This window comes from Castanea sativa, chromosome 7, assembly GCF_040712315.1.
Source record: "Castanea sativa cultivar Marrone di Chiusa Pesio chromosome 7, ASM4071231v1".
NCBI lineage: Eukaryota > Viridiplantae > Streptophyta > Magnoliopsida > Fagales > Fagaceae > Castanea > Castanea sativa.
This window is the reverse complement of record NC_134019.1, coordinates 2,532,479-2,604,190: the sequence shown is the minus strand read 5'-3', so window position 1 is coordinate 2,604,190 and position 71,712 is coordinate 2,532,479. Positions and strand designations below refer to the sequence as shown.

General features: G+C 34.3%; 6 protein-coding genes and 3 pseudogenes across 9 annotated transcripts; 2 read left to right on the top strand and 7 right to left on the bottom strand.

Moving 5' to 3' along the window:
* Window positions 1–3,876: 3,876 nt before the first annotated feature.
* On the bottom strand, window positions 3,877–4,724 carry LOC142643165 (uncharacterized). The gene is made up of 2 exons (XM_075817712.1): window positions 4,355–4,724; window positions 3,877–3,917 (listed from the first exon to the last, which is right to left on the bottom strand). The coding sequence occupies exons 1-2, from the start codon at window positions 4,722–4,724 to the stop codon at window positions 3,877–3,879; spliced, it is 411 nt and encodes a 136-aa protein (XP_075673827.1).
* Window positions 4,725–7,054: 2,330 nt separating this feature from the next.
* Window positions 7,055–7,905, top strand: LOC142642406 (pectinesterase inhibitor 3-like). The gene has a single exon (XM_075816754.1). It carries the CDS (start codon window positions 7,152–7,154, stop codon window positions 7,764–7,766), a length of 615 nt encoding a protein of 204 aa, XP_075672869.1. The 5' UTR covers window positions 7,055–7,151; the 3' UTR covers window positions 7,767–7,905.
* Window positions 7,906–19,332: 11,427 nt separating this feature from the next.
* LOC142643164 (suppressor of mec-8 and unc-52 protein homolog 2-like) lies at window positions 19,333–24,771 on the top strand (annotated as a pseudogene).
* A 2,559-nt stretch (window positions 24,772–27,330) lies between these two features.
* On the bottom strand, window positions 27,331–29,754 carry LOC142643025 (uncharacterized). 2 transcript variants are annotated; one of them, XR_012845798.1, is made up of 2 exons: window positions 29,482–29,754; window positions 27,331–27,603 (listed from the first exon to the last, which is right to left on the bottom strand). XR_012845798.1 is itself a non-coding variant. In XM_075817551.1 (2 exons), the coding sequence occupies exon 1, from the start codon at window positions 29,645–29,647 to the stop codon at window positions 27,680–27,682; it is 1,968 nt and encodes a 655-aa protein (XP_075673666.1). In that variant the 5' UTR covers window positions 29,648–29,754; the 3' UTR covers window positions 27,331–27,603; window positions 27,677–27,679. The 2 variants fall into 2 exon arrangements, 1 of the variants encoding a protein (XP_075673666.1); XM_075817551.1 differs by having other exon boundaries at window positions 27,677–29,754.
* Window positions 29,755–31,237: 1,483 nt separating this feature from the next.
* LOC142643023 (double-stranded RNA-binding protein 4-like) lies at window positions 31,238–36,117 on the bottom strand. Of its 3 annotated transcripts, XM_075817548.1 has the most exons (6): window positions 35,719–36,117; window positions 35,510–35,571; window positions 34,860–35,125; window positions 33,773–33,983; window positions 33,311–33,674; window positions 31,238–31,563 (listed from the first exon to the last, which is right to left on the bottom strand). In XM_075817548.1, exons 2-6 carry the CDS (start codon window positions 35,547–35,549, stop codon window positions 31,470–31,472), a joined length of 975 nt encoding a protein of 324 aa, XP_075673663.1. In that variant the 5' UTR covers window positions 35,550–35,571; window positions 35,719–36,117; the 3' UTR covers window positions 31,238–31,469. The 3 variants fall into 3 exon arrangements, with proteins under 3 accessions (XP_075673663.1, XP_075673662.1, XP_075673664.1); XM_075817547.1 differs by lacking the exon at window positions 35,510–35,571 and having other exon boundaries at window positions 35,719–36,022; XM_075817549.1 differs by lacking the exon at window positions 35,719–36,117 and having other exon boundaries at window positions 35,506–35,533.
* Window positions 36,118–45,905: 9,788 nt separating this feature from the next.
* On the bottom strand, window positions 45,906–47,763 carry LOC142642059 (uncharacterized; annotated as a pseudogene).
* A 1,883-nt stretch (window positions 47,764–49,646) lies between these two features.
* On the bottom strand, window positions 49,647–54,351 carry LOC142643024 (double-stranded RNA-binding protein 4-like). Its single transcript, XM_075817550.1, has 5 exons — window positions 54,079–54,351; window positions 53,219–53,484; window positions 52,128–52,338; window positions 51,666–52,029; window positions 49,647–49,903 (listed from the first exon to the last, which is right to left on the bottom strand). Exons 1-5 carry the CDS (start codon window positions 54,212–54,214, stop codon window positions 49,858–49,860), a joined length of 1,023 nt encoding a protein of 340 aa, XP_075673665.1. The 5' UTR covers window positions 54,215–54,351; the 3' UTR covers window positions 49,647–49,857.
* Window positions 54,352–63,204: 8,853 nt separating this feature from the next.
* Window positions 63,205–65,159, bottom strand: LOC142642208 (uncharacterized; annotated as a pseudogene).
* Window positions 65,160–66,614: 1,455 nt separating this feature from the next.
* Window positions 66,615–71,484, bottom strand: LOC142644748 (double-stranded RNA-binding protein 4-like). The gene is made up of 5 exons (XM_075819323.1): window positions 71,116–71,484; window positions 70,259–70,524; window positions 69,168–69,378; window positions 68,706–69,069; window positions 66,615–66,941 (listed from the first exon to the last, which is right to left on the bottom strand). Exons 1-5 carry the CDS (start codon window positions 71,243–71,245, stop codon window positions 66,926–66,928), a joined length of 987 nt encoding a protein of 328 aa, XP_075675438.1. The 5' UTR covers window positions 71,246–71,484; the 3' UTR covers window positions 66,615–66,925.
* Window positions 71,485–71,712: the final 228 nt, after the last annotated feature.

Sequence of the window (71,712 nt, the reverse complement as noted above, 5' to 3'; positions counted from 1 at the left end):
TTGTTCTCATAATGATTTTTTTTCTTTGTTTATACTTCCGTTTACTTAACTTCAAGTCTTAACTCCATGCACAACATTGTCAAGAAATACAGGAAAAAGGAGGGCAACCTCCATTTGAATAATACAAAGAAACAGTGCTACGGCAATGAATGTCAAGTGCCAACCCAAATGTAACCAATGATAACAACCACAATAAACAATGTTAAGAAACACAATTACTATCATTTAGCTCTAGGAAATGAATTGTAAAATCTACTCCTTTTTACAAATGAGTCAAATCTTCCTATTGTATACTATACTTCTTGAAGAAAAAAAAATGTGTCAAATTAGCCTCATGGTTTCACCCGAATGACAGTAATGGACATAAGCAAAAATATAGAAATTAACAAATCTTTTTCAACGAATTTTTTTTAAAAAAAATCATATTATTTTTAACTCATACTTTTATATAGCTCTATAACTCATATTATTTTTATTATATACTGATCACAACTTATTGATTGTATGCAAAACTGACTGTATTTTTTAAAAAAATTTAAGACTTATTGAAGATCAAAACAAAGCAATCTTATCGTTAAAGAGTGTCAGAACTTAGAATAGCATCCTAGTCACTACAATTTGGCTTCAAGTGCAATTTAAGACTTATTGAAGATCAAAACAAAGCAATCTTATCGTTATATAGTGTCAGAACTCAGAATAGCAATATTGCATCCTAGTCACTACAATTTGGCTTCAAGTGCCAAATTTGCCAATGTTCACGGACCTAAAGTTATCATTAGATTGATACTTCCTGTTTTTTTCCCCCTTCTTGATTGGAGTCACTGAACGACTTCATAAGCTGCCCATCATAAGTTGAAAAGTAAAGTCATAATAGATTGCCATTACCCTTCTGGCCTTCTAGACCAAAAAAAAAAAAAAAAAAACTTATATAATATAATTATACATCCAAATTTCTAAAGTCCAATCATGCATTCACACTCCAGCCCACCCAAATCTAATAATTAAAATACCGTACAGAGCGTGGTTTGATAGTAGGAGTTCTTATTTCAGTTTTAAAAATGAGTGGTTTGAACAATAATCCTAGCAAGGTCTATGTAATACACGTAGTATTACCCATTGTAGTCATGTAGCATGCAGTTGATGAACTCATAGACTGTTTTTTTTTAGCGTAATAGTTAAAATGGCAATTTAGTAATTTCCTCCCAACTTTAAGACCATAGTCACAAGTTTCTAGTTCCCTACCAAATGCACAATTACAAAGCCCCTATTAAACCAACACAACAAAGTATCACTCACACACACACTCAGATCTTGAAAGTTGAAACAACTCAAAAACTCAAAGTGTGTCTCTGTCTCTGTCTCATAAATCACAATGGCTCACCACCCATTCTGTCTTCTAATAACACTAACACTAGCATTCCAACCAGAGATGTGCGCTGAGTGACTGTGTGGAGCAGATATCAGAGTCTTTCTTCATATTGCCCTAGGCACATAGGAGTTGCCACTCTTCTGCACATTTTTCTTTTTTCTTTTTTTCTTTAAAAAAAGAAAGTACAAGATTCAAGTCTCCTTATTCTTCACTAGTGAACGCATTAGTACCCATCTCCTTTTGTGTTACCTTGAACGCATGGAAGTTGCCACATTTTCCTTTTAAGCATTTTTCTTAAAAAAAGAGTTCAGTCTAAAGAATCATGTTTTCAACATTTCCCAATAAATAAATAAGTACAGAGAATAATGTAGTCACCTGCGGCAAAAATTGATCTAACTAAGATGATATTTTTCTCCGATAGTGATAGGGTAGGAGGAAATGAAGTCATTGTTTGGTCTCCATCATCATTTATTGAGTCTTGACACTATGGAGATTTTATTGGTTCCCAAGAGGAGTGGGAGGGTGGAGCTGGGTTTTGGTAGGAGGATATGGCTAATAAATATGGGTGTAATAAGTGGTTGTGATGCTGCTGGAAACTGCGGTTTCACCTTTTTTACCCTCACCTTTACAAAACTAGCCTCAAGGAGATGGAGTCATGATTTCACCTCCAATGACATTAATGGACATAGAAGAAAGGCGAGAATCCAAAAAAATAAATATTTATATAAGAACATCAAACAAACAATCTTACGGACACACTCAGTCACGCTTTGATTAATTTTCACTTTTTTAATTATTATCTGGGTAAAATTGACAGAATTTTGAAAAAATTACATTTTATCACCCTAAACTATACACCAGATTACACTTTGCACCCTAAATTATTCAAATACACACTTTGCACCCTAAACTATCACATTTATCACACTTTGCACCCCAACATTACTTTTACCGTTAAATTAGATAGAAATTAATATCACATGACTTGCACATGATTTTTGCTTAGCTGGCACACTGTATAAAGACCAAAACACCCTTTTCACAAACAATTAAAAACAAATGCTTTTTTTTTTTTATTATCAGGTTTCTCTCTCACCCAGCAGCTCTTCTCCTCTTTCTCATTGTTCAGTTGCTCCTCTTCCCCAAATCAAACATACAATTAGCTATCTCTAGGTCCAAAACAAAATCATCAACGGTACCAAAACACAATATGATGTACAAGAAACGCTCCATAACACAGATCAACATGGTTCCGTTTTGGGTAAAAGGTTTAGTTGTTGGGCCATGCTTGAAAGGTCAAATAGTCGCAAGATCAAGATCAAAATTTTGAATCATAAATTAAGATAGAAGAAGGGAAAAAATTATGGATAAAAATATAAACTTAATGCTATTTAATCATAAAATAAAATAGTAATGAATACACACGCCTAAAAGGAAGGCCGATTAGTAACACAGAAAGAACATAGAAAGCAGGGAGAACTTGGTTCATGTATTAACAGTCCTAGTGGTTAACTTGATTCCCAAACTCATTAATGCTTTGGTATCTACCTGGTTGACTAGTAATCTGCTTAACAATATGTTTTGGATGGTTTTTCTATAATGTTTCAGCTACTATCTGGCCATTACGGAAATTCAAATGTAAGGCAGCCATGGAAGGTGATATAGTTTCATCAACTACTGTGCTTAGAAAGGGTCCAATTTTGTTCGGCTTAAAGTTAACTTGTATTTTTTATTTGAGGAAACGAGCAACTGAATGAGAAAGAGGAGAAGAGCTACTAGACGAGAGAGAGGGGAAGACGCAAGAAAGAGAAAGACCTGAAAAAAAAAATGCAAAGAAAAAAAGAAATAAGCATTTGTTTTTGATTGTTTGTGAAATGGGTGTTTTGGTCTTTAAACATTATGTCACCTAAACAAAAATCATGTGCAAGTCATGTGCTATTAATTTCTGTCTAACTTAATGGTAAAAGTAACACTGTGGTGCAAAGTGTGATAAGAGTGATAGTTTAGGGTGCAAAGTGTGCAATCAAATAGTTTAGGGCGCAAAGTGTAATCTGGTGTATAGTTTAGGGTGATAAAGTGTAATTTCTCCCAGAATTTTATATTTTAGCAAGTTACATTTGGCCGCCATTAATAATATTATTGATCCTTATAAAGTCCATATAAAAATTCATAGATCTAAAATTTTTATAAAAAAAAAAAAACAAATCATTAAAAATTAGTTGAAAATAAAAATTACATACAGTAAAGTTAAAAAAAAAATTATAATCAGCCAATATTACCCAAAACAAACAACTCGACCTTTTAAAAAAATTTAACAAAATAATTTTGCTCTTATACAACAATAGATGCACACATAAAATTCGCATGGTTGAGTTCCCTTTTCATAAGTAATTACATTGTAACATATAGATAATAATTTTGTGTCTTTATTTTTTTTTTTTTTTTGATGGTTTGTTAATACTAATTAAATGGACGCTTATTTTCATTAACGATTTTTTTTCCTTTGTTTATACTTCCGCCCCCTTAACTTCAAGTCTAAGCTTCATCCCTGTACATGCACAACATGGACAAGAAATACCAAGAAAAAGGAACCTCCATTTGAATAATACAAGTAAACAGTGTTATGACAAAGAGTGTCAACCCAAATGTAGCTTAATGATAACAACCACAATTAACAACGTTAAGAAACATAATTACTATCATTTAGCTCTAGGAAATGAATTGCAAAATCTACTCCTTTCTTTTTGGTAAGGAGGAAATTTTATTAACGAACTAAGAGGGGAGTGGAGGGGAAAATCAGCATTAGTTCTGCTATAGTCATTGTTTTAAAAACCAGACCGGACCAACCGGTACGACCGATTCAACCGAGAAAACCGGTACAGTCCGGTCCGATTAAAAGCCTCAAAACCGGTCAAAAACCGAAAAATTTTAAAAAAACGGTTTGATGTCCGGTTCGGTTTTTAAAACCATGGCTATAGTACAAACCAACATTATCCGAGCTTAAAAGCTCCAAAAGATCCATAGGCGAATCATGATACAAAATGAAATTATTTTCCTGAGCAGTCCCTATCCTAGCCAAGCAGTCAACACACGAGTTTGCTTCACGATAACAATGCCCAATCCGAACTTGGCCTATGTGGGAAATCAGCCACCTGCAATCCTCAAGCACAGGCATAACAGCAAGATTTGCATCTGATGGCTTGGACAGTAGCTGAACAATTGCAATAACATCAAGATGGATGTCTACGATAGTCAATTCTAGGCTGTTATAGAGCATCAGGCCTTCTCTAAGGCCCCAAAGCTCCGCGGTAAAGCTGTTTATGCTGCCAAGACTCCTGGAAAAGTCCCTACCCATTCCCCTCAGTCATCCCTAATGAGACTGCCACAACCAGCTCTACTAGAGCTTCCTCGAGCTGAACCATCAATGTTTAGGCAGAACCACCAGGATTAAGATTTTTCCCATCTAATACGCACCACTTTCCTGCTACTCGAGAGATTAGGAGTCAGCCCATAGTGCTGGAATTCTAAAGCACGAAAGAGGGCATTCTCATAAACCTTGGGCTAAACATCTTGGTTCTTAAAAACCACATCATTCCTTTGCTTCCACAACAGCCAGATTGCAAAAGAAAAAAAAAGTTTCCAAGGGGGTTGGTTGCTCACTCTACACCTATTATCCATACAATTCTTCTTAAGCCAAAAATCCAGGTTGCCTTCATAAAAGTTACTAGATTCATTAACTCCCAAGCGGCACCAAGTAAATTTCGCCGCCTCGCAGTCCCTTAACCTGTGAAGAATGGATTTAGGTTCCCTTTGGCATAAAGGGCAGACATCAGTAACATTAATGCCCCTCCTTACAAGGCATTTTCTCACTCCAACACTATTGTGCAAACACTGCCATAAGAATGTCTTGATCCGCGGCAAATTTTCAAGTTTCCAAACCCATTGCCAAGGAAAAGCTCTTCCATCAACCCCACAGCCCGTGGCTATACAGTAAGCATGCTTCAAGTCAAAATCCCCTCTATTAGCTCCTACCCAAGTCAGCCTATCTTCCGCTTGATCAACTCTTGTAGAGTAAGTAATGGAATTACTATCCATGAGGACCTCGTTTGGAATCAAAAATGATACCTTAGACCAATCCCAACCTTGCGGACCAAAAACATCTTTAACCTTTAGAGCTTCCAAGGATGAATGCGAAACAAAAGACCCAAGCATGCCTCATTTTTATGATTCCATAGAAGCCAGCTGAAAGTACAAACAAGTATGGTTTGCCCAAGCAGTCAAACACATATGCACTACAATCAAAGGGAAGGCTGGGAATTTTAAGCAGGCTTAATACAAGCAGCTTCTATACCAAATTTCACCAACCTTTTAATGAGACTATGTACAAAATTCCCAAATATATAAAAAAATAGAAAAAATATACGCCAAAAAAAAATAATCACACACAAGCAATATTATTTCAGGTCGGGTCATAATTCAGATTATACACAACTAGGTTCTACAAAACCCAACACCTTTAGGCAAAACCATCGAGCATTAGTCACATCTTCCTATTGTGCCGTATACTAGACTTTTTGAAGAAGAAAAAAAAAGTGTCAAACTAGCCTCATGGTTTCACCCGAATGACAGTAATGGACATAAGCAAAAATATAGAAATTAACAAATCTTTGTCAAATAAAAAAATAAAAAATCATAACATTTCTAAATTGCTTACCACAAACCCAATTTAACACCCTGATTAATTGTAAAATACTTTTATATAGCTCTATCAGTATCACTCATATTATTTTTATTATGTATTGATCACGACTTATCAGTTGTATGTAAGTCTGAGTGTATTTTTAATTTTTTTAACACTTTGTGTTCGAATACAATTTATTGTTGAAAACTGAAAATTGAAAATATTATAGCAAAATAATTTTTAAATATATAAATAATATTGTGAGAATCTTAAAATTATTTTTTTATATAAGAAAAAAAAAAATTGGTGAATTCTGTAAACAGTATACAAAACCCACTAAAAAGGAAAAACACTCCACTGAGAAACGTAAAGGCACTAAAGCAATCTTATCATTAAAGAGTGTAAGAACTCAGGATAGCTCCTAGTCACTACAATTTGGCTTCAAGTGCCAAATTTGCCACTGTTCACCGACCTAAAGTTATTATTATATTGATACTTCAATTTTTTTTTTCCTTCTTGATGGGAGTCGCTGAACAACGTTCATAGATGATGTTGATAAGCTGCCCATCATAATTTCAAAAGTAAAGTGATAATAAATTGCCATACCGTTCTACACACACACACACACAAAAAAAAAAAAATTACCTTATATATGCATCCAAATTTCCAAAATCCAATCATGCATTCAGACTCCATCCCACCCAAACCTAATAATTAAAATACCATAAAGAGTGTAGCTTGATAGTGGGAGTTCTTTTTTATTCCAATACTTAGAGAGAAGTGGTCTGAACAATAGTCTTATCAAGGTCTGTGTTATACGTGGTATTATTTATTGTCGTCACTTAGCGTAAAGTCGATAAACACCCACCAAAGACCTCCTTTTTTATTTTTTATTTTTAAAAAACCTAATAATTAAAATGGCAATTTAGTAATTTCCTCCTTTGAGACCTTGGTCACAAGTTTCTAGTTCCCTGCCAACTGCACAATTACAAAACCCCTATTAAACCAACACAACAGATTATCACTCAAACGCTCAGATCTTGTAAGTTGAAACCACTCAAAAACTCATAGTGAGTCTCTGACTCAGTCTCACAAATCACAATGGCTCACCGCCCACTCTGTCTTCTAATAACACTAACACTAGCATTCCAACTCATTGTTTTCTTCTCCCACTTCGCATCTGCACGAACACCCACCAATGCTGCACCCCAACCCCAAGATCTGGTCCGTTCATCTTGTGAACACGCTAGCTACCCCAACATCTGTATCCGTACACTCTCATCCTACACTGGACCAGCCAAGACACCCAAAGACTTAGCCCAAGCTGCGGTGAAAGTGAGCTTGTCAAAAGCCAAGCGAGTCTCCAACTACTTGGCCCAAGTGAGTGAAGCCAAAGACTTGAAAATCAGCAAGAGACAGAGAGGTGCGCTGAGTGACTGTGTGGAGCAGATATCAGAGTCGGTGGAGGAGCTGAGGCAGACGCTGAGCGAGCTGAAGCACCTGCGTGTAGAAACTTTCAGGTTGCAGATGAACAATGCTGAGACTTGGGTGAGCGCGGCTTTGACGTATGAGGACACGTGTCTTGATGGGTTTCCAGGGGTTGATGGGAATAAGCTCAAGTCTGATGTGAAGAGGAAGATTAGGAATGTGGGTAAGGTTACTAGTAACGCTCTCTACATGATCAACCGCCTTGATGAGAGTCGTGGTAGAGCCTAGCTAGCTAGATTATTGTGAGAGTAGTTGCTTCCTTGATCTTGATAAAAAATGATGATGATGATGGACGGTCCTGATCACTCTGTATAACTGTGTAGTGTATATCATATGATATATTTTTATATTATGCAACTTTTGAATATCAGGCTTTGTTCTCCTAACTAAGGTTACAGCTGTATGTATGTATATTGCTATGATTTTACTACTTCTCAATTGCAATGCTATAGTATTTCACAATTTTTCTTCCACAATATGAGAGATTAATTACCTTTGTTTTACTAAACGGAAGAGCTTAACAAGCAGTGAAAGAAAATGCGTATAATTTAGAAAATAAATTATGGGTTCACCTAAAAGTGATATACAACCGCTCATATGTTAACTACATATAAAATGTGGCAAAATTGTACTAGCAAAAAAGTTTGTTACCGTAGAACAACTCACTACCTCAAGTTGAATGATAGGTGGTGTAAATTGTAATGCAAATTGTTGTTGCCCTTTTTTTAACTTCTTTAATGGGTAAGCTAATATAGGCCAATGGTCAGTCCATGACAACCTGTGCTTCAGTCTGGGAAGGTCCATTTTTGCTGGGGCCATAGAATAGGATATATGTTTTATGCGTATTTGCTAAACAGAGCTAAAGTCTAAAATAAAATTCGCCTCAGCTGAGAGCACTTTTCTGTCGGTGCCTATCCTACTTTAGAGTCCACAGTCTGGTTGTTATCACCAAAGTAACGTCAAAGAGCATCTCCAAGAGAGTCACCACTCACCGGATTGTCTAGCTGAAATTTTCACGCTGTGAGGGTCTTCGTTTTTCAACACCTTAAAAACGTGTCATGAGTGGGACATTTTTAGAGAGTGTTTAGTTTGATGAGTTTTGAGTTATACAACTCTGTTTTCATTGCCTCAAAACGCAAAAAATTTGGACCCTAATTGAAAATTGGTCTGGACTTTTGTCAAGAGGTAAAGGAAAATCGGACTTGGCACTCCCATAGAACGGGCCTTAAGTCCTATTCCAGTCTGAACACAAACGCTAAAGCCCCCAAAAAAAAAAAAAAAAAAGCAAAGAAATTGAGCAATGAGCATGTAAGATATTAGATATATAATAATGACCACCACTCAAACAAGACATGGGATTGGGAACCATATGTTGTTGATGTGAAGTCCTTTCATTTTCATCCTTTTGAGTGCATAGGATATGTCATATGACTCTTACGACTAGAAGATTCCCAATATCACTAGAATCCCTGGTCCTATTCTAATCTGATTGGACAAGCTGGAACTTATGGCAATGGGTTTCAGCTAAGTTATGTTGAAACTTAACTAGTCAGCTCACGTGAGCTTCAACTGCTGAGATTTGTATGTGAGCTGGGTTGAGTCAGCTGGCCTTGTAATTGAGCTTCTTTAAGCTTGGTTATCTCTACAAAATGAAGAGTTTTGCCATGAGTGATATACGGGCTTTTATAAATTTTGTAAGAGAAGTATTTTTTGAGGGATGAGTAATTATATTTCCCATGAGTGAGAGACTTTAGCATATGTAAAATAGGTGCCAAAATAATATTGGGTTTTATAAAATAGGTGTCAAAATAATATTTGGGCTTCATGGATAGTTGCCAAAATAATATTGGGTTTTATAAGTAATTGCCAAAATAATATTTGGGCTTTGTAAAATAGGTGCCAAAATAATATTTGAGCTTTATGGATAGTTGCCAAAATAATATTAGGCTGTATGAGTAATTTTCAAAATAATATTTGGACTTTATTAGATTTTGTAAGAATATTGTCGTGTAGCAACAGGCTTTAGAGTTGTCGTGTAGCAACGAGCTTTTAGAAGTGCCGTGTAGCAACGGGCTTTTAAAGGTGTCATGTAGCAACGGGCTTTTCAAGAAAGTTTTGTTGAGTTGTTTGGATTTTGCCCACAAGTTAAATGATTTTGGGCTTTTTTGTGGAGGACGTATAATTTGGTGGCCCAATTTTGGTAGTAATGTGATAAGTATTTTTGTTAAAACCTAAGTTGGATAATATGTGGGATATAATGGGTAATATTTGTGAGATAACCCAAGGTAATTTATGAGGCTTATATAGGGAATATTTGTGAGAGCCCAAGTTGGGCAATAATATGGAGAGCATTTGGGTAATATGTGAAAAATATTTATGTGGTCTCAAAATGATTTATGGGCCTATGTGGGTATTTTTTAGAGAGTGGGCTAATGAAATTAGGGTCCGAAAATTTGTACCTCAACAAAGAGAAATACTAATGAATGTTCTTAGAGTAATGATTAACAATACATTTATAAAAAGTTTTTATGAAAAAAGAAAAAAAAATGTTTTTATAACTTTTTTTTATTTCCCATAAAAGTATTATCAAAATTTTCTTAAAATAAATTGTTAATCATAATTCTAAGAGCACTCATTAGTATAACCTTTAATTAAAAGTGATTATTTAAAGAACCAATCATAATAATAAGTGATCATCTAATTCGAGAGAATACCCGAACCTTTAAAAACTTGATTTGGCTATATTTTTTGATCCGGCACTCCCGTTTAAGCACACTATACGTTGTTTTGACGGATAAAACTTCCAAATTTATTTTAATGACGTATAAAAAAATCTAATGGTCAAAATACAATCAAAGCATCCAATATGATTAAAATACCCAAAACCATGAAAAAAAAATGGGCAAAATGGGCAATTAGCCATAATTCGTCAACAATATAGTTAGTAGATAGTGTTGCGAAAGTTTATATAATACTAACATCTCGACTCTTAGAGAGTCGATTTTGAACATATAAATCGAGTCTCTAAGACTCGATTTTCATGTTCTGATCCCGTCTGATTTGGTGTTTTGTCCATGTGGCGTCCACCTGGAAATCGAGTTTTATAGACTCGATTTGTGCACGTGGAAGCCACCTAGAAATCGAGTCTCTAAGACTCGATTTCTAATAGGGTTTTTTCAAATTTAAACCCAGTCTCTAACGCGGAAGGCCTCTCCTCTCCACTCTCACTCACCCTCTCACTCACCAACCCAAGCGATCTCACGCCTCTCTCACCCACCGACCCATGCTCACGCCTCTCTCATTCACCCTCTTCACCCTCACACTGACACCCATCGCACCTCTCCACCCTCACAGACGCCCTTTGACGGACGGTTGCGCCTCTCTCTCTCTCTCACTCACCCTCTCCACTCTCACTCAGTTCTCTTAGGTAATTTTCTTCCAAAAGTAAATTTTTCATGTGGGTTTGTGGTTTTTTTCCGAAATTACGATTGATTTTTTCTTGTGGGTTTGTGGTTTGTGATTTTTTCGTGTGTTACTCTGTTTGGTGATAATGGATGAGAAAATTTTGTGAAGCTCGTTGTTGTCTATATAGTAGTTGCTTCGAAAATAAAACTTCTATTTGGTTAAATTTTTGTTAACCAAACTTCTATTTGTGTGTGATACATTAATTGAAAAGCAGTTAGGAAGGCCTGTTCATGGAGAATTGTATGATGGACAGCCAGTCTTGGCCGATCGTGTATCTAGGCAGCTCCTGAGGGATAATGTTTTGGATCTAAGTCCCAGATCTTCTTTGCCCAGCCACACAAAATTGTTTCTAACATGATTCATAATCATGGATCTCCACTAGTCAGAGCAGGCTCTCAAGTCTGTTAGACTGTCTTTTTGGTTCATAGGATCAATATATTCGCCATTCTAACTGCTAAGGAAGCTAATTTGTACAATAAGGACCCTAAGTGAAAGAATCCCTGGAATAAGGTTGGATCTATGGGAAAATGAAGTGGCAGGAGGGAAAGTGTTTTGAATGGCATAGCATTCAGGCTTATGGCATTCAGATCCTTGAATGAAAACCAAGCCAAGCTATATGAAGAAACTGGTGCTGGTGGCTAGACCAATTATTACATCTAGAGCTCGCTTCCTAGCAAACAAGTCACTTGTTGTCATTCATAGCTTTTTATGATATGATGCGGCATTGACTTGAGTGCATATATTGTCATCTAACGCTTGACTGGTTTGAGGAACGAAAAGAGTTCAATTTTGTCTGGTGATCCAATGCACGACGGTTCTTTCAACACAAAAAATTCACGGCAGTAAGCACTGTATATGTTGTCAAGATCATATAGAAGAAAATAGAGATTGGGTTGGTACAATTATTAGCTTTGGCACTTTTTTTTTTCTTTTTTTCTTTTTGTTGGGGGTGGGGGGGGGGGTGAGGAGGGGGTGTTCTGAAATTGAAACTGCTGTACAGAGAAGATGGAAACTGAATTGTGGTACAAATAGTTAATCAAACTGTCGGAAGATTCGTGGAGGCTGTGCATTTCTGTTTCCTAGAACAGTTTATACCGGCTCAGTTAACCGTCCTTGTATACCTTGTTACATGATCTCTTGTATGTACTCATCACTTTGTCTTATTGAAGAAGTATACTTCTGTTGTCCTATAATTTTCTGGCAATGTAATTTTGCATTGGCTTGTCATGCTTATTGCAAAATATCGCGCTGCAATAGGGAAAAATAATATCGAACTAATTTATTTTTCAGTTTGTAACTTTCATAGAGAATATTTGAATATGCTGTCAAGATATGCAGTTCTAATTTCTAATCTTACTGCAACATAACATATAACATTGCAATTTGCGTCAATTCTCATATAGATACCTACTACTTATTTTGAAGTAGAGCACAGTAAAACTGATTCTAACACATCATTTTCCAAATAAATCAAATATCCATATTATTTGTAAACCACATGAATACACCTATGATTTGTAATATTTTATTTGAACCATAAAATTGATTCATTTCAAATGAAGAGGATCCATATCCTACTGAACATAGTGGCTTATTCATTGCAGGAAAAAAAGAACCTGGGTGGTGGTTCCCCCTTGTCCTGAAAAGCCAAACATATTGTGATTTAGGAATTTACAATGATAAATAGGTCTTCCAGATTCACAAATATATTACAGCATATATATTTTTCTCTCTTAAGTGAATAGAAAACACAAGTTAGTGTGAATTTTTAATACATAAATTAGAAATCAAACGGTATATAACCTCTATGAAACAGGAGTACATCTATCAATCATATTCAAGCTGAAATTCCTGAGTTTCTTAGCCAGCTCAGAATCATTGGCTTGTGGGCTTGCTTCAACTTTGTTACTGTCTGAAAAATAGTGGCCACTAACCCCTGTAACTTGTGGATGCAATGCCACATAGCATGTTGTTGCTGCCCCCTATACCAAATCATGTCAACCATAATGACAAACTCACACCATAATTCAAGCATTAAGCCACCCATCTGGTTGAATTTGCATGTGTGTGTGATAGATTAATTGAAAAGGACAGAATTTTGTGTGTGATACATTTTAGCCTAGACTTGATGTGGGCAGAACTTCTATTTGGTTAAATTTTTATTGGTTAAATTTAAATTTCAACGTGGTTAAAATAAAACTTCTATTTGGTTAAATTTTTGTTAATGTCTTTTCTTGTGCTTCTAGACAGTTTTTTTTTCATCTTTTTTAATTTTGTGCTTAATGATTTTGTGTTTCCCACTTTTGTTTGACATGAATAATTTATTTTGCATCCTGGACTTGCCTCATTACAAACTTGTGATGCCACTATTTTTGTTTAGTAAAATTCTCTCTTAATTGAGCAAGTTGATCTGTTAAATAAGATTTTTCAAGAGCAAGGGTTGAAAACATTTTATTAAAGGTATGCTTTTAGCTAAATTGGTGCATTTGCTATTGAAGATAGATAGATTCTTTTTGGTAGTGTGATTTTGTCGGTGGCTAAGGAAAAGATAGAAATTTAAAGGAAGACATGCAAGTTACGCAACATATCGTTAATTGTCCAATAAGGAGGAGTTTTGGTAGTTTCAATTTGTTGTATATTACGGGACTGCCACATTGTTTTTGTTTTGTTGAGAATCTTTCTTAGATTGTTTTTGTTTTTGTTTTCAATAATGTCTATTACGTGGTAATTGCTTATCATTCTTGTGCAGTATGGCTGCTGCAAATGCTGGACAAATTGACCATGCGCATCCTGGCCCCATTGACCCGTCAGTGTTGACGTTGCAGCCCAAACATCGGTTAGAAGCTATTTGGAAGGGGCAGGTAAAATAGAACATTAAAGATTTAACGAATGCACATGTATCTAATTCATACAATATACATACACTTGCTGTCATATATTAAGCTATGGTTTTGTTCTGTGCAAGATCCAGGGTCCCTTAAATGCCGTACCCGTAGTGAAGAGTTCTCCGATCGAGAGCCAATGGTGGATGACCGAGTCATTGACATCATTAAGGCCATTGGTTTGGAGGGACTCCTCAGGACCCCGGGTAGAGAGATTGACAACGGCCTGATAACGGCCTTAGTGGAGCGATGGCGGCAGGAGACTCACACCTTCCACATGCCACATGGTGAGGTCACCATCACATTGCAAGATATGGAGGTTCTTCTTGGGCTTCCTGTTGATGACAAGGCCATTACAGGGAGCACGCAGAAAGAATGGGAGAATGTGTGCGACGAATTTCTTGGCTTCTGACCTGTAAATAATTAGAGAAAGGAACTTCATGGCTAGAGGGTTCTCATCCGACGGCTTTTGGAAGCTGTTGCCAATCCATTGCTGCCTAATGCCACAAAGGATCAGTTGCATAAATACGCACGATACTACATCCTAGCGCTACTAGGGGACACAATCTTCATGGACAAATCCAGCGATAGGGTGCATCTAATGTAGGTGCAGCAATTGGAAGACCTTCGCAACCCACGAAGGTACAGTTGGGGAAGTGCTTGTCTTGCATGGTTGTATCGAGAGTTATGCAGGGCAAGTGATATGAAATCTAATCAGATTGGTGGGTGTTTGCTGTTGGTCCAGTATTGGGCATAGGCCAGGTTCCTATATTTGTGCCCGACAGTTGAACATGGCTCGCCAGTGGGTGCTTATGGTCCTCCAGTGCGTGGTCCACTGTCCCTGAAGTAAGTCTCTACCTCATAGAAAGTTTATATGCAAATTGTGAATACAACTTCATTACATTAACTTGACCGTCCATAAATTGATTACATTATAGGTTTAATCATATGATTTTGTCAGTGGGAAAGTTGTACAAAGTTAATGATCCCTTGTTCTTGATTGTAGGTGGTTGTGGGTCCCAAACAAGAAAAACAGGCCCGCCCACATCTTCTTAGACAGGTATCGCAAGCAAATAGCTTCAATGTTGCTAGACCAGGTATGAAAATGCCTTGTTTAACATGTTTAGGAACAAGATATAGGTTTGGTGAACTTTGAAATATAAACATTGTTGTCTAATGTGTTACGTACTTGTTTTTTGGCTGTTGTAGGTGGTGTGGTAGCCGTATGAAGCTGAATTCGAGGACCTTCCGCCATGGTGTGTTGCAGGGAGGGCCGTGTGGATGGCAACGGTGCCGCTTGTATGTTTCCACCTAGTAGAGAAACATACACCAGATCGTGTCGTTCGTCAATTCGGGATGATCCAAGAAATTCTCCGTAATGTTAACACCGATATAGTGCTTCATGGCATTGATTTAAGGGGGAAGGTCGATGTTGATTGGATGCGGCAACATGCTGCACATATTACGGACTGGGGTAATCGCCTTTAACAGCGTTTTGAAGTAGTGCTTGGTAATATGCCTCCAGAACACGAGTACTTCGATTGGTACAAAAGGGTAACTTGGAGGTTCATCAATGTCCTCGGTGCTAGATTGATTATAATGGTAACTTTTCCATGTGTTCTACATCTTACCGTACTTCTTAGCAAAATACCACTGTTTAGAGAACGTGATATATGTGATCCAATGTCTTCTCAGCATCAAACCTTTCTTTTAAAGCTGTTGTCTGCTTAAGATTCCTTGTAGAGAACTTTGTTCATTTAAAAAACTATTTTGATATGCTCTAAGGTCATCTTTCCTAACCACTATTAGAGTTATGGTATACATTCTTATGTCCATTTTTATTATTTTTAAATTTCTGTTCATTTGAAACTTTAATTAGCATTTTTGTCTACTCTATGCACTATCTACATCTTTAATAGAAAATATTTATTAAATTTAGTCAAAGGTAACACTTGGTCTCCCTATAATTTGCAATTATTACTAACATAACCAATTCAGAATCAATGTTTATTTTATTATCAGTTGGCATTGTTGATTTGGTATTGCATTACTAATATACCTGGTTTTTTTCATGTGCAGATTGAAGGATACGCCCGTTTGTTGAGGCGTCACCCAGTGGGCACGGAGGACCACAAGGACATTACTGATGTGCTGAAGGCAGTGCAGGAGATTGGCCGTGTACAACCTCCTATCCCTGAGGCCCCAAATGAGGAGGCAGCTACTCCTGCTACAGAGTCTACTCAAAGCCGAAGCCCAAGCACTTCTGAGAGGCCAAGCACGAGCAGAGCTCCGAACGGACGTGGCTCTCATCTGCCTGTTGCTACCCCGAGAGTTGTCCCTACCCTCAGTTAGAAATCGAGTTTTAGAGACTCGATTTCCACTAGGTTTTTTTTTTTTTTTTTTTTTTTGGGTTACATCCCTTCCCCCTGCAGTAGTATACCAGAATTTTTTTTCCTTCCTTGCAGTTGTAAACCAGATCCAGAACACATCACATGGGCAGTGTATACAAACATTGAATGAAGAGTACATTGAATGCAAGAAACTGGATTAAAATAGTTACTATTCATGGGCAATATAGTTGCCCTTTTAGCTACAGACCATACAAATTTAACCACAGTACATCCGACACATACAATCTAATTACTAGCTATCATTTCTTCAAACAAGGCCTCTCATTTCTTCTAACGAGTACAATGGATAGCTACTAGTTCAATTACAACAACATTCAGTAATAAACAAAATAACAATTGACTCGATACAACATAGTCTACATAGTCGCCTAACACTTGTCCATATTGATACAACATGGTCGCCTAGCATTTGTCCATACCGAAGATAACCATAACTCCCACGTACAATGCCATTCCAAAATCAAGCCTCCGCTCGCCTGAAAAACATTAAAATACGATTGTTAGTTCCTAAATGCGAAGAACAATAACCAATTGAAATTTTGAACATATTATATCAAAACAGCAAAGGCACTTACCTAGTTTGTAGCACTACCGCCTGTTGAAGCCCCACGGGAACCGCTTGTCGAAGCCCTAAGGGAATTGGGACATCTTCTGCGGTTATGCCCCTCTTCATGACACACTCCGCATCGCTGCCTCGGTTGAATCTCCCTCAAGTCCGAATCTGGGTTCTCGCTTCTCTGTTTTTGCCGTACCCCATCCATTTCATTCCTTATTCTTGACTTCACAGGACGACCTTTGGCCCACAACAGACTTGGGTCAAGCACCCACCGTGGTCCGCGAACGTCCCTCCACGATGACTTTGACTTTGGCACCACAAATTGATGTGAATATGTGTGAATGGCGTTCTCCAAACTGTAACATGGGTCAATATAGCTGGTCGCATTGAGATGCAATTGCTGCAAAACTTTAATTGCATGTGAACAAGGGATCTTAATGTTTTGCCACTTTCCACAACCACATGTTCTAGCAAATACGCGCACTTCATGACTGTGGTTTCCCCCTCCACCCCTATGGTCGTTGTACGGAGTAACCACTTGATATACACCAATTTCATGATTAAATTCCCTCACAGTGTGTCCTGAAGTTTTCTGCAAATTTGTGATGTAGATCCCCATTGCATAATCACTCCACACCTTACCTTGAGAGCGATCAGAAGTAATTTCTTTATGTCGATCATGGAAATATGCAACAAGTTTGCATCAAGTGAACTCAACCATTGCAGCAATGGGCAAACCGCAGGCACCTTTAAGTACCCCATTAAAGCACTTAGAGATATTGGTTGTCATTGCCCCGTAACGTCTTCCACCATCATGTGACTGGGTCCATTTCTCCACATCCTCACTCATTAGATATGTGTATGGCATATAGCGTTCAAGATGGGGATCATCAGGGTCTACACTCCTCAGTGCATTAATCTCGACATCCGTAATAGTTTGCATTATGGACTTAAATTTAGCTTCATGAGTTGTATATCCAGCTTTCAAGGCCAATGCCTTTAGAGTCGGGTCATCAAAGTGTGTGTTGAGGTTGCTAGCAACATGTCGAAGGCAATATCGGTGATGTACCTATAACTTTCCGTCATCACCTATAGGCCACTCTGCAATGGCGCATTTGATACCTTTATATCGGTCAGAAATAATACAAATGCCCTCGTCAGGTATGACATGCCCTATCGAATTCCTGAGACACTCTGAAAACCACCCCCAACTAGCCCCTGACTCCTTGTCCACAACAGCAAAGGCGAGAGGCAAAACCTTTTGGTTAGCATCGGTTGCCATTGCAATCATCAACACCCCTCAATATTTACCATACAAATGAGTCCCATCAATACTGATCACTGGCCTGCAATATCTTAATGCAGCAATGCATGGAGCAAATGCCCAAAATACATAGCGCAGTAACGTAGTACCATCTATGGAGCTAGGTATGGTCCAATAGGTGTACTGGGTATCCGAATCCTGATCCAAGTATGCCAACAATAACTTTCGCAACCTTTGGTAAGACTCCTCCCAATCTCCAAATATCTTAGCAATTGCCTTTTGTTTTGCGTCCCATACCTTATAGTAAGAGAGCTGATGATTATACTTAGTATCTATGTGGCCCTGGAGCTCATCAATACGACCAGTGTGATTTTGTCGCAATTTTTTCACAATTTTTGATGCAACAAAATTCGAATCCATCATTTTACTGTCTCTTTGCAGGCCAAAGGGTATACAACTGTGTGGACCCACATAAGACGTGACCATCCACAGACCATTTAATTTAGCCTTCATGAATGCACCAACGTACCACTTGCAGTTGGTGTCAATGAATGCGGCGCACAATTTAGTTTTGGTCAACCTCCGGATTATAAAATTTCTATTATCCTTTGCTGCGTATATTATCAATGCACGCTTCACTGCCTCTTTATTTGCAAAAGTCAACCATTTATTAAAATGCATCCCATCTTTCCAAGTAGAAACAAATGGTATCTGAAGACATGAAGAATCAACCATATTTTCCCAAGTATTTGCAGAGAATGACTCGGCAGGAGGTGTATAGGCAATGGTCGTATTTGTAACATGCTGGACGCCAATATCATCGTCCGCATCACCTTCATCATGGCACTCCATATTTTCCTCTTCAAAATTGGAAGCAAGTTCATGGTCATCCACATCCTTCTCAAAGTCGCCTCGCTCAATCCTCTCTTCATACTCGTCCATATCATCGAGATTTTCATCATTATTCGCAAAATGATCTTCGTCCTCCACCCCTAAATATGTCTCTTGAGGTTGAAGTGTTTCACCAGTATTGGCAGCATAATCTTGAGATGGGAATGTGTAAACGCCCATTGTAGTGCATCCATCGTCTAAGGCTGTAAATTGCAAAGATGTAGTTGTTTGTTGCAACTCCTCGACATCAACTTCTGTGAATGGCTCGGAACTTACGTACAACTCAGCAGCATTTACTTGGGGCATTTTATGGATCCTATTAAACATGACATTTACATGTTTGTCTTCTTTGATTGCCATGTACTTGTAATTTATCCGTTCATGAAGGACTTTTTGTGGGTAACGATAAATAATATTTATGTCATAACAAGTAGGGCTCAAACTCAGTTCTTTCATTATTTTCATCTTCAAATCATTCAATGTCTTCAACTTACGACATATCATCATGTAATAGCATTCGATACTCGGCCCTTGAAATGGGAATCCGTCAATCTGTTCAAGATTGAAAATGGGTCCACCGTAGTATACATTTATATCAATATTCTTCAGAGATTATGAACCTATTAGAGTCAAGGGTAATATGTTAGTGACATATTTTAACACAATTACAAAACATTTTTATGTACTCAAAGTACAAAAATTACAACTTCTTACATCAAACACACCCCACATTTGGATATACTCACTCCACATCACATACAAACACACTCAATCATTATCATTTCATACTCAAACAAATAAAATAACTAAAGACAACACTTACCTCCACTACAAAATTTCAAATCACTCTAACAAAAAAATAATGAAAAATATTAAACCAAACAACAACAAAAATAGTCATGATAAAAGCCTAACAATACAAATATATCTTAAATATTTTTTACTTCTTATAAAAAATAAATAAATAAATAAAAAGCTTAGCATATATACACTAACTTGTTACATCATATGCATGTACAAACCCCACATTAGCATATATACTCAATCATTACCATTTGTTTCTAAACCAAAAAAAAAAAATTCATTAATCATATTCAAATAAATAAATAGAAAACTAATCACACAAATCTTCAAATCATTCTATCAAAAATATAAAGAAAAATAACAAACCAAACAAAAAAACTCATGATACATACCCATAAAAAACCTAACATTACATATATGTAACTAACAACTACCCATAAAAAAACCCTAACATTACATATATGTAACTAACAACTATTCAAAAAAAAAAAAAAAAACTAACAACTAGAGGGAGTGTATAAAAACCTTACTTGACATGAGAATGTGTAAATGGAGGGTGAGTTTGATTTGAAGTTTTGTATGAGAGTGAGAGAGTGAGAGAGTGAGAGAGGAAGACAGAACTGCTAGATTTTTTGGTGTGGCAAACGGTAGACCCCAGAAAATAGGTATTGTGTGTTAAAAAGCAGCTGCCCTAATGACGTGGATTAAAGTGGACCAACCATTACAAATCGAGTCTCTGAGACTCGATTTTCTTTTTTAAAAACCGACTCTAAAAGACTCGATATCTACCTGGAGTCCCCCTTGGTCCAACTGACAACATAAATAGAGTATTTAATTCTTCACACGTAAATCGAGTCTTAGAGGCTCAATTTTCAGGTGGCCGCCACGTGAAAAATGGTCACATCAGATTTGATCAAAACATGGAAATCGAGTCTTTAAGACTCGATTTATAGGTTGAAAATCGACTCTCTAAGAGTCAAGATGTTAGTATTTTATATACTTCCAATGCAGTGCCTACTAACTATATTCTTCAGCAACTATGGTTAATGGCCCATTTTCCCAAAAAAAAATAAAATTACCCTCTTAAATTATTAAAAATTATGTTTCCCCAAATTTTTTTTTTTTTATTGATTTCTAAGGTTGATTTGAGTTGCTTCTGAAATTAAATTTCAGAAGCAAATATTGTGATTGTGCAGAGAGGAGAAACAAGAAGAAGCGGATGGACCTAAATATAGAGACCGTGCAAAGGAGTGTAGGGAAGACCAAAATCCAGACTATGAAGCCACCGAATTGGGTTCTTTTCATGCCGTGGCTCCTCCTGGAACTGTTGATATCCGCGCCACCGATGCCCACAAGTTATCTATTGAGAAGAGCAAGTACCTTGGAGGTTCGTGATCATCTTCTTTATGTATTTTTAGTTTCACTTTATTGTCTGTTTTAAACATGTTGTGATTTTTGGGTGTGTCAATATTGTTGTACTTCAGGTGATGTGGATGTGGAACCCACCCATTTGGTCAAAGGTAAATTGAATTTTCTCTGTCAAATGTAATTTGGTCTTCCATTATTGATTGTAAGCTGCACTAACACAAACTACTTATTTACTGACACGTCATCTAAGGAGGACCAACACATGTCAATTCGCACTCCGACTGCAAAGGTCATTTGACTTCTTGAGAATGCTAAAGGGCTATGGAACATTGTTGCAATTTTAGCTTATTGTTTATGGTTCCCTTAAAGTCATCTATTTTCGAAAACATTTTACGGAGGATTGAAAAAGTTATAAAATCTTTTAAATTTTGTTAAATTTTTAAAAAAATGGTATACTATTGTGTTTGTGTTTCAGTCGGTGTATAAATGGATAGTGAAGCCTCAAACTATTAACAAATCAAATGAGATGTTCCTTCCTCGTCGAATGGCCTTTGTTTTTAACATGGTAAGAATATTTTTTGTTTCCATATTCTTGTCTAATTTATGTCTTTATTACCTTCTGCTTGTCTATTTTATAGCAGTCTTAATTGCCTTTGGGCGTGCTGGGAGCCCAATGTTGGCTCTTCCTGATACAAGCTCGATTGTTTTGTCGTTTTTATGCCACTTACAGCATGTGTGCTAGTTCAACTTTAATCCAAAGACACGCATTATGGGCACTTATTTGAAAGTACTTCAGGTTTTCTGGCCTTCATTCAGTTTAACAAACAGATATTAGTGTGCATAGTTTATAGGAAGTCAGCGATATCTCATTACACCTTTATTGCCTGAGTGAAACTTGTAGATTGTGAGCAGATTTATTTTCTTTGAGTTGCCTATCCCTCTGTGTAAGAGGCCATATGGCCCTTGTGCTTATCTAGAGGCTTGGACATTAGGGTAGGTTATGCTGTATGTTATACATGTTGATCTTGCACCCAATTGGTATGGGATCATGGAACTCTTATTACATATGGTGCATCGTCCAATTTGAGAATGCATGAACAGTGAAGCTTTAGAATGTATGGAGGGTTAGGGACCAAGAATTGGTTGAATTGTAAATTATGACAGGAAACATTTGTTTTATTAACTACAAAAAAAGACATGAAACATCAAGAATTCAATTCCATCGTAATGTGTTTAGGAAGCTTATTTAAATGTTATATATATGGACTTATACGTTAGGACCGGTACATCATTTTAGTTTTGTGTTGTTGATCACTAGTCTGTACTCTGTAAAAACAATCGTCTGACAGAAATGTCTTTTTTCCTGCATGCTAGGAGGGTGGATACTCCAACGAGATTCCGACAACCTTGCATGGGAGTAAAGCTGATTGTCCAGTGCCTGAGGTTTATATTTTCTTGATCCCTTTCTGGCATCTATTCTTTAATGGTGGGAAGCTTGTCTGATTTAGGCGTGTACTTACTTTGCGGGAAATGGTTACTGTCAGTGTCAATGGCTCTGTGCTGGATCGAATAGCTAAGATTATGTCATATCTTTGTCTTGTCTCTTCTGGAAAGGTTCTTAAGAAGAAGAAAAAGGAGAGAGATGTAAAAGGTAATTTCTACATACTGCTAAGAGATAAGCATTACAGTTCATTGAAATCATTGTTATATAGAAGATACATGACTTTTATGTTGTGACTAAACACCTGAGAATTTGTCTTTCTGAGCTGCATAGATGTGCTTAGTGGTTGTTCAGCTGCTCTACAAATGGGCATTTCTGGTTAGCACAGTTATTCTGGAGATAGATTGAAGTGCTTTGATATATGCCTCGCCAAGTTGCATGTTGAGTATGATTTGAGATGATAAATTCCTAGATTTTTTTTTATCAATAAAGAGATATATCTTATGGTCCATTGTGGTACTCCACAAATGCATTTTTCATTGCTTTTTCTTTAGCATAGTTTTTGGTAGATCATTTTTCTTATTCATCTATGTAATTGAGGTTGTTTTTGTCCCTCCATTTTCTATTTCAGTAAAAATTTTAGCGGCTGGTAATGAATATGATGAAGAGGATAAGCCGCCAAAGCCTAATGGTGGGATGTCAAAGAACCCAACTGAAAGTGAGCTTCTTCCACCACCTCCACCTCCTCCAAGGAAAAATAATGTTGATTCAAGAGAGAAACAAGGCCCAGTAGTTGCTAGAGCAGAAGATGATGACATATTTGTTGGCGAAGGCGTTGACTATGCTATTCCTGGTAAAGATTTGAGCCAGAGCCCCCTCTCAGAGGACATGGAAGGGTCTCCTCGAAATAAGGAAAAGCCTTCCTATTTCACTGAACCTGCTTATGGTCCAGTCTAACCCTCTGGGCAGTCTCAGGAATGGCAAGGAATGGTAAGTTGATCCTAGTAATCAGTCGCCTTTAGACTTGACTAATAACGTGGGGAAGATATGGTAACTGAGCTTCCAATTTATACTTACCTTCCCTTAAGTTTCAATATTTTTCTTGTTGAAATGGACTATGTCTGTTCCTTTTCTAAGTTAATTGTATATTTATTAACCATTTGGTTTTAGAATGGATATGATGTCATGCAAGCACAAGCGATGGCTGCTTGCTACCAGGGGTAGTGGCAGGATTACCAATATGCTGAACAACTGGCTTACCCTGATCAATACTTCCAGCAAAATATGCAGGCTTATGAAGTGGAAGGAGATTTAAATATTGTACAAGATTCACGTTTTATGACTCAAGAAGAGAAGGACTGGGGCTTAGGGTCTGTTTTTAAGCGGGATGATCAGAGACTTCAACAATTGAGGGAGAAAGATTCTCGAGAAAAGGATCCTAACTTCATTTCTGAGAGTTATTCTGAATGTTATCCAGGGTATCAAGAGTATCACCGTGAGATTGTGGACAGTGATGATGAAGATGACTTATCAAAAATGGATGTGGGTGGACGAGTAAGTGATCTTTTATTTTGTTTATTATTTATTTATTTATTTTTGGAATTGGAAGCAAGTGATCTTTCCTAAGGTGGAAACATGTTTGGTTTTGCATATGAACATATGGTATAATTGATGCTTAAATTTTAATCACTTACCTTTTAATTGGTTTTGAATAGTATGGAATATTTATTCTATGCTGCAGTGCCATATTCTTGCCCAAATGTACTCTTTTTTATTTATAAATGGTTACTGTAAAGTGACTGGTCTGGTATTCATAATAATTGATGCTTATTACACTATTGAAACGTTTTTGAACAGGCAAACCGTCTTCATTGGTGGGACTTTGAGACAGAGGAGGAATGGGCAACTTACAATGAGCAGAAAGAAGCAATGCCAAAAGCTGCATTTCAGTTTGGTGTGAAGATGCAAGATGGTCGAAAGACACAGAAACAAAACAGGGACCAGAAGCTCAATAATGAGCTGCACCAGATTAACAAGATACTTACCAGAAAGAAGATGAATTCTAGTGAGGGAGGCAACCACTATGAAGATGACCTACAACCTGGAAAGAAGCTTCGAATATGAAATTTGATAGTTGTTCTAGAAGTTTTCTTTTGTAATCTGAAATTGGTGATACTCTTTATATTATTTTATTTTTTAATACAAATACAATTGGCTTTCATAGTTCTTTCTTGTAGAATTTTCATGTGTTTTGTTTTGTTTTGGTTCATAAAGACAAAATTCTGAAGAAGTAATTGGATTTTAGGAACGTTGGTGTAAAGATGAAAATTTGAGTTGATTATCGTCATGGAATTTAGGATAGGAGCCATCAAGGAATCGACTAAACATTTTTGCTACCTTAATGTTGATGGGGTCAACCATTGAGAAGTGGGGGAGTTTTATGTTTTTGGTAGAAAAGGGGAGTTTTATTTATTTATATGGGGAGTACAAAAACGAATGGCATCGTTTCATGAGGCAGCCTCTGCAAGTCCTTATTTGCCTTATGATCAATAAAAATTATTGACCTTTTCAAAAAATTAGAAGAGCCTCTGAACACATGCCTAATAATTACGGAATACTAGCATTTGAGCACGTGCTCAAAGGCTCTTTTATTTATTTATTTTTTTCTGTAAATGTTGATAATTTACATTGAGTTACTACAATTTATAATAATAAAAATACCTAGGCATGTGATGAAAAATTATTTCACCAACAAATGCATAACACTCATCACACTCACAATTTTTCGATCACAAAAATATCTAGGTGTGTGATGAAAAAATTATTTCACCTACAAACACATAACACTCACCACACCCACAAACACACGTTTGTGAGTGAAATAATTTTTTCATCACGCTCGTAGGTATTTTTGTAATTGGCAAATCTAATAATCCCAAATTATAATTGATGTAAATTATAAACCTTAACAAACAAACAAAAAAAAATAGAAAAGCTTCACATGCGTGCTTAGAGGCTAGTGTTTAATAAAATGTGTGTCAATGATGAATCCAAATGAAAGTGAAGTTACTTCAATCACAATTACAAACAACAGCTCTTTAAGATACATGCCAAATTAAGCTTGGGAGCCCAATTCGACACCAACTCAAAGAGAGCTAGTGGCAGCCAGTTTGTTCCACGACCCACTAAGAAAGAGTGTATTTAATATACTACCCACAATTTAAAAATCCATACCGATCCAAATGGTTCAACTGGAAACTGAACTCGAAACCATAATCGGTTTGGTAAAAACTGAGAAAACCAAATATTGAACTGTGAAAACTATTGGTTCAACAGGTAAAAACTGGAAATTGAACCTATTTATGTTCTTTGACCATTTTGGTTTTTGAAACCATGATACTACCAAAAGTTGGTGCACGTGTGATATCCAACTATAAGTCAGGAAATATTACGGTAAATTACTCAAAATGGTTGTATTTTCTCTTCTTTTTTTTAATTGAAAACTTTACTACAAGGGAATTGAAATAAAATAAATAAATAAAAATAAATAAAAGAAGAAGAAGAAGAAGATTACAAAGCATGATTAGAGACTTCAACAATTGAGGGAGATGAAGAAGACTTGTGAAAAATGGATATGAGTAGAAAAGCAAGTGATCTTTTTTTTTTTTTTTTAACGGAGTTTAGAATGCTGGCATAAAGATGAAATATTGAATTGATTATTATCATGGGAATTTAGGCATTGTTTTTAAAACCAAGCTAAACCGTCCAATCGAGAACTGGTTTGATAAAAACCAAGAAAATCAAAAGTTAAACCATAAAAACCGCTAGTAACCCCAATTAAATTAACTAATTGCCAAGGACCTTGTAACTAAATTGGATCTTCTCATGCATAAAATTCTTGGGGTCTAGGAAGAAAAAGGTTCGAGATGCGGGATTAACAGTATATTGTAACTATCTCAAAAATAAATAAAAAAATAAAAAAACTAATTTCTCAACTTAATTAATCAGTCAAGTTTCATGCAATGTCCAATAAAAGACAACCACACCGCCAAACTAAAGAGTATTAAGTGAAAAATAAATAGACATGACGATATGGTAATGCTGAGAAAAATGCAAGAAAAAACCTCTAACATAACGTAGGTCACCACCCTGAAAGAGTCCACTAATCTAAAATTGAGATTACACGTACAAGAAATCTTACACAATCCCAAATATTTACCTACTGTAGAATCTACTAATATTAGCCCAATTCCCACCTTGTTGGACTCTGATTCACAGCAGACTTCTTCAGCGTTCATGGATCTCCTATCGAATGTAGCAAACTTCAAGGTGCACAAATCTCCTTTTTTTGGAACTCACAGGTTCAACAAGTGTAAGCTAGAGTTTTCTCTCTCAGCTATCTTTGAGCTTATTTTGATTGTGTTTTCAATTGATACTACCTGACCACTTTCTAGATCTAGCCTAAGACTTGCTCGCCCAAGACTAAAAATACAATTAATCAAAGTTTTGGATATGAATTGACAACACCTAATAATTTTGGACCTAAAATATTTTACACATTTTTTCTTACAAAATAATAATCTGAAGTTTCAATGAACTAAAATAGTATTGTAGACCAAAGTTTTTACCTAAGAAATAATGCTTAATAATACAAACTAATTAAAAATTTAACATTAAAATAAAGAAACATTTTCATGCAGATTACCAGATTGTTTAACAAAAACAACAAAATAAAATCTCATCGAATTTAACATTCCATTAAAATGAAGTAAATATACAAATTCTGATTCTGCTTCAACTTCTTTTATGTTCCCAAGTCTCAAGATTCTACAACTTGTACAAGTTTACTATGCGAACCACAACTCTCTCTCAACATTCCTTGCTGCCTGCTCTGTCCTCCATGATTTGACCATCGATTCTGATTTGGAATATTTGGACAAGGAAGCAGACAACTTCTTCAATATCCTTGTATTTGTACCTACGCTGAAAACATTAGTCTTAGATTGCCAGTTTGACCATTAAAAAGTAAATAACCACTTCCAACAAATATACATACACCTTATAGATTGACTGACAAAGTCTTAATAAGTAATTCTTGAAGTACTTTATCTGCTAGATTTGCAGATAGCAAGTCAAACAGCGTGGATGTAGTGGTTGTATTTGCTAAAAAACCCTTGTCAACCATTATCTTAATTAGTTCCATAGCCTTTGTTGTCTCTTTCTGTTGCAGCAACCCTTGGATGATTGTGTTATATGTTCGATCATTAGGAGAGAAATGGTTCCCATCCATTTTCTCTAACAGCTCACTTGCTTCATCAATTAGCCCCTCTTTGCAAAACCCTTTGATCATTATATTGTAAGTCCGAACATTAGGTTGCAATCCTTTTGCAAGAACACTACTAAAGATTTCTATTGCAACTGCAAGTTCCCCAGCATTGCACATACCATCAATCAAGATGTTGTAAAACACAATATTGTGGTCCAACTTTTTGCCTTCCATCTCTTGAAACAATGCCATCGCATCCCCAATTTTTTTGTTCTTACATAGGCCATCCAACAAGATAGCATAGGTTTGGGGATCTGGAAGTTGGCCACATGCCTGCATCTTATGAAATAGGTCAAGTGCAGCCTGGGGTCTCTCCACTCGACAAAACCCACCTATTAGAGTGTTATAAGTCACAATGTTGGGAGCCACTCCCTTGTTAGACATTTCATCAAAGAGACTCTTTGCTTCATCAATTCTTTCATTTTTGCAAAATCCATTGATTAATATGTTATAGCTAAACACATCAGGTGAACAACCCCTCTCATCCATCATATTAAATGTTTTGACTGCATCATCCATTTTGCTTTGCAAACAGTAACCATCAATTAGAGAATTGTAAGTGATTGTGTCAGGCATGATTCCTTTTTCAATCATCACATCAAAAACTATTTTTGCCTCTATCAGCATTCCCTCTTTGCAAAGTGTGTCCACCATTATATTGAAGGTATACACATCTGGCATAATCTTCCTTCGCACCATCTCATTCAACAAGGTACTAACCACTCTCCACTGGCTGAAATTGCATAGGCCTTGAATTAAGGAATTGTAAGTGAAAAGGTTCGGTTGAATGCCTTTACTCATCATTTCAAATAAAAGGTTCAAAGCCCCAGTCACCAATTTATCCTTACATAAACTATCAATGATTGTGTTATACGCTGTTGAATCAAGCTCATAATCCCCTTCTTCCATCTTCCTAAGCAACCTAAAAGCCATACTTGTCTGTCCAATCTTACACAGACCATTTAGTATTGTTCCACAAGTAATTGCATCAGGCTTATACCCATTCTTCTCCATTTCTTCTACCAACCTCACAGCTCCAACAATGTTACGTTGAAGACAGAGCCCCTTGACAAGGGTGTTTAGAGTAACAGAGTTTGGGTGATAACCAAGTTTCAAAATTGTGGCCAAGACAGAAAACCCAAAATCTAGACGGTTCAAATGGCAGAAGCAGTTAATCAAAATAGTAAGAGTATAAACATCAGGAGAGATACCAAATGATTCGATTCGTTTAATTAGAGAAATGACTACTGGGTAATGCTTCATTCTTGCAATGGCACCCAACATGCGATTAAAATCGTCAATGGAAGGCAAAGGGTTCATGTGAAGCATTGTATCAAACAGGTCTAAGGCATAATCAACATTCCTAAAGCTTCTAGATCTGCACTGATCTCTAACAGATTTCAAGAATTGATCTTGATTGTGATTGTGATTCGGGTTTTTTTTAGCACTAGCAATACTAGCAGCAGCAGCAGCAGCAGTAAGAGTAGAAAAACAATAAGAACGAAAGCAAGTGTGGAAAGGACGAAGCAGCGTACCCATTTTCCTGAAGATCCAGCAAAGAATTCGGCAGCCGAAATCAGCACGAAAAGATAGAGTTTGAGTTGAGAAAGAGAGAGAGAGAGAGATAGAGAATCGGTTCGGTTTTGAGGGCAGTTTACTGGAACTAAGCTGCTGATCAGTCATCTCATGGTGAGAGAGCATAAAAAAACTGGGGAAGGAGGCGGCTGAAATGTGGTATTAAAACGCTTGCCTTTGAATTAAAACACCGGTATAGCTTTAGGTCTTTATTGTCATAAATGAAAATTACATGCAATGTCAATAGAATATAAATTACAACGCTTTAGTTCTAGATGCAATTTTTTTTTTAAAAAAGCTTACACAGCTTTTGTTTCCTAATTAGATTTGAAAAGAAACTACAAAGGATAATTGCATAGGTAAGACCTAATTGACTTCTCATAAACTATGTTGAGAGGCTAAGTTAACGTGTGGAAATGTGTTAACGTGTGACATCTCATAGGTAATATGTTGGTCTCTAGTGTAGAATGGTTAATACAAACAAATTCACCTATCTTATCATACAATAATGATAAAGACGTCAAAATGAAAAAAAACAAATAAGTAACTTTATGCACAAGTTGTTAACATAATGAAAAGAAATTGCGGACAAGCTCGCACAGACGAATTAGGGATAAAAGAAAAAAATTGATGGCATGTTTAGTAAAGATGAACAAGAAATAAAAGCATGTAAGACAATCTAATTTAAGATGCATGAGCCATCAACTAAATCATATGAAAATGTATGAGCATGTGAGAATATGATTATGCAATCGCAAGTCCTAGATGCTTTCTATACACGATGAATGAGCATATTTCAAATGCATTTACAAAATCTTGAACTTGAATCGAACCTATTTTGCATAATCATGTGAACCTTTTTCTTTTTTCTTTTTTTGAGAAAAAAGAATATGCATTTAAATTAAGAAACATTGGCTAAATTAGCTTGGAGTACAGAAAAATACTAGAACGGAACGTCCTCTATCCAAACTAAAAAACTTGGCATATGTACAGCAAACCGAGCCAGACAATGAGCTATCTTATTGCCTTCTCTCTTAACTATTATCGTCATTATGCATGGATCCATCTAGATAACATGTGGACAGACACTAAATAATGAAAAAAACAATTTTTTATTTATTAGTTTTACGTGATCTAAAATTAGAAAATTTAACAAACGATGCATGAACCTATTATCCTTTGTGTTAAATGCATGTTTGAAGCAAATCTACATCGTATGGTTTTCATAGGTATACAAATCAATGAATCTAACTAAGATATGCATAAAAATGACTGATTGAAAAAAATACAATTTAAACTCTTTAAGTTTGGTACATAGTCATTTTAGTTCCCTGGGTCCATAATTAGTCATTTCATCCGTTAATTGTAACAACAGCCTACTCAACTTATCCTCTTCTATTAATTCTAAGCCACTCCTCCCACCCTAACAAAAGCCAAGCCATTTATGGGGCCATAAATTGCAATGCCAAGGAGCGATAACTCTTGGGAAGGAGGATCCCTGAAAGAATGAATTTGTATACAAAGGCTTCATGTATTTGTTTTATTGTGAAATTTTTATCAAACCCAAAATATTTTTGATTGACCAGAAAAAGTGTAAAATTAAAAAATCTTTTACAGCCTTTCTTTCCATTTGTCTTTAACATTTATCTGACAGTGGCTACCAATGTCTGGACTTGTGTATATCATAGTGATTGAAAAAAAAAATTGAGAGGCGTATATCATGAATAGCACTAACTTTACCACCTTCACATTTATTTTCCATACAGAAGTGATCTTGACACTAGGGAGCAGGAAAAAACAATATAATTCTTAATAACACTAGGACAAAAACAGGTAGGAATTATTGTCTTACAAAAACCCAAGATGAGAGTTTTGAGTTAGCCTAAGCCCTAAACTAAATACAGACACAATACATACACAACAGGCTAAACTAAATACACAAGATACATCACAAATGAGTCAGTTCATTCGTCGAGCCTACCGAACAAGGTGGGGCTTGAGTCATTGGGGCTTGAGCTACTGGCATTTCAGCAATTGAGGACCTGCAAATTAAACAACAGATTTACTTTCAATTATGCAATATAAACATCTATACAAGAGGCAGCATCATGCACAAAAAGATTTGTGATGCAAAAGGGCATGAAATGGGGAGAAAGAAAGACAAATGCATGCCAGCTTCAAGAGTTACTGAAGAAAAGTTTTAAAATGAGTGAGGAATTGGTGAACGTTGGCAGGACAAGAACTGATAGTAATTTGACAGAAATGTAAGATCAAGCTTTCTTTCTTATGTAAGTACCTAATTTATGACCTTAATGACCATCCAAAGGACAAAGATGTGTTAGTCTAATGAAACCATATACCTTGAAAATGTCATTTTTCCTCAGTAAGATACAAAAGGCTCATATTACTTTTATCTTTATGACTGATAAATAACAGCATGATGTGGAAATTTTTCCCGAAAGAAGTAGCAACAAGAAAACTACATAGATGCAATTAAAGTATTTAACCATAAAGCAACTTCAACTTGAGAATTTAGTTAAACTATCATTGTCTTGTGATTATTCATGGAAAACATAGTATCATTCTCTTTGCTTTATAAAAATACATAATTGTTATAGCTATGATCAAAATGAAGGATATGAAAACGCAAAAACCAAAAAGCACAAGAATAGTAAATTATCCTTGATTGTTTCTTTTGATATGTAAAATAAAATTGTGTTGTATAGAGTATAGTCAATCAATGGCCCATATCATTTCCTTCAAAATGAGTGGTCAATTTTAATGATTGCTAATATTTTTTAATATAAAAAAGTGCACCTAGGCGTGCTTTCAGCTTCTTCAAAAAGCACCATCAGACCTTGGAGCTCTGAGCTTTGAAGTTTAAGCATGCCTAGCACACTTTTTACAACACTGCAAACAATATGGATTAATATTATTAATAATTATTTTCCAATTAAATATGACAAGCCCCTGGTTCAGACTTCATAACATCAAAGAATATGACCCAGCAGCTCAACATTCAACAACAGCATTTAGTGGCAAAGGCACCAATACATCATATTATGGTCAGAGATTTAAAACCATGTGTGGTCAGGTGGCCGGAATACGTGTGAAGAGCATTAGCAAGGATGGGTTCTTAAGGTAAACTGGCAAGGAAAACATTTTCTTTTTTCTTCTCTACAGCTATTTTTTTTTAGAAAGAATTGAAACAATAACTCTCTATGATTGAATTAAGGGAGTAAAACAATAATTTTTCAAAGTGGGAGTGCAAATGAATAATAACCATGAGCAAAGGGTGCAGAAAGTAGTCCCCAGTAAATATACATTCAATGAGCAAGATATTTTTCAGAAAAAAGTATACTGTGCTTGATATTAATTTATGGAAGTGATTATTCTCCCATACTTTTCACCTATGTTCGAGAGCTGCCACTGCATTCTGCTAACAAGTTTGTTGATAACATGATTATTATAGCTGTCTTTTTTTTTTTTCAAAAAATATTGCAGGATTAAATGAAAAGATCTTTTGAAATCAGTAACTCCAATGATAGCTCCCAGAAAATTATTGTCAGCATACGGGTCAGATATAAACAAATCACAACATAAATGCACAGTTAGTTCAAAAACTATGAATTAATTTTAAAGGGGAGAATCATTTCTGAAAGTTTATTTCCATAGGCAAAGAAGAATTAATAAGTGCCCGAAGTAGTAATATTAACAAGAGAATGAAACCTACAGAAAATAAGACAAAAGAATCATGCCAGAAATGAAAAGAGAGAGGCTAAGACTTACTGAGCGTCAGACCGCACTTTCTTGTTAGCTTTGTTCTTATTCTTGCGGCGCTTCTTTGAGGAACTCGAACCTACACCTGAAGGCTCTGGTAAAACAGCAGGCACAAATTCAATTGGAAGATTGACTGCTTGAGATGAGGTTTGTGCACTGATCAGTTGTGTTGATAGTTCAGGTTTTGGTATTTTCTGTTCTTGGAGGACTTGTGCTCCTGAGGAGGCCCCTGGACTTGCAACTTGCACTTCAACACTCTGGGGTATGGCACTAATAGTGGCATGGCTTGCACTTTTCACTTTATGCAATGCAGCATAGAGTTTTTCTTTAGACTTTATTATCTCAGTAAGAATGGTTCCCGATCCAGAATTTCCTGCATTATATCCTCAATTAGTTAGCCACAAAGTTTAGAACACACGTGGCATAAATAGATTTAAAACAACTTCATATTAATCAGAAAGGAAAAGATACCCAAAAGAGATATAATAACAGCGCGTGCTGCCAATTGTTCAGCTTCTTTCTTGTTCCGACCATGGGTACCAGTATAGCATACACCATTAAAAACTGTAGTAGATATGAAAACTGGTAGCAACCCTTCTGGCTGAACTGTATTGAAAGTAGGCTTATCCAAATTCATCTTGAGAGCAAACTCGTTAAGTATAGCCTTGCAAAATACCGTATCCTAGAAAATAACCACAAAAAGGTTACTTAAAAAAAAAAAAAAAAGATATCGGTCAACCCTGGAAGGAACAATAAAACATCTAACATAAAATACGTCAAACATGCATAAATAAAAACCTATTTCTCAGCAAATTGAGCATATATAACATTTATAAGAACATTAACAATACACTTCATATCTGCATTCATCATTCATAATTCCTTACATTCACATCCCTAAACAATAAAGTGCAAGTTCCATAATTAGATGAGCTACAAATATAAAGTGACGTAATAATATTATTTCAACCCCTGCCATTCTTCTCACAAAGAAACTCATAAATCTCAATGCCTTTGGAAAAGGCATTGTGATACTAGGGAGAACATATATATATATATAGCTTAATAAGTGAAGTCTAATCTGGGGGGGGAAAAAAAATTCTTTCCTCCAACAATAACACACTTGTCAGCTTGTCATTTAGAAAACACATTCCTTATCAATAACCATACAAACATTAATATATAGTAACATAACATTTATCTAAGATGTTAACGTTAAAGCAAAATAACGTGCACATGGTTGTACCTTTAATATTACAATGCATGACAATGAATTTTTTTATAAGCATCTTCTAGCCTTATGATCTAGCTTGAATATTTATCATCTAGATTTAATTACTGATGGTCAAGATTAATCTACCTAGAAAAGATGCAACCTAAATATGTTCTAAACACTTAAAGTCACCAAATCTTTATTGTAATAGAAATGAAAAGATCATCTTCACAGAGCATCTTTCAGCCTCACAATCTAAGCTTCTTTCAACCTAAAAAATATAATCTCCTATCCTTTGCAAAAAGATAAAATTTATTACAAGTTTACAATCATGATGTAACAAACCTCATGAACGAGAGGACATCCTTCATCCCTTATCCTCTTTGATATGTGTTCCAATGCAATTTTGGCAACGTCTTGTTCGGCTGCTTTTTTATGTAAAAAAGTGTTTGGAGAGGTATAGGTCGCTCCATCCACTTCCACGGTTGACCTAAACCTTATTGCATTAAATGGTCCCTCACTCATAGTTTGATATACTGGTTGTGGAATGGCTGACCTTTGTGTGTATTCCTGTAGACGGTTCTTGTACATCAAGGGGGGGTCTGGGCGGCCTAAACAAATTCCATCCACACAAGTTTTAGAGAATACTTCTCTACAACTGCTAGCAAAACAAATTCAAGCTAAATATTGCTTATATTATAGATGAACACAAAGCCAAATACATATTAAAACGACAAACAAATGGATTAAACATGAGTCAACAATGAGAAACATTGCTTAATTACAATAAAAATAGAAGTGAACTAAATCTGCACAGCCATTTTACATACAGATCACATCCCATCTTCTGATATTTCAACTAATTTACTCCTATAAATTTTGAATATGCACAGCCATTTTACAAAAAAGACCACAACCCAAGTTCTGATTTTTTTTCTAACAAAATATAAAAATATGAATAAAGGTCACATCCCAAGTTCTGATTTCTTACTTGCCTTCTTCATCCACAGAGTCCACCAAATTGTAAAGATTCATTCATTATTTTGACACAGAGACCCTTTGGTTGCAAAATATATGAAACCCAAAAAAAAAAAAAAAAAAAACTCAGAATTTTAAGTACCAAGACAAGTACTATTTCTCAAAACCCAAAAAGGAAAAAGCATGAAAAAAATAAATAAAACCCAAAAAAAGTTAATATAGTTACGCGCAGAAGTAGAGGGAGGCTGAGGCTGAGGCTGAGGCTGAGGCTGAGGTTGAAGCTGAGGTTGAGGCTGAGGCTGAGGCTGGAGTGGAACTGAGAGCTGAGGCTGAGGAAAGGCAGTTGATCTCACTTCCACCATTTCAAAGGGCTGAGAGGAAGAAGAAGCCATTATCTATCTCACACAAAAGTAGTAGTGAGCTCAAAGGGTCTGTGACTGTGTGTTTGTTGTGTTCAGAGAACGCTTTTTCTAGGGTTCTGCTCCGTCGTTTAAAATTTCTTGCGTGATTTTGGGGTCGACGATTGAGATTTTGAGAACGCTTTTTATCCTTTTTATTAAGGAAAAATGCAAAAGCTACTAATTTTTTATTAAGGCCACATAAGCAAGAGCTTCAACTCAAAGTCAAAAAGAGTTCCAATCAATTTCATAATTTAATTCAAACAACGATTAAATTTAATTTCTTTTAAGAAAAAAATAAATAAATAATTTGAATTTATTGAATTGGGATTTTTTTTTTATATATGATGTGTCTCTAAAATTGAGAAATCAAATATACTTGCACTCAAAGTTTTGCACAATTTTTATCTTAAGCTCAAAGTTTTTGTGTTTGGATACACGTTTTGCGTTTTTTTTTTGTTTTTTTTCAATTGAGCACATCTTGCACGGTTCATTATTCATGAACAGCGCATCTTGCACTCAAAGTTTTGCACAATTTTTATCTTAAGCTCAAAGTTTTGCGTTTGGATACACGTTTTGCGTTTCTTGCGTTTTTTTGTTTTTTTTTTTTTCAGTTGAGCGCATCTTGCACTGTTCATTGTCCATGAACACTGCATTTAGGTATGTGAACAGTGAAAATTTTGTGAACAGTAACTTTTTTATTGTTTTCAATTTTAAACAAAATAAGCAGTATCCAAACAGACCCTAAAATTTTTTTTGTAAATGTGTGAGTTACTTTTTATGAGTTATGAAATTATGGTTAATGATATTACAAATTTGACTACATAAGTCTTGTAAATTTGTTTATAATCAAATATATAAAACTAAATTTTGACATGGCACAATATATATTCTTGCTACATCAATTTATAAGTTTTTTTTGTAATAAAAATTGTAGTGACTATAACATTTTCCTTTTATATTATATATGTAAAAGTTGATATAATAGTTTATAATATGTGTATTAGTATATAGTAGCATTTATAGTATTCCAATAATTTTGGTTCTATCCTTTTAAATGGCTATTAAATTTTTATTACTTAGATCATTTTGTTAAAAATATATATATTAAAAATAAATTGAGGCCTTTTTTTTTTTGAGAAACAAATTGAGGCCTTAATAGTAAAAGTTTTATAATTTATAGTGAAACATAGAAGAAGAAAAACACAGATTAGTGTATCATAAGACTAAATTCCCTTAAGCTGGTTTTTTTTCCCCCATTTTTCCTTCATTTTCCATTTTCACCTTTTCATCTCTCTCCCATTGATCTTTAATTCTTTATCCACCAAATGGCTCCATTTTAAAATTCTATTTTCCTATTAATAAATATTAAAAAAATTATGCTTTGGACATTCTTTGAACGCTTATTAAAATAAAATATTCAATTCACATTCAACTTAGTAAAATAAAAATAAAATCTTTAAAGCAATCATTATTTTCATAAATAATTTTATTAATTTTTTTATAGAATCCTACATAATAGGACAATATTTAACTAAAAGTTATAAAGTTATAATGTCAAAAACAATTAAAAACAAAAAGAAGCGTGTGCATGTACGCATATATGTGTACATAACATTGTTAATCTTGAATTTCTCTGATGAAAGAGTTGTAACCCATTTTTTTAAGGGGGCTAATTTTAATACTCATAATCTTGTCAAACTGGCTATTTTGTTCAAGTTTGAGGGAGTGATTCACATCTCTTTTGTACTTGATTCTTGTCCAAGTTTATAGGATAGAGAAAGGTTTGATTCCCCCTTTCTATAATTTGCTACCTTTTTTATTCCCCCTACCTTCTTTGAAATACTTTTATGCTATGTTTGAAAGTTTTGAGAAAGGGGAGAGTAGAGGGAAGGAGAATAGTGGAAAAGAGAGTAGAGGGGAATGGTTATCTTTCACCTTGTTTGGATGTTTTTAAAATTAAGTAAGGGAGAATGGAATAATTAGTCTTTTCATTTGTAATTTTGTTAATATAGTAAGGGCAAATTTGGTAATTCATTTGGTCAAGCATTTTTATTCTCTACTCTCTCTACAAATCTCTCCAATTTGGGGGAATTAAAAATGAGGAGTTAGAAGTAGTTCAAACCCCTCCAAAGCCCTCAAAATCATTCTCCCTCATTCCTTAAAAAATATTTAAACAAGGTAATTTAATTGCTCTCCCTCCCTCTACTCTACTCCCCGTCTTTTTCCCAACATCCAAACATAGCATTAGGGTTACCTTTTTTCTTCCCAACCCCCCCCCCCCCAAAAAAATAAAAAATGGTTGATGTCTAAGAACTTAACCAAACAGACTATTAGTTCGTGCTTAAGAACGGACTATTAGTTCATGCTTAAGAACTCAACCAAAGGGCTAGTTCATGTAAGGTCAATGAATATCTATGTATATGTAATTTTTTAATATTTCCATACTAGCCAACCGCAAACAAAGATCCTTAACCTTGTCCATACTTTCGTGCTCAAATACTTAGTTATAAGAAAAATAAAAATAAAAACAACAATAGCAACAACAAACAAATCAAATATAGAAGCGAATAAAGAGAAAAATAAATGAATAACTAATTCTGAATCGAGATTCAAATAGACTTGTGTTGAGAATTTAGCTTTTTATTTTTATATTAAATTAATGTCCATTTGGAATTTTAAGCTTAGGTTTAACTAGTCAATTAATGTGTAACCCCGTGCATATGCACGGATAAAATTAAAAATAATATACAATTTAAAATATACCTTATTTTAGAAGAGGTTTAAATTATACATTTCTGAAATATGTAATAGTTTCTCATTATATATATATATATATATATATATATATATATATATATATATATATATATATATATATATATATATATATATTAGAATTTACTTAGATTTAGACTTTTCAATTTTTGTACCCAATAATTAATTTGCCACAAAATTAAAAAATTAGATAGACACGTTGTCAAAATTGGATTCTGTAAGTGCACAATTACACCTGGACCCAAAGACAATCACGGGCTCAGGCCCAATGAGCCTTAAACAATAAAATTTGTAGAGTGTGGGCTTGAAACCTAGGTTAGAAGTACTGGGAGCTTGATAACAGGCTTTTATAAACAAATACAGGTAAATAAAGAACAATAATTGCAATGGATCTCCTTGAACTCGAGCCGAGGACTACTTCTTTAGTATTTCTCTTTCTTCCTTAAAGATTACAATTTCTTAATTTCTTTCTTAGCTACCGCCCCCTTTTTCTTTGGCCTTTACCCCCTTTTATACTTCCTTCCCTGATACTTTTTGAACAGTGACTAGAAATTTCCCCCTCACTGTTCAGGGGTCACCTCCCCATTAATGCGGCCAGGGAGGTAGGTGCAGAGCTTTTAATGCGGAGGTGGCAGCCTTTGCCCTTTTAACCTCTAGTCTTTCCAGAGTTGTGCCTTGACCTTTATAATGAAATCTTGAATTCTCTTGAATCTGTCCGAGGTGAAACTCTCCCTCGGCTGTATCCTCGGACCCTCAGCGTATGGGCCAACTCATAGAGTTTAATCCTGGAGTAGGTCGGCCCTCCATGTTACAGCCCAAAGGCCCATATGCCCACTTGGGTCCTTTTACTCCCCACAGATTCCAATTAAGATGTAATTTAGAATCTAATTGGATTTAGAAGATTACATGGATATGCCTAATTTACCAATCCTTGATCTAAGTTCAGATGTTACGTTATAGGATTTGGAAGGTATTAGACACCCAACTTGCCTGGTAAAACCAATCTTCTAGACTGTGGTGGCTAATGATCATATCACATCATTCAAACAGTTTATATCATATGAAACATGTGATTACAAGGTAAAACATCCAAGAACATGATGAAATCATATTATTGGCATGGTTAGATTGGATATTTGAAAGAGATAATGAATATGTATGTGATGTGACAAACCCTAATCTTAGAGCATATGAACATGTTATTTAAATTGGAAAACCTTAATATAAGAGCATGTGAACGGTTTATTTCAAATTGAAAATCCTAATTCATGCAAGACTATGAACATCCTAGATCTAACATACTAATATATGGACAAAAACATGTGAAAAACCTAAAAACTAAACATGCTTAGATCTAAAACATTAGGGCATACAAATAAAAGAAGGTTTAGAAACCTTACATGTATGCACAACACTCCTAAGCACTCCAAGTTAGAGAATACTTCCAGAGGGGTTTGTAAGCAAAAAGCTGGTAACTAGCTTAAGACCACGAGGTCCAAACTATACCTTTTAGTGAATTGAGATTAGGAGGTAAAAAACACCAAAGACACCTTATTACTACTAATTATAGAGAGAAAGAGAGAGAAAACTTAGTTTGCTAGGAAGCTTTGAAAGTTTCTTTATTTTATGGGATGCTTGGTGTGTTTTTGGACTTATGGTAGAGAGGGGGTATTTGTATTAGATGTGTGGGAGCTTGGGTTTAGTCTATAGACATTGTGGGATTTCTGGAAAATTAGGTTTTTTGAAGGAAAAATTAGGAATCAAGGTCAAACTAAGTGGGGAGTAAGTCGAACTAAAAAGGGAAGATAATTTGGATAATATGGTCCAAGTGCCGATCAACACTTGGTCTAGATCCTCCTAAATCTTTTCCTTTTCAGGGTTTGTCTGTTACCGTTTTCAATTGTGGTTTGATTCCCTCTAAATTTTAACTTTATTTTATGATTTTCTTGGCCCTCAAGGTCAGAAAATTAATTTCAAATATATATAATTAATTAATTACTTGTCTAATTAATCAATTTATGCTTATTTTGTTAGAAAATCAATCAATGCTTTGACTTTTGATTAAACTAGTCACGAACCCGTGCGGCGTGATAATTTTTTTTATAGTAGTGTTATTATTATTGATAATATTTTTCTATGTATTACTACTCAAGTTGCATTATTTATGTCTCTCTCTCTCTCTCTCTCTCTCTCTCTCTCTCTATATATATATATAGATACACACACACACACACACACACACACACACACGCACGTGTGTGTGTGTGTGTGTGTGTGTGTGTGACCAATATATTGCAAGATTCATGGTGACTAGAAGTTTTGATCATGGAATTAATTTTGTATTATTAGAGATTAGTATTTGGAATAGAAAGAGAAAATTTTTATTGTAGATTTTTTTTTTGAAACATAATTTCTACCACACTTGGTTGGCTAATTTGTACATTTCCAAGTCAATTGAGCACATTTTGCATGTTACATGTAGTTCTTCATTTCCCTCATCATTTGATTTGCATAACAGCCAATTGCGAGTCCATATTTTGCATTTTTGTCTCTTCTTTTTTTTTCTTTTTTTTTTCTTTTTTTTTTTTTTTTTTTTTTTACGTTGGTTAGAAGAAGGATTTCTTTTCTCACTTTAGTTTGATTTTGTACAAAATATTTGTGAGCTCCGACCCAAAATAGTGTTTGTTTTTTTTTCCAGCCCTAAAGCATTGATGAATGAGTTTTTCTTCATCCTTTTGAAGGAATAAAGGATTTTGGAGCAATCTAGTTAGATTGATGTGGTGAATAACTTTTATTTTTTTGGTTAGCCAATTGAAATGTTTGCAGTTATTTTTAAAAAATAGAAACACGTATTAAGAAATGTATGTACTAAAAAAAATTCAAGTGGTGACAAAACATGACAATAATCATATACTAAGGATGACACGTGAACATTATTATCATCATAATTGCAATATTGGATCCATGAACTCAAAGTTTTTTTTTTTTTTTTTATAATTTCAAATTATAACAATGACTTTAGAACTGTGCACAACTTCATTGTATAAAGTTAATAAAAAGAGAAAATATAGGACTACAATATTTTGTGTGACTGTTTTGGACAATTTTGGATGTGAAAGATTGTGATTAGTAGAGAAAAAGTGGAGAGTTCATGTGAAAGTAACATAAATCAGTTGTGAACTTAATTTTTTGTACCTCGTCTTTGAACATTAGAAAATATTTCGAGCAATAATTCTATAAGTAATTCATGTTGTACGCTCATTTCGTGATTGGTAGAGAGTATTTTTATGATATTTTTGGTTTGTATTTTTTGAAGTTGTTTAGAATTTTAATTTATAATGTTTTGCTTGTTTTATGGATGAGTGATTGCTTAAATTATTAGCAATTATTTTTTGCTTTTTTTTTTTTTTTTTTGCAAATAGAAGTCTTTCATATACCCTCCACTATAAAGCTTAAATCTTATTGTATTGGATATATATTTCAATTATAATTTACGTTTAATGTTCTCCTCCATAAAGTATATCATTATTTAGATGTTTTGATAAGTGGCGGCTCCAACAATTTTTCTTAGGGTGTTCCTTAAGAAGCATAAATTATACAATCTAACAAAAAGAGAAATTCATATATTGACAACAACAATAAAAAATACACAACTAAATAAAGTTTACAATTGTCTTTTATGAGTTTTCATATTTTGAAATTGTTGCATGATAGTCTCATTATCAATGCTACAAGTTCTTTCAATGTACACAACCAAACAATTATTCATCTACTGAATGTAGAACAAATTATGAAGCAAAATTTAATTTTCTTGGCATAAAAAAACTAAGGGTGTTCTCAAATTTTTATTTGTAGGGTAGACAAATAAAAAATTTAAATTATTATATATATAAAAAAATTTCCAGGTCAAGGTGGTCCTAGGACCACCCTGGCCTTAAGGTGGAGCTGCCCTGTCTTGATTTGAATTGATTTGTACGGCATAATTTTGATCTACCAACCTAGCCATATTTTAATTAATATTATAAGGTTTTCATTAGCAATCACATACTCCATGTATCTAAATAATCAACAAATGATGAGGGTAGCAAATAAATTAACATGTGTCTGTTACTTTCATTAATGGTAAAATAATAGTTGTGGAGCAACCGAATAGTTCTATATCTTTTGCATAACAAAGTAGTAAATTTTAGATTGAACATGTAACCTATTCAATAAATAGCTATTACTTTTATCTCGACAAACCTGCGCCATACAGCCACAACCTTGCTCTTCTGTTCTTTAAAGCAATGTAGAGAAGGTGAGAAGTAAATATGACCACAAGTTGATTCATTTTCTTTACTAGTATTACCTTGATAGGCTTTTAAATAAAGTAAACGGCAATGAGTATAACAAAAGTTCACTTGTAAGATGACAGTGCAAGCATTGAATATGGCAAAAAGAAATAGAATGAGAGCCGGCCAAACACAAACCATGCATAAGTTGTATCAATATATAAATAATTTATTAATAATTTTGAAATAGCTGAAACCGTTCATGCAACAAAAGGAAAGGCAAAACTTAAAGTTTGTAACCTTGAAAACAAAGGGTTTCACAAAGGGTTTTGGTTGAAAAGGCTTTGGGTTTGGGCTTTATGATGGAATTAAATTAAAAAGAAGTGGGTTCTATAGTGGAGATAGGGTTGAGATTTATTTTATATTTATTAGTATTTTAAAATTAATAAAAACTATTTTAAAATTGTTGGACAAATACAAAAAAGAAGATGAAAATGACATAGCTGTTGACGTGACTCAACATGAGCATACCAACATTAGATGAAAATTTGAGTTGATTATCGTCATGGAATTTAGGATAGGAGCCATCAAGGAATCGACTAAACATTTTTGCTACCTTAATCTTGATGGCGTCAACCATTGAGAAGTGGGGGAGTTTTATGTTTTTGGTAGGAAAGGGGAGTTTTATTTATTTATGTAGGGAGTACAAAAACGAATGGCATCGTTTCATGAGGCACTCTCTGCAAGTCCTTATTTGCCTTATGATCAATAAAAATTATTAACCTTTTCAAAAAATTAGAAGAGCCTTTGAACACATGCTTGATAATTACGGAATACTAGTATTTGAGCACGCGCTCACGCATGTGCTAAAAGGCTCTTTTATTTATTTATTTTTTCTATAAATATTGATAATTTTCATCCATTATAATTTGAGTTACTGCAATTTATAATAACAAAAATACCAAGGCATGTGATGAAAAAATCATTTCACCAACAAATGCATAACACTTATTACACTCACAATTTTTCGATCACAAAAATACCTAGGTGTATGATGAAAAAATTATTTCACCCACAAACACATAACACTCACCACACCCACAAACGCACGTTTGTGGGTGAAATAGTTTTTTCATCACGCTCGTAGGTATTTTTGTGATTGGCAAATGTAGTAATCCTAAATTATAATTGATGTAAATTATAAACCTTAACAAAAAAAAAAAAAAAAAGCTTCACATGCGTGCTTAGAGGCTAGTGTATAATAAAATGTGTGTCAATGATGAATCCAAATAAAAGTGAAGTTACTTCAATCACAACTACAAACAACAGCTCTTTAAGATATATGCCAAATTAAGCTTGGGAGCCCAATTCGACACCAACTCAAAGAGAGCTAGTGGCAGCCAGTTTGTTCCACGACCCACTAAGAAAGAGTGTATTTAATATACTACCCACGGTTTAAAAATCCATACTGATCCAAATGGTTCAACTGGAAACTGAACTCAAAACCATAATCGGTTTGGTAAAAACTGAGAAAACCAAATATTGAACTATGAAAACTTTCGGTTCAACAGGTAAAAACTAGAAATTGAACCTATTTATGTTCTTTGACCATTCCGGTTTTTGAAATCATGATACTACCAAAAGTTGATGCACGTGGGATATCCAACTATAAGTCATGAAATATTACGGTAAATTACTCAAAATGGTTGTTTTCTCTTCTTTTTTTAAACTGTAATTGAAAAAAAAAAATTACAAAGCATTATTAGAGACTTCAACAATTGAGAGAGATGAAGAAGACTTGTGAAAAATGGATATGAGTAGACAAGTAAGTGATTTTTTTTTTTTTTTTTTAACGGAGTTTAGAATGCTGGCATGAAGATGAAATTTTGAATTGATTATTGTCATGAGAATTTAGGCATTGTTTTTAAAACCAAGCTAAACCGTCCAATTGAGAACTGGTTTGATAAAAACCAAGAAAATCAAAAGTTAAACCATAAAAACCGTTAGTAACTCCAATTAAATTAACTAATTGCCAAGGACCTTGTAACTAAATTGGACCTTCTCATGCATAAAATGCTTGGAGTCTAGGAAGAAAAAGGTTCGAGATGCGGGATTAACAGCATATTGTAACTATCTCAAAAAATAATAATAATAATAATTTCTCAACTTAATTAATTAGTCGAGTTTCATGCAATGTCCAATAAAAGACAACCTCACCACCAAATTAAAGAGTATGTAGTGGAAAATAAATAAACATGACGATATGGTAATGCTGAGAAAAATGCAGGAAAAAACTCCAACATAACGTAGGTCACCACCCTGACAGAGTCCACTGAACTAAAATTGAGATTACAAGTACAAGAAATCTTACACAATCCCAAATATTTACCTACTGTAGAATCTACTAATATTAGCCCAATTCCCACCTTGTTGGACTTTGATTCACAGCAGACTTCTTCAGCGTTCATGGATCTCCTATCGAATGTAGCAAACTTCAAGGTGCACGAATCTCCTTCTTTTTTTGGAACTCACAGGTTCAACAAGTGTAAGTTAGAGTTTTCTCTCTCAGCTATCTTTGAGCTTATTTTGATTGTGTTTTCAATTGATACTACCTGAACACCTTCTGGATCTAGCCTAAGACTTGCTAGCCCAAGACTAAAAATACAATTAATCAAAGTTTTGGATATGAATTGACAACACCTAATAATTTTGGACCTAAAAAATTTTACACATTTTTTCTTACAAATTAATAATCTGAAGTTTCGATGAACTAAAATAGTATTGTAGACCAAAGTTTTTACCTAAGAAATAATGCTTAATAATACAAACTAATTAAAAATTTGACATTAATATAAAGAAATATTTTCATGCAGATTGCCAGATTGTTTAACAAAAACAACAAAATAAAATCTCATCGAATTTAACATTCCATTAAAATGAAGTAAATATACAAATTCTGATTCTGCTTCAACTTCTTTTATGTTCCCAAGTCTCAAGATTCTACAACTTGTACAAGTTTACTATGCGAACCACAACTCTCTCTCAACATTCCTTGCTGCCTGCTCTGTTCTCCATGATTTGACCATCGATTCTGATTTGGAATATTTGGACAAGGAAGCAGACAACTTCTTCAATATCCTTGTATTCGTACCTACGCTGAAAACATTAGTCTTAGATTGCCAGTTTGACCATTAAAAAGTAAATAACCACTTCCAACAAATATACATACACCTTATAGATTGACTGGCAAAGTCTTAATAAGTAATTCTTGAAGTGCTTTATCTGTTGGATTTGCAGATAGCAAGTCAAACAACGTGGATGTAGTGGTTGTATTTGCTCAAAAACCCTTGTCAACCATTATCTTAATTAATTCCATAACCTTTGCTGTCTTATTCTGTTGTAGCAACCCTTGGATGATTGAGTTATATGTTCGATCATTAGGAGAGAAATGGTTCCCATCCATTTTCTCTAGCAGCTCGCTTCATCAAGTAGCCCCTCTTTGCAAAACCCTTTGATCATTATATTGTAAGTCCGAACATTAGTTTGCAATCCTTTTGCAACAACACTACAAAAGATTTCTCTTGTAGCTGTAAGTTCCCCAGTATTGCACATACCATCAATCAAGATGTTGTAAAACACAATATTGTGGTCCAACTTTTTGTCTTCCATCTCTTGAAACAATGTCATCGCATCCCCAATTTTTTTGTTCTCACAAAGGCCATCCAACAAGATACCATAGGTTTGGGGATCTGGAAGTTGGCCACATGCCTGCATCTTATGAAATAGGTCAAGTGCAGCCTGGGGTCTCTCCACTCGACAAAACCCACCTATAAGAGTGTTATAAGTCACAATGTTGGGAGCCACTCCCTTGTTGGACATTTCATCAAAGAGACTCCTTGCTTCATCAATTCTTTTATTTTTGCAAAATCCATTGATTAATATGTTATAGCTAAACACATCAGGTGAACAACCCCTCTCATCCATCATATTAAATGTTTTGACTGCATCATCCATTTTGCTTTGCAAACAATAACCATCAATTAGAGAATTGTAAGTGATTGTGTCAGGCATGATTCCTTTTTCAATCATCACATCAAAAACTATTTTTGCCTCTGTCAGCATTCCCTCTTTGCAAATTGTGTCCACCATTATATTGAAGGTATACACATCTGGCATGATCTTCCTTTGCACCATCTCATTCAACAGAGTACAAACCACTCTCCATTGTCTGAAATTGCATAGGCCTTGAATTAAGGAATTGTAAGTGAAAAGGTTCGGCTGAATGTCATTACTCATCATTTCAAGTAAAAGGCTCAAAGCCTCAGTCACCAATCTATCCTTACATAAACTATCAATGATTGTGCTATACGCTGTTGAATCAAGCTCATAATTCCCTTCTTCCATCTTCCTAAGCAACCTAAAAACCATACTTGTTTGTCCAATCTTACACAAACCATTTAGTATTGTTCCACAAGTAATTGCATCAGGCTTATACCCATTCTTCTCCATTTCTTCTACCAACCTCACAGCTCCAGCAATGTTACGTTGAAGACAGAGCCCCTTGACAAGGGTGTTTAGAGTAACAGAGTTTGGGTGATAACCAAGTTTCAAAATTGTGGCCAAGATAGAAAACCCAAAATCTAGACGATTCAAATGGCAGAAGCAGTTAATCAAAATAGTAAGAGTATAAACATCAGGAGAGATACCAAATGATTCGATTCGTTTAATTAGAGAAATGACTACTGGGTAATGCTTCGTTCTTGCAATGGCACCCAACATGCGATTAAAATCGTCAATGGAAGGCAAAGGGCGCATGTGAACCATTGTATCAAACAGGTCTAAGGCATAATCAACATTCCTAAAGCTTCTAGATCTGCACTGATCTCTAACACGATTTCAAGAATTGATCTTGATTGTGATTGTGATTCGGGTTTTTTTAAGCACTAGCAATACTAGTAGCAGCAGCAGCAGTAAGAGTAGAATAACAATAAGAACGAAAACAAGTGTGGAAAGTACGAAGCAACGTACCCATTTTCCTGAAGATCCAGCAAACAATTTGGCAGCCGAAATCAGAATGAAACGATAGAGTTTGACAATTGAGAGAGAGAGAGAGAGAGAGAGAATCGGTTCAGGTTGGTCAGTTTTGAGGGCAATTTACTGGAACTAAGCCACTGATTAGTCATCTCATAGTGAGAGAGCATAAAAAAACTGGGGAAGGAGGCGGCTGAAATGTGGTATTACAACGCTTGCCTTTGAATTAAAACACCGGTATAGCTTTAGGTCTTTATTGTCATAAATGAAAATTACATGCAATGTCAATAGAATATAAATTACAACGCTTTAGTTCTAGATGCAATTTTAAAAAAAAAAAACCTTGCACAGCTTTGTTTCCTAATTAGATTTGAAAAGAAAATACAAAGGATAATTGCATAGGTAAGACCTATCTTATCATACAATAATGATAAAGACGTCAAAATGAAAAAAACAAATAAGTAACTTTATGCACAAGTTGTTAACATAATGAAAAGAAATTGCTGACAAGCTCGCACAGACGAATTAGGCATAAAAGAAAAAAATTGATGGCATGTTTAGTAAAGATGAACAAGAAATAAAAGCATGTAATACAATCTAATTTAAGATGCATGAACCATCAACTAAATCATATGAAAATGTATGAGCATGTGAGAATATGATTATGCAATCGCAAGTCCTAGATGCTTTCTATACACGATGAATGAACATATTTCAAATGCATTTACAAAATCTTGAACTTGAATAACTTTTTTTTTTTTTTTTGAGAAAAAGGAAAATGCATTTAAATTAAGAAACACGGGCTAAATTAGCCTGGAGTACAAAAAAAGACTGGAACGGAACATCCTCCATCCAAACTAAAAAACTTGGCACATGAACAACAAACCGAGCCAGACAATAAGCTATCTTATTGCCTTTTTTCTTAACCATTACCAGCAGTATGCATGGATCTATCTAGATAACATGTGGACAGAAACTAAATAATGAAAAAAAAAAACAATTTTTTTATTTATTAGTTTTACGTGATCTAAAATTAGAAAATTTAACAAACGATGCATGAACCTGTTATCCTTTGTGTTAAATGCATGTTTGAAGCAAATCTACATCATATGGTTATCATAGGTATACAAATCAATGAATCTAACTAAGATATGAATAAAAATGACTGAATGACAAAAATATAATTTAAACTCTTTTAGTTTGGTGCATTGTCATTTTAGTTCCCTGGGTCCATAATAAGTCATTTCATCCGTTAGTTGTAACAATAGCCTAATCAACTTCTCCTCTTCTATTAATTCTAAGCCACTCTTCCCACCCTAACAAAAGCCAAGCAATTCATGGGTCCTAAAATTGCAATGCCAAGGAGCGATAACTCTTGGGAAGGATCCCTGAAAAGAATGAGTTTGTATACAAAGGCTTCATGTATTTGTTTTATTGGGAAATTTTAATCAAACCCAAAAATATTTTTGATTGACCAGAAAAAGTGTAAAATTGGAAAATCTTTTACAGCCTTTCTTTCCATTTGTCTTTAACATTTATCTGACAGTGGTTACCAATGTCTAGACTTGTGTATATCATAGTGGTGGAAAAAAAAATTGAGAGGCGTATATCATGAATAGCACTACTTTACCACCTTCACATTTATTTTCCCTACAGAAGTGATCTTGACACTAGGGAGCAGGAAAAAACAATATAATTCTTAATAAAACTAGGACAAAAACAGGGAGGAATTATTGTCTTACAAAAACCCAAGATGAGAGTTTTGAGTCAGCCTAAAGCCCTAAACTAAATACAGACACAATACATACACAACAAGCTAAACTAAATCCACAAGATACATCACAAATGAGCCAGTTCATTCGTGGAGCCTACCGAATAAGGCGGGGCTTAAGTCATCGGGGCTTGAGCTACTGGCATTTCAGAAATTGAGGACCTGCAAATTAAACAACAGATTTACTTTCAATTATGCAATATAAACATCTATACAAGAACAGCATCATGCACAAAAAGATTTGTGATGCAAAAGGGCATGAAATGGGGAGAAAGAAAGACAAATGCCTGCCAGCTTCAAGAGTTACTGAAGAAAAGTTTTAAAATGAGTGAGGAATTGGTGAACATTTGCAGGACAAGAACTGATAGTAATTTGACAGAAATGTAAGATCAAGCTTTCTTTCTTATGTAAGTATCTAATTTATGACCTTAATGATCATCCAAAGGACAAAGATGTGTTAGTCTAATGAAACCATATACCTTGAAAATGTCATTTTTCCTCAGTAAGATACAAAAGGATTATATTACTTTTATCTTTATGACTAATAAATAACAGCATGATGTGGAAATTTTTCCCGAAAGAAGTAGCAACAAGAAAATTACATAGATCCAATTAAAGTATTTAACCATAAAGCAACTTCAACTTGAGAATTTAGTTAAACTATCATTGTCTTGTGATTATTAATGGAAAACATAGTATCATTCTCTTTGCTTTATAAAAATACATAATTGTTATAGCTATGATCAAAATGAAGTATATGAAAACGCAAAAACCAAAAAGCACAAGAATAGTAAATTATCCTTGATTGTTTCTTTTGATATGTAAACAAAAAATTGTGTTGTATAGAATCTTAAGAATAGTGATTTTATAGTCAATGGCCCATATCATTTCCTTCAAAATGAGTGGTTAATTTTAATGATTGCTAATATTTTTTAATATAAAAAAGTGCACCTAGGCGTGCTTTCAGCTTCTTCAAAAAGCACCATCAGACCTTGGAGCTCTGAGCTTTGAAGTTTAAGCATGCCTAGCACACTTTTTACAACACTGCAAACAATATGGATTAATATTATTAATAATTATTTTCCAATTAAATATGACAATGCCCCTGGTTCAGACTTCATAACATCAAAGAATATGACCCAGCAGCTCAACATTCAACGACAGCATTTAGTGGCAAAGGCACCGATACATCATATTATGGTCAGAGGTTTAAAACCATGTGTGGTCAGGTGGCTGGAATACGTGTGAAGAGCATTAGCACGGATGGGTTCTTAAGGTAAACTGGCAAGGAAAACATTTTCTTTTTTCTTCTCTACAGCTATTTATTTTAGAAAGAATTGAAACAATAACTCTCTATGATGGAATTAAGGGAGTAAAACAATAATTTTTCAAAGTGGGAGTGCAAATGAATAATAACCATGAGCAAAGGGTGCAGAAAGTAGTCACCAGTAAATATAAATTCAATGAGCAGGATATTTTTCAGAAAAAAGTATACTGTGCTTGATATTAATTTATGGAAGTGATTATTCTCCCATGCTTTTCACCTATGTTCGAGAGCTGCCACTGCATTCTGCTAACAAGTTTGTTGATAACATGATTATTATAGCTGTCTATTTTTTTTTTCATAAAATATTGCAGGATTAAATGAAAAGATCTTTTGAAATCAGTAACTCCAATGATACCTCCCAGAAAATTATTGTCAGCATACAGGGTCAGATATAAACAAATCACAACATAAATGCACAGTTAGTTCAAAAATTATAAATTAATTTTAAAGGGGAGAATCATTTCTGAAGGTTTATTTCCATAGGCAAAGAAGAATTAATAAGTGCCCGAATTAGTAATATTAACAAGAGAATGAAACCTACAGCAAATAAGACAAAAGAATCATGCCAGAAATGAAAAGAGAGAGGCTAAGACTTACTGAGCGTCAGACCACACTTTCTTGTTAGCTTTGTTCTTATTCTTGCGGCGCTTCTTTGAGGAACTTGAACCTACACCTGAAGGCTCTGGTAAAACAGCAGGCACAAATTCAATTGGAAGACTGACTGCTTGAGATGAGGTTTGTGCACTGATCAGTTGTGTTGATGGTTCAGGTTTTGGTATTTTCTGTTCTTGGAGGGGATGTGTTCCTGAGGAGGCCCCTGGACTTGCTACTTGCACTTCAACACTCTGGGGTATGGCATTAATAGTGGCATGGCTTGCACTTTTCACTTTATGCAATGCAGCATAGAGTTTTTCTTTAGACTTTATTATCTCAAAAAGAATGGTTCCCGATCCAGAATTTCCTGCATTATATCCTCAATTAGTTAGCCACAAAGTTTAGAACACACGTGGCATAAATAGATTTAAAACAACTTCATATTAATCAAAAAGGAAAAGATACCCAAAAGAGATATAATAACAGCGCGTGCTGCCAATTGTTCAGCTTCTTTCTTGTTCCGACCATGGGTACCAGTATAGCATACACCATTAAAAACTGAAGTAGATATGAAATCTGGTAGCAACCCTTCTGGCTGAACTGTATTGAAAGTAGGCTTATCCAAATTCATCTTGAGAGCAAACTCGTTAAGTATAGCCTTGCAAAATACCGTATCCTAGAAAATAACCACAAAAAGGTTACTTAAAAAGGAAAAAAAAAAAAGATATCGGTCAACCCTTGAAGGAACAATAGAACATCTAACATAAAATATGTCAAACATGCATAAATAAAAGCCTATTTCTCAACAAATTGAGCATATATAACATTTATAAGAACATTAACAATACACTTCATATCTGCATTCATCATTCATAATTCCTTACATTCACATGCCTAAACAATAAAGTGCAAGTTCCATAATTAGATGAGTTACAAATATAAAGTGATTTAATGATATTATTTCAACCCCTGCCATTCTTCTCACAAAGAAACTCATAAATCTCAATGCCTTTGGAAAAGGCATTGTGATACTAGGGAGAACATATATATATATAGCTTAATAAGTGAAGTCTAATCTGGGGGGGAAAAAATCCCTTTTCTCCAACAATAACACACTTGTCAGCTTGTCATTTAGAAAACACGTTCCTTATCAATAACCATACAAACATTAATATATAGTAACATAACATTTATCTAAGATGTTAACGTTAAAGCAAAATAACGTGCACATGGTTGTACCTTTAATATTACAATGCAACTATGACAATGAATTTTTTTATAAGCATCTTTTAGCCTTATGATCTAGCTTGAATATTTATCATCTAGATTTAATTACTGATGGTCAAGATTAATCTACCAAGAAAAGATGCAACCTAAATATGTTCTAATGACTTAAAGTCAACAAATGTTTATTGTAATAGAAATGAAAAGATCATCTTCACAGAGCATCTTTCAGCCTCACAATCTAAGGTTCTTTCAACCTAAAAAAATATAATCTCCTATCCTTTGCAAAAAGATAAAATATATTACAAGCTTACAATCATGATGTAACAAACCTCATGAACAAGAGGACATCCTTCATCCCTTATCCTCTTTGATATGTGTTCCAGCGCAATTTTGGCAACATCTTGTTCGGCTGCTTTTTTATGTAAAAAAGTGTTTGGAGAGGTATAGGTCGCTCCATCCACTTCCACGGTTGACCTAAACCTTAGTGCATTAAATGGTCCCTCACTCATAGTTTGATATATTGGTTGTGGAATGGCTGACCTTTGTGTGTATTCCTGTAGACGGTTCTTGTACATCAAGGGGGGGTCTGGACAGCCTAAACAAATTCCATCAACACAAGTTTTAGAGAATCCTTCTCTACAACTGCTAGCAAAACAAATTCAAGCTAAATATTGCTTATATTATGGATGAACACGAAGCCACATACATGTTAAAACGACAAACAAATGGATTAAACATGAGTCAACAATGAGAAACATTGCTTAATTACAATAAAAATAGAAGTGAACTAAATCTGCACAGCCATTTTACATACAGATCACATCCCATCTTCTGATTTTTCAACTAATTTACTCCTATAAATTTTGAATATGCACAGCCATTTTACAAAAAAGACCACAACCCAAGTTCTGATATTTTTTTTCTAACAAAATATAAAAATATGAATAAAGGTCACATCCCAAGTTCTGATTTCTTATTTACCCTTTCTTAATCCACAGAGTCCACCAAATTGTAAAGCTTCATACATTATTTTGACAGAGAGACCCTTTGGTTGCAAAATATATGAAACCCAAAAAAAAAAAAAAAAAGCTCAGAATTTTAAGTACCAAGACAAGGACTATTTATCAAAACCCAAAAAGGAAAACGCATGAAATAAATAAATAAAACCCAAAAAAGTTAACATAGTTACGCGCAGAAGCAGAGGGAGGCTGAAGCTGAGGTTGAGGCTGAGGCTGAGGCTGAAGTGGAACTGAGAGCTGAGGCAGAGGAAAGGCAGTTGATCTCACTTCCACCATTTTCAAGGGCTGAGAGAACGAAGAACCCATTATCTATCTCACACAAAAGTAGTAGTGAGCTCAAAGGGTCTGTGACTGTATGTTTGTTGTGTTCAGAGAAATGAGATGAGAGGACGAAGAACCCATTATTATTGTTTTTTTCATTTTCAGTTGAGCGCATCTTGCACTCAAAGTTTCGCACAATTTTTATCTTAAGCTCAAAGTTTTGCGTTTGGAAATTTTGGCTGGGTTTGGATACCACGTCCGCGTCTGCGTCTGCGTCGGTAAGCTTTCCGCGTGCACTAGCGCTGGTCTTTAAAAAAAAAATAAAAAGAAAACGCGGAAAGCTTAACGACGCAGACGCAGACGCAGACGCAGACGTCCTATCTAAACCCAGTAAATTTTTTATTGTTTTTAATTTTTAGTTTTTAGCAAAATAAATGGTGTCTATACTTTTTATGAGTTGTGAAATTATGATTTATAATATTACAAATTTGACTGCATAAGTCTTGTAAATTAGTTTATAATCGAATATATAAAACTAAATTTTGACATGGCACAATACATATTCTTGCCACGTAAGTTTTATTTTAACAAAAATTGTAGTGACTATAATATTTTCCTTTTATATTATATATGTAAAAGTTGATATAATAGTTTATCATATGTGTATTAGTTTATAGTAGCATTTATAGTATTCCAATAATTTTGGTTCTCTCCTTTTCAATGGCTATTAAATTTTTATTACTTAGATCATTTTGTTAAAAATATATATATTAAAAATAAATTGAGGCCTTTTTTTTTTTTTGAGAAACAAATTGGGGCCTTAATAGTAAAAGTTTTATAATTTATAGTGAAACGTAGAAGAAGAAAAAAACACAGATTAGTGTATGATAAGACTAAATTCCCTTAAGCTGGTTTGTTTTTTCCATTTTTCCTTCATTTTCCATTTTCACCTTTTCATCTCTCTCCCATTGATCTTCAATTCTTTATCCACCAAATGGCTCCATTTTAAAATTCTATTTTCCTATTAATAAATATTAAAAAAATTATGCTTTGGACATTCTTTGAACTCTTATTAAAATAAAATATTCAATTCACATTCAACTTAGTAAAATAAAAATAAAATCTTTAAAGCAATCATTATTTTCATAAATAATTTTAATAATTTTTTTATAGAATCCTACATAATAGGAAAATATTTAACTAAAAGTTAAAATGTTAAAAAAAATTAAAAACAAAAAGAAGTGTGTGCACGTACGCATACATGTGTACATAACATTGTTAATCTTGAATTTGTCCGATGAGAGAGTTGTAACCCATTTTTTTAGGGTGGCTAATTTTAATACTCATAATATTGTCAAACTGGCTATTTTGTTCAAGTTTGAGGGAGTGATTCACATCTCTTTTGTACTTGATTCTTGCCCAAGTTTATAGGATAGAGAAAGGTTTGATTCCCCCTTTCTATAATTTGCTACATTTTTTATTCCCCTACCTTTTTTGAAATACTTTTATGCTATGTTTGGAAGTTTTGAGAAAGAGGAGAGTAGAGGAAAGGAGAATAGGGAAAAAGAGAGTAGAGGGGAATGGTTATCCTCCACCTTGTTTGGATGTTTTTAAAATTAAGTAAGGGGGAAAGGAATAATTAATCTTTTTATTTGTAATTTTGTTAATATAGTAAGGGCAAATTTGGTAATTCATTTGGTTAAGCATTTTTATTCTCTACTCTCTCTCCAAATCTCTCCAATTTTGGGGAATTAAAAATGAGGGGTTAGAAGTAGTTCAAACCCCTCCAAAGCCCTCAAATTCATTCCCCCTCCTTCCTTAAAAAACATCCAAACAAGGTAATTTAATTGTTTTCCCTCCCTCTACTCTACTCCCCCTCCTTTTCCCAACATCCAAACATAGCATTACCTTCCCCCCCCCCCCCAAAAAAAAAAAAAGGTCCATGCCTAAGAACTCAGCCAAACGGCTAGTTCATGTAAGGTCAATGAATATCTATGTATATGTAATTTTTTCATATTTCCATACTAGCTAGCCGCAAACAAAGATCCTTAACCTTGTCCACACTCTCGTGCTCAAGAACTTAGTTAAAAGAAAAATAAAAATAAAAACAACAATAGCAACAACAAACAAATCAAATAAAGAAGCGAATAAAGAGAAAAATAAATGAATAACTATTTCTGAATCACGATTCAAATAGACTTGTGTTAAGAATTTAGCTTCTTATTTCTATATTAAATTAATGTCCAATTGGAATTTTAAGCTTAGGTTTAACTGGTCAATTAATGTGCAACCCCGTGCATATGCACGGATAAAATTAAAAATAATTACAATTATACGATTTAAAATATACTTTTTTTTAGAAGAGGTTTAAATTATACATTTCTGAAATATATAATAGTTTCTCATTATATATATTAGAATTTAATTAGATTTGGATTCTTCAATTTTTGTACTCAATAATTCATTTGCCACAAAATTAAAAAATTAGATAGACACGTTGTCAAAATTGGATTCCAATCAAAATGTAATTTAGAATCTAATTGGATTTAGAAGATTACATGGATATGCCTAATTTACCAATCCTTGATCTAAGTTCAGATATTACGTTATAGGATTTGGAACGTATTAGACACCCAACTTACCTGGTAAAACCAATCTTCTAGACTGTGGTGGCTAATGATCATATCACATCATTCAAACAGTTTATATCATATGAAACATGTGATTACAAGGTAAAACATCCAAGAACATGATGAAATCCTATTATAGGCATGCATAGATTGGATATTTGAAAGAGATAATGAATATGTATGTAATGCGACAAACCCTAATCTTAGAGCATATGAACATGTTATTTAAATTGGAAAACCTTAATCTAAGAGCATGTGAACAGTTTATTTCAAATTGAAAATCCTAATTCATGCAAGACTATGAACATCCTAGATCTAACATACTAATATATGGACAAAAACATGTGAAAAACCTAAAAACTAAACATGCTTAGATCTAAAACATTAGGGCATACAAATAGAAGAAGGTTTAGAAACCTTACATGTATGCACAACACTCCTAAGCACTCCAAGTCAGACAATACTTCCAAAGGGGTTTGTTAGCAAAAAGCTGGTAACTAGCTTAAGACCACGAGGTCCAAACTATCCCTTTTAGTGAATTGAGATCAGGAGGTAAAAAACACCAAAGACACCTTATTACTACTAATTATAGAGAGAAAAGAGAGAAAACTTAGTTTGCTAGGAAGCTTTGAAAGTTTCTTTATTGTATGGGGTGCTTGGTGTGTTTTTGGACTTATGGTAGAGAGGGGGTATTTGTACTAGATGTGTGGGAGCTTGGGTTTAGTCTATAGACATTGTGGGAATTCTGGAAAATTAGGTTTTTTGAAGGAAAAATTAGGAATCAAGGTCAAACTGAGTGGGGAGTAAGTTGAACTAAAAAGGGAAGATAATTTGGATAATATGGCCCAAGTGCCGATCAACACTTGGTCTAGATCCTCCTAAATCTTTTCCTTTTTAGGGTTTGTTTGTTATCGTTTTTAATTGTGGTTTGATTCCCTCTGAATTTTAACTTTATTTTATGATTTTCTTGGCCCTCAAGGTCAGAAAATTAATTTCAAATATATATAATTAATTAATTACTTGTCTAATTAATCAATTTATGCTTATTTTGTCAGAAAATCAATCAATGCTTTGACTTTTGATTAAACTAGTCACGAACCTGTGTGGCGTGATAAATTTTTTTATAGTAGTGTTATTATTATTGATAATATTTTTCTATGTATTACTATTCAAGTTACATTATATACGTGTATCTCTCTCTCTCTCTCTCTCTCTCTCTCTCTCTATATATATATATATATATATATATATATATATACACATGCGCGCGCGTGTGTGTATGACCAATACATTGCAGGATTCATGGTGTCTAGAGGTTTTGGTCATGGAATTAATTTTGTATTATTAGAGATTAGTATTTGGAATAGAAAGAGGAAATTTTTTTGTAGAATTTTTTTTTTGAAACATAATTTCTACCACACTCGATTGACTAATTTGTACATTTTCAAGTCAATTGAGCATATTTTGCATGTTACATGTAGTTCTTCATTTCCCTCATCATTTGATTCACATAATAGCCAATTGCAAGTCCATATTTTGCATTTTTGTCTTTTTTTATGTTGGCTTGAAGAATGATTTCTTTTCTCACGTTAGTTTGATTTTGTACAAAATATTTGTGAGCTCCGACCCAAAATAGTGTTTGTTTTTTTCCAGCCCTAAAGCATTGATGAATGAGTTTTTCTTCATCCTTTTGAAGAAATAAATGATTTTGGAGCAGTCTAGTTAGATTGATGTGGTGAAGAACTTTTGTTTTTTTGGCTAGCCAATTGAATTTTTTGCAACTATTTTTAAAAAATAGAAACACATATTAAGAAATGTATGTACTAAAAAAACAAAATCAAGTGGTGACAAAACATGACAATAATCATATACTAAGGATGATACGTGAACATTATTATCATCATAATTGCAATATTGGATCCATGAACTCAAAAGTTTTTTTTTATTTTTTTTTTAATTTCAAATTATAACAATGACTCTAGAACTGTGCACAACTTCATTGTATAAAGTTAATAAAAAGAGAAAATATAGGACTACAATATTTTGTGTGATTGTTTTGGACAGTTTGGGATGTGAAAGATTGTGATTAGTAGAGAAAAAGTGAAGAGTTCATGTGAAAGTAACATAAATCAGTTGTGAACTTAAATTTTTGTACCTTGTCTTCGAACATTAGAAAATATTTCGAGCAGTAATTTTATAAGTAATTCATGTTGTACGCTCATTTCGTGATTGTGTAGAGAGTATTTTTATGATATTTTTGGTTTGTATTTTTATAATGTTTTGCTTGTTTTATGGATGAGTGATTGCTTAAGTTATTAGCAATTTTTTTTTTTTTTTTTAGCGAATAGAAGTCTTTCATATACCCTCCACTATAAAGCTTTAATCTTATTGTATTGGATATATATTTCAATTGTAATTTACGCTTAATGTTCTCCTCCATAAAGTGTATCATTATTTAGATGTTTTGATAAGTGGCGGCTCCAATAATTTTTCTTAGGGTGTTCCTTAAGAAGCATAAATTATACAATCTAATAAAAAGAGAAATTCATATATTGACAACAACAATAAAAAAATATGCAAATAAATAAAGTTTACAATTGCTTTTTACATGTGTTTTATATTTTGAAATTGTTGCATGATAGTCTCACTATCAATGCTACAAGCTCTTTCAATGCACACAACCAAACAATTATTCATCTACTGAATGTATAACAAATTATGAAGCAAAATTTAATTTTATTGACATAAAAAAAAACTGAGGGTGTTCTCAAATTTTTATTTGTAGAGTAGACAAATAAAAATTTTAAATTATTATATATATAAAAAAATTTCCAGGTCAGGCCCTGGCCTTAAGGTGGAGCTGCTCCTGTCTTGATTTGAATTGATTTGTACGGCATAATTTTGATCTGCCAACCTAGCCATATTTTAATTAATATTATAAGGTTTTCATTAGCAATCACATATTCCATGGATCTAAATAATCAACAAATGATGAGGGTAGCAAATAAATTAACATGTGTCTGTTACTTTCATTAATGGTAAAATAATAGTTGTGGAGCAACCGAATAGTTCTATATCTTTTGCATAATAGAGTAGTAAATTTTAGATTGAACATGTAACCTATTCAATAAATAGCTAGTACTTTTATCTTGACAAACTTGTGCCATACAGCCACAACCTTGCTCTTTTGTTCTTTAAAGCAATGTAGAGAAGGTGAGAAGTAAATATGACCACAAGTTGATTCATTTTCTTTACTAGTGTTACCTTGATAGGCTCTTAAATAAAGTAAACAGCAATCAGTATGACAAAAGTTCACTTGTAAGATGACAGTGCAAGCATTGAATATTGCAAAAAGAAATAGAATGAGAGCCGGCCAAACACAAACCATGCATAAGTTGTATCACTATATAAATAATTTATTAATAATTTTGAAATAGCTGAAACCGTTCATGCAACAAAAGGAAAGGAAAAACTTAAAGTTTGTAACCTTGAAAACAAAGGGTTCCGCAAAGGGTTTAGGTTGAAAAGGTTTTGGGTTTGGGCTTTATGATGGAATTAAATTAATAAGAAGTGGGTTCTATGGTGGAGATAGGGTTGAGATTTATTTTATATTTATTAGTATTTTAAAATTAATAATACTATTTTAAAATTGTTGGACAAATACAAAAAAGAAGGTGAAAATGACATAGCTGTTGACGTGACTCAACATGAGCATATCAACATTAGATGAAAATTTGAGTTGATTATCGTCATGGAATTTAGGATAGGAGCCATGAAGGAATCGACTAAACATTTTTGCTACCTTAATCTTGATGGGGTCAACCATTGAGAAGTGGGGGAGTTTTATGGTTTTGGTAGAAAAGGGGAGTTTTATTTATTTATATAGGGAGTACAAAAACGAATGGCATCGTTTCATGAGGCAGTCTTTGTAAGTCTTTATTTGTCTTATGATCAATAAAAATTATTAACCTTTTCAAAAAAGTAGAAGAGCCTCTGAACACATGCTTGATAATTACGGAATACTAGCATTTGAACACGCGCTCACGCATGTGCTGAAAGGCTCTTTTATTTATTTATTTTTTTCTATAAATATTGATAATTTTCATCCATTATAATTTGAGCTACTACAATTTATAATAACAAAAATACCAAGGCATGTGATGAAAAAATCATTTCACCAACAAATGCATAACACTTATCACACTCACAATTTTTCGATCACAAAAATACCTAGGTGTATGATGAAAAAATTATTTCATCCACAAACACACGTTTGTGGGTGAAATAATTTTTTCATCACGCTCGTAGGTATTTTTGTGATTGACAAATCTAGTAATCCCAAATTATAATTGATGTAAATTATAAACCTTAACAAACAAAAAAAAAAAAATAGAAAAGCTTCACATGCGTGCTTAGAGGCTAGTATATAATAAAATATGTGTCAATGATGAATCCAAATGAAAGTGAAGTTACTTCAATCACAACTACAAACAACAACTCTTTAAGATACATGCCAAATTAAGCTTGGGAGCGCAATTCGACACCAACTCAAAGAGAGCTAGTGGCGGCCAGTTTGTTCCACGACCCACTAAGAAAGAGTGTATTTAATATACTACCATGGTTTAAAAATCCATACCGATCCAAATGGTTCAACTGGAAATTGAACTCAAAACCATAATCGGTTTGGTAAAAACTGAGAAAACCAAATATTGAACTGTGAAAACTTTCGGTTCAACAGGTAAAAATTGGAAATTGAACCTATTTATGTTCTTTGACCATTCCGTTTTTTGAAATCATGATACTACCAAAAGTTGATGCACGTGAGATATCCAATTATAAGTCAGGAAATATTACGGTAAATTACTCAAAATGGTTGTATTTTCTCTTCTTTTTTTAAACTGTAATTGAAAAAAAAAAAAAAGAGATTACAAAGCATTATTAGAGACTTCAACAATTGAAGGAGATGAAGAAGACTTGTGAAAAATGGATATGAGTAGACAAGTAAGTGATCTTTTTTTTTTTTAATGGAGTTTAGAATGCTGGCATGAAGATGAAATTTTGAATTGATTATTGTCATGGGAATTTAGGCATTGTTTTTAAAACCAAGCTAAACCGTCCAATTGAGAACTGGTTTGATAAAAACCAAGAAAATCAAAAGTTAAACCATAAAAACCGTTAGTAACCCCAATTAAATTAACTAATTGCCAAGGACCTTGTAACTAAATTGGATCTTCTCATGCATAAAATGCTTGGGGTCTAAGAAGAAAAAGGTTCGAAATGCGGGATTAACAGCATATTGTAACTATCTCAAAAAAAAAAAAAAAATCTAATTTCTCAACTTAATTAATTAGTCGAGTTTCATGCAATGTCCAATAAAAGACAACCACACCACCAAACTAAAGAGTATGTAGTGGAAAATAAATAGACATGACGATATGGTAATGCTGAGAAAAATGCAGGAAAAAACCTCCAACATAACGTAGGTCACCACCCTGAAAGAGTCCACTGAACTAAAATTGAGATTACAAGTACAAGAAATCTTACACAATCCCAAATATTTACCTACTGTAGAATCTACTAATATTAGCCCAATTCCCACCTTGTTGGACTTTGATTCACAGCAGACTTCTTCAGCATTCATGGATCTCCTATCGAATGTAGCAAACTTCAAGGTGCACGAATCTCCTTCTTTTTTTGGAACTCACAGGTTCAACAAGTGTAAGTTAGAGTTTTCTCTCTCAGCTATCTTTGAGCTTATTTTGATTGTGTTTTCAATTGATACTACCTGAACACCTTCTGGATCTAGCCTAAGACTTGCTAGCCCAAGACTAAAAATACAATTAATCAAAGTTTTGGATATGAATTGACAACCCCTAATAATTTTGGACCTAAAAAATTTTACACATTTTTTCTTACAAAATAATAATCTGAAGTTTCGATGAACTAAACTAGTATTGTAGACCAAAGTTTTTACCTAAGAAATAATGCTTAATAATACAAACTAATTAAAAATTTGACATTAATATAAAGAAAGATTTTCAAGCAGATTGCCAGATTGTTTAACAAGAACAAAAAAATAAAATCTCATCGAATTTAACATTCCATTAAAATGAAGTAAATATACAAATTCTGATTCTGCTTCAACTTCTTTTATGTTCCCAAGTCTCAAGATTCTACAACTTGTACAAGTTTACTATGCGAACCACAACTCTCTCTCAACATTCCTTGCTGCCTGCTCTGTTCTCCATGATTTGACCATCGATTCTGATTTGGAATATTTGGACAAGGAAGCAGACAACTTCTTCAATATCCTTGTATTCGTACCTACGCTGAAAACATTAGTCTTAGATTGCCAGTTTGACCATTAAAAAGTAAATAACCACTTCCAACAAATATACATACACCTTATAGATTGACTGGCAAAGTCTTAATAAGTAATTCTTGAAGTGTTTTATCTGCTGGATTTGTAGATAGCAAGTCAAACAATGTGGATGTAGTGATTGTATTTGCTGAAAAACCCTTGTCAACCATTATCTTAATTATTTCCATAACCTTTGCTGTCTTATTCTGTTGTAGCAACCCTTGGATGATTGTGTTATATGTTCGATCATTAGGAGAGAAATGGTTCCCATCCATTTTCTCTAGCAGCTCGCTTCATCAATTAGCCCCTCTTTGCAAAACCTTTTGATCATTATATTGTAAGTCCGAACATTAGGTTGCAATCCTTTTGCAAGAACACTACAAAAGATTTCTCTTGCAGCTATAAGTTTCCCAGTATTGCACATACCATCAATCAAGATGTTGTAAAACACAATATTGTGGTCCAACTTTTTGTCTTCCATCTCTTGAAACAATGCCATCGCATCCCCAATTTTTTTGTTCTTACAAAGGCCATCCAACAAGATAGCATAGGTTTGGGGATTTGGAAGTTAGCCACATGCCTGCATCTTATGAAATAGGTCAAGTGCAGCCTGGGGTCTCTCCACTCGACAAAACTCACCGATAAGATTGTTACAAGTCACAATGTTGGGAGCCACTCCCTTGTTGGACATTTCATCAAAGAGACTCCTTGCTTCATCAATTCTTTTATTTTTGCAAAATCCATTGATTAATATGTTATAGCTAAACACATCAGGTGAACAACCCCTCTCATCCATCATATTAAATGTTTTGACTGCATCATCCATTTTGCTTTGCAAACAGTAACCAGCAATTAGAAAATTGTAAGTGATTGTGTCAGGCATGATTTCTTTTTCAATCATCACATCAAAAACTATTTTTGCCTCTGTCAGCATTCCCTCTTTGCAAAGTGTGTCCACCATTATATTGAAGGTATACACATCTAGCATGATCTTCCTTCACACCATCTCATTCAACAGAGTACTAACCACTCTCCACTGGCTAAAATTGCATAAGCCTTGAATTAAGGAATTGTAAGTGAAAAGGTTCGGTTGAATGCCTTTACTCATCATTTCAAATAAAAGGTTCAAAGCCTCAGTCACCAATCTATCCTTACATAAACTATCAATGATTGTGCTATACGCTGTTGAATCAAGCTCATAATTCCCTTCTTCCATCTTCCTAAGCAACCTAAAAGCCATACTTGTCTGTCCAATCTTACACAGACCATTTAGTATTGTTCCACAAGTAATTACATCAGGCTTATACCCATTCTTCTTCATTTCTTCTACCAACCTCACAGCTCCAGCAATGTTACGTTGAAGACAAAGCCCCTTGACAAGGGTGTTTAGAGTAACAGAGTTTGGGTGATAACCAAGTTTCAAAATTGTGGCCAAGACAAAAAACCCAAAATCTAGACAGTTCAAATGGCAGAAGCAGTTAATCAAAATAGTAAGAGTATAAACATCAGGAGAGATACCAAATGATTCGATTCGTTTAATTAGAGAAATGACTACTGGGTAATGCTTCGTTCTTGCAATGGCACCCAACATGCGATTAAAATCGTCAATGGAAGGCAATGGGCGCATGTGAAGCATTGTATCAAACAGGTCTAAGGCATAATCAACATTCCTAAAGCTTCTAGATCTGCACTGATCTCTAACACGATTTCAAGAATTGATCTTGATTGTGATTGTGATTCGGGTTTTTTTAAGCACTAGCAATACTAGTAGCAGCAGCAGCAGTAAGAGTAGAATAACAATAAGAACGAAAACAAGTGTGGAAAGTACGAAGCAACGTACCCATTTTCCTGAAGATCCAGCAAACAATTTGGCAGCCGAAATCAGAATGAAACGATAGAGTTTGACAATTGAGAGAGAGAGAGAGAGAGAGAGAGAGAGAATCGGTTCAGGTTGGTCAGTTTTGAGGGCAATTTACTGGAACTAAGCTACTGATTAGTCATCTCATAGTGAGAGAGCATAAAAAAACTGGGGAAGGAGGCGGCTGAAATGTGGTATTACAACGCTTGCCTTTGAATTAAAACACCGGTATAGCTTTAGGTCTTTATTGTCATAAATGAAAATTACATGCAATGTCAATAGAATATAAATTACAACGCTTTAGTTCTAGATGCAATTTTAAAAAAAAAAAAAACCTTACACAGCTTTGTTTCCTAATTAGATTTGAAAAGAAAATACAAAGGATAATTGCATAGGTAAGACCTATCTTATCATACAATAATGATAAAGACGTCAAAATGAAAAAAACAAATAAGTAACTTTATGCACAAGTTGTTAACATAATGAAAAGAAATTGCTGACAAGCTCGCACAGACGAATTAGGCATAAAAGAAAAAAATTGATGGCATGTTTAGTAAAGATGAACAAGAAATAAAAGCATGTAATACAATCTAATTTAAGATGCATGAACCATCAACTAAATCATATGAAAATGTATGAGCATGTGAGAATATGATTATGCAATCGCAAGTCCTAGATGCTTTCTATACACGATGAATGAACATATTTCAAATGCATTTACAAAATCTTGAACTTGAATAACTTTTTTTTTTTTTTGAGAAAAAGGAAAATGCATTTAAATTAAGAAACACGGGCTAAATTAGCCTGGAGTACAAAAAAAGACTGGAACGGAACATCCTCCATCCAAACTAAAAAACTTGGCACATGAACAACAAACCGAGCCAGACAATAAGCTATCTTATTGCCTTTTTTCTTAACCATTACCAGTAGTATGCATGGATCTATCTAGATAACATGTGGACAGAAACTAAATAATGAAAAAAAAACAATTTTTTAATTTATTAGTTTTACGTGATCTAAAATTAGAAAATTTAACAAACGATGCATGAACCTGTTATCCTTTGTGTTAAATGCATGTTTGAAGCAAATCTACATCATATGGTTATCATAGGTATACAAATCAATGAATCTAACTAAGATATGAATAAAAATGACTGAATGACAAAAATACAATTTAAACTCTTTTAGTTTGGTGCATTGTCATTTTAGTTCCCTGGGTCCATAATAAGTCATTTCATCCGTTAGTTGTAACAATAGCCTAATCAACTTCTCCTCTTCTATTAATTCTAAGCCACTCTTCCCACCCTAACAAAAGCCAAGCAATTCATGGGGCCTAAAATTGCAATGCCAAGGAGCGATAACTCTTGGGAAGGATCCCTGAAAAGAATGAGTTTGTATACAAAGGCTTCATGTATTTGTTTTATTGGGAAATTTTAATCAAACCCAAAAATATTTTTGATTGACCAGAAAAAGTGTAAAATTGGAAAATCTTTTACAGCCTTTCTTTCCATTTGTCTTTAACATTTATCTGACAGTGGTTACCAATGTCTAGACTTGTGTATATCATAGTGGTGAAAAAAAAAATTGAGAGGCGTATATCATGAATAGCACTACTTTACCACCTTCACATTTATTTTCCCTACAGAAGTGATCTTGACACTAGGGAGCAGGAAAAAACAATATAATTCTTAATAACACTAGGACAAAAACAGGGAGGAATTATTGTCTTACAAAAACCCAAGATGAGAGTTTTGAGTCAGCCTAAAGCCCTAAACTAAATACAGACACAATACATACACAACAAGCTAAACTAAATCCACAAGATACATCACAAATGAGCCAGTTCATTCGTGGAGCCTACCGAATAAGGCGGGGCTTAAGTCATCGGGGCTTGAGCTACTGGCATTTCAGCAAATTGAGGACCTGCAAATTAAACAACAGATTTACTTTCAATTATGCAATATAAACATCTATACAAGAACAGCATCATGCACAAAAAGATTTGTGATGCAAAAGGGCATGAAATGGGGAGAAAGAAAGACAAATGCCTGCCAGCTTCAAGAGTTACTGAAGAAAAGTTTTAAAATGAGTGAGGAATTGGTGAACATTTTGCAGGACAAGAACTGATAGTAATTTGACAGAAATGTAAGATCAAGCTTTCTTTCTTATGTAAGTATCTAATTTATGACCTTAATGATCATCCAAAGGACAAAGATGTGTTAGTCTAATGAAACCATATACCTTGAAAATGTCATTTTTCCTCAGTAAGATACAAAAGGATTATATTACTTTTATCTTTATGACTAATAAATAACAGCATGATGTGGAAATTTTTCCCGAAAGAAGTAGCAACAAGAAAATTACATAGATCCAATTAAAGTATTTAACCATAAAGCAACTTCAACTTGAGAATTTAGTTAAACTATCATTGTCTTGTGATTATTAATGGAAAACATAGTATCATTCTCTTTGCTTTATAAAAATACATAATTGTTATAGCTATGATCAAAATGAAGTATATGAAAACGCAAAAACCAAAAAGCACAAGAATAGTAAATTATCCTTGATTGTTTCTTTTGATATGTAAACAAAAAATTGTGTTGTATAGAATCTTAAGAATAGTGATTTTATAGTCAATGGCCCATATCATTTCCTTCAAAATGAGTGGTTAATTTTAATGATTGCTAATATTTTTTAATATAAAAAAGTGCACCTAGGCGTGCTTTCAGCTTCTTCAAAAAGCACCATCAGACCTTGGAGCTCTGAGCTTTGAAGTTTAAGCATGCCTAGCACACTTTTTACAACACTGCAAACAATATGGATTAATATTATTAATAATTATTTTCCAATTAAATATGACAATGCCCCTGGTTCAGACTTCATAACATCAAAGAATATGACCCAGCAGCTCAACATTCAACGACAGCATTTAGTGGCAAAGGCACCAATACATCATATTATGGTCAGAGGTTTAAAACCATGTGTGGTCAGGTGGCTGGAATACGTGTGAAGAGCATTAGCACGGATGGGTTCTTAAGGTAAACTGGCAAGGAAAACATTTTCTTTTTTCTTCTCTACAGCTATTTTTTTTAGAAAGAGTTGAAACAATAACTCTCTATGATGGAATTAAGGGAGTAAAACAATAATTTTTCAAAGTGGGAGTGCAAATGAATAATAACCATGAGCAAAGGGTGCAGAAAGTAGTCACCAGTAAATATAAATTCAATGAGCAGGATATTTTTCAGAAAAAAGTATACTGTGCTTGATATTAATTTATGGAAGTGATTATTCTCCCATGCTTTTCACCTATGTTCGAGAGCTGCCACTGCATTCTGCTAACAAGTTTGTTGATAACATGATTATTATAGCTGTCTATTTTTTTTTTTCATAAAATATTGCAGGATTAAATGAAAAGATCTTTTGAAATCAGTAACTCCAATGATACCTCCCAGAAAATTATTGTCAGCATACAGGGTCAGATATAAACAAATCACAACATAAATGCACAGTTAGTTCAAAAATTATAAATTAATTTTAAAGGGGAGAATCATTTCTGAAAGTTTATTTCCATAGGCAAAGAAGAATTAATAAGTGCCCGAATTAGTAATATTAACAAGAGAATGAAACCTACAGCAAATAAGACAAAAGAATCATGCCAGAAATGAAAAGAGAGAGGCTAAGACTTACTGAGCGTCAGACCACACTTTCTTGTTAGCTTTGTTCTTATTCTTGCGGCGCTTCTTTGAGGAACTTGAACCTACACCTGAAGGCTCTGATAAAACAGCAGGCACAAATTCAATTGGAAGACTGACTGCTTGAGATGAGGTTTGTGCACTGATCAGTTGTGTTGATGGTTCAGGTTTTGGTATTTTCTGTTCTTGGAGGGGATGTGTTCCTGAGGAGGCCCCTGGACTTGCTACTTGCACTTCAACACTCTGGGGTATGGCATTAATAGTGGCATGGCTTGCACTTTTCACTTTATGCAATGCAGCATAGAGTTTTTCTTTAGACTTTATTATCTCAGTAAAAATGGTTCCCGATCCAGAATTTCCTGCATTATATCCTCAATTAGTTAGCCACAAAGTTTAGAACACACGTGGCATAAATAGATTTAAAACAACTTCATATTAATCAAAAAGGAAAAGATACCCAAAAGAGATATAATAACAGCGCGTGCTGCCAATTGTTCAGCTTCTTTCTTGTTCCGACCATGGGTACCAGTATAGCATACACCATTAAAAACTGAAGTAGATATGAAATCCGGTAGCAACCCTTCTGGCTGAACTGTATTGAAAGTAGGCTTATCCAAATTCATCTTGAGAGCAAACTCGTTAAGTATAGCCTTGCAAAATACCGTATCCTAGAAAATAACCACAAAAAGGTTACTTAAAAAGGAAAAAAAAAAAGATATCGGTCAACCCTTGAAGGAACAATAGAACATCTAACATAAAATATGTCAAACATGCATAAATAAAAGCCTATTTCTCAGCAAATTGAGCATATATAACATTTATAAGAACATTAACAATACACTTCATATCTGCATTCATCATTCATAATTCCTTACATTCACATGCCTAAACAATAAAGTGCAAGTTCCATAATTAGATGAGTTACAAATATAAAGTGATTTAATGATATTATTTCAACCCCTGCCATTCTTCTCACAAAGAAACTCATAAATCTCAATGCCTTTGGAAAAGGCATTGTGATACTAGGGAGAACATATATATATATAGCTTAATAAGTGAAGTCTAATCTGGGGGGGGAAAAAATCCCTTTTCTCCAACAATAACACACTTGTCAGCTTGTCATTTAGAAAACACATTCCTCATCAATAACCATACAAACATTAATATATAGTAACATAACATTTATCTAAGATGTTAACGTTAAAGCAAAATAACGTGCACATGGTTGTACCTTTAATATTACAATGCAACTATGACAATGAATTTTTTTATAAGCATCTTTTAGCCTTATGATCTAGCTTGAATATTTATCATCTAGATTTAATTACTGACGGTCAAGATTAATCTACCAAGAAAAGATGCAACCTAAATATGTTCTAAAGACTTAAAGTCACCAAATCTTTATTGTAATAGAAATGAAAAGATCGTCTTCACAGAGCATCTTTCAGCTTCACAATCTAAGGTTCTTTCAACCTAAAAAAATATAATCTCCTATCCTTTGCAAAAAGATAAAATATATTACAAGCTTACAATCATGATGTAACAAACCTCATGAACAAGAGGACATCCTTCATCCCTTATCCTCTTTGATATGTGTTCCAGCGCAATTTTGGCAACATCTTGTTCGGCTGCTTTTTTATGTAAAAAAGTGTTTGGAGAGGTATAGGTCGCTCCATCCACTTCCACGGTTGACCTAAACCTTATTGCATTAAATGGTCCCTCGCTCATAGTTTGATATATTGGTTGTGGAATGGCTGACCTTTGTGTGTAATCCTGTAGATGGTTCTTGTACATCAAGGGGGGGTCTGGACAGCCTAAACAAATTCCATCAACACAAGTTTTAGAGAATCCTTCTCTACAACTGCTAGCAAAACAAATTCAAGCTAAATATTGCTTATATTATGGATGAACACGAAGCCACATACATGTTAAAACGACAAACAAATGGATTAAACATGAGTCAACAATGAGAAACATTGCTTAATTACAATAAAAATAGAAGTGAACTAAATCTGCACAGCCATTTTACATACAGATCACATCCCATCTTCTGATTTTTCAACTAATTTACTCCTATAAATTTTGAATATGCACAGCCATTTTACAAAAAAGACCACAACCCAAGTTCTGATTTTTTTTCTAACAAGATATAAAAATATGAATGAAGGTCACATCCCAAGTTCTGATTTCTTATTTGCCCTTTCTTAATCCACAGAGTCCACCAAATTGTAAAGCTTCATACATTATTTTGACAGAGAGACCCTTTGGTTGCAAAATATATGAAACCCAAAAAAAAAAAAAAAAACTCAAAATTTTAAGTACCAAGACAAGGACTATTTATCAAAACCCAAAAAGGAAAACGCATGAAATAAATAAATAAAACCCAAAAAAGTTAACATAGTTACGCGCAGAAGCAGAGGGAGGCTGAAGCTGAGGTTGAGGCTGAGGCTGAAGTGGAACTGAGAGCTGAGGCAGAGGAAAGGCAGTTGATCTCACTTCCACCATTTTCAAGGGCTGAGAGGACGAAGAACCCATTATCTATCTCACACAAAAGTAGTAGTGAGCTCAAAGGGTCTGTGACTGTATGTTTGTTGTGTTCAGAGAAATGAGATGAGAGGACGAAGAACCCATTATTATTGTTTTTTTCCTTTATCAGTTGAGCGCATCTTGCACTCAAAGTTTCGCACAATTTTTATCTTAAGCTCAAAGTTTTGCGTTTGGAAATTTTGGCTGGGTTTGGACAGCACGTCTGCGTCTGCGTCGGTAAGCTTTCCGCGTGCACTAGCGCTGGTCTTTAAAAAATAAAAGAAAACGCGGAAAGCTTAACGACGCAGACGCAGACTCAGACGTGCTATCTAAACTCAATAATTATTTTATTGTTTTCAATTTTCAGTTTTTAGCAAAATAAACGATGTTTATATTTTTTATTGGCAAAATTTTTTAAATAACTATAAAATTTAAACTATATTATTAGTTAACCAAGGTTTAAAACTATTTTAGTT

Bases quoted from the DNA above. Each gene is read 5' to 3' on its own strand.
- LOC142643165 (XM_075817712.1), bottom strand. From the start codon at position 4,724: ATGGGTAGGGACTTTTCCAGGAGTCTTGGCAGCATAAACAGCTTTACC. The intron at 3,918-4,354 runs GTTTGTACTATA...GTGCATGTACAG, and splicing joins TTTAAGCTCGGATAATGTTG to GGATGAAGCTTAGACTTGAA.
- LOC142642406 (XM_075816754.1), top strand. From the start codon at position 7,152: ATGGCTCACCGCCCACTCTGTCTTCTAATAACACTAACACTAGCATTC.
- LOC142643025 (XM_075817551.1), bottom strand. From the start codon at position 29,647: ATGCTCTCTCACCATGAGATGACTGATCAGCAGCTTAGTTCCAGTAAA.
- LOC142643023 (XM_075817547.1), bottom strand. From the start codon at position 35,884: ATGGCTTCTTCTTCCTCTCAGCCCTTTGAAATGGTGGAAGTGAGATCA. The intron at 35,126-35,718 runs GTAACTATATTA...GAATTTGTTTAG, and splicing joins GCCTCCCTCTACTTCTGCGC to GCCGCCCAGACCCCCCCTTG. The intron at 33,984-34,859 runs GTTTGTTACATC...GTTATTTTCTAG, and splicing joins GATGTCCTCTCGTTCATGAG to GATACGGTATTTTGCAAGGC.
- LOC142643024 (XM_075817550.1), bottom strand. From the start codon at position 54,214: ATGGGTTCTTCGTTCTCTCAGCCCTTGAAAATGGTGGAAGTGAGATCA. The intron at 53,485-54,078 runs GTAACTATGTTA...GAATTTGTTTAG, and splicing joins GCCTCCCTCTGCTTCTGCGC to GCTGTCCAGACCCCCCCTTG. The intron at 52,339-53,218 runs GTTTGTTACATC...GTTATTTTCTAG, and splicing joins GATGTCCTCTTGTTCATGAG to GATACGGTATTTTGCAAGGC.
- LOC142644748 (XM_075819323.1), bottom strand. From the start codon at position 71,245: ATGGGTTCTTCGTCCTCTCAGCCCTTGAAAATGGTGGAAGTGAGATCA. The intron at 70,525-71,115 runs GTAACTATGTTA...GAATTTGTTTAG, and splicing joins GCCTCCCTCTGCTTCTGCGC to GCTGTCCAGACCCCCCCTTG. The intron at 69,379-70,258 runs GTTTGTTACATC...GTTATTTTCTAG, and splicing joins GATGTCCTCTTGTTCATGAG to GATACGGTATTTTGCAAGGC.